Raw genomic sequence first — 72089 nt, forward strand, 5'->3', positions numbered from 1 at the left:
TAATCCCTCCCCACCTCACCCAGAGAATTCCTCGGGAAAAAAAAAAGAGAACTGAAACAGAGGAGAGAGTAGTGGGGCCTCACAGGACAAATACTAGAAGCTCATTAGTCCCAGAGCGGCAGAGTTGGCAGGGGATCAACACCGGGAGCCCAGACGTAACCTTGCTCCCCCAGGGGAAGTGCCAGACATCAGCTCAAACAACAAACAGCTGAGACCATTGCTGAAAAGCAAGTGCTGGAGAGCACCCACAGGGAGTGAGATGCCAGGGAGCCAGACCCCTCCCCCACACCTCAGGAAACTGAAGGTTATAATTCTAGACTCACAACCCCCAGAATAAGAAAGCTGGGACAGAGAGCCCAAAGATAGAAATTCGTTGTAATGCCAGGAAAAGGGGAAAACAACAAACATGAAGAAGAATACAAAAAAACCGAGGACAATAGATTCTTTTTATGGAGACAGGCAGGATCAAATATCGATATGGAGGAGGACGGCAATGACACGGTAGATACATCAGATACCTCAAAAGCTAATATGAACTGGTCTCCAGCCCAAAAAGCACTGCTGGAAGAGGCTAAAGGAGGATTTTAAAAACCAAATTAGGGAGGCTAAAAGAAAATATGGAAAAAATGGAAAAAAGGGAGAAAAATCCACTGATGAAATCAAGTCCCTAAAGAATAAGATTGGCGAAATGGCTACGGAGATTCAGAATCTAGAGAGAGAAAAGGACACCCTGAGAGGCGAAATCAACCAATTGAAAATGGAGGCTCAAAGCAAAATGTAAACACTAACTCATTTAAAATTAGACTTGAGCAAGTGGAAGCTAATGAATCTATGAGGCATCAAGAAGTAATAAAACAAAACGTAAAGAATGAAAAAATAGAAAAAATGTGAAATATCTGATTGGCAAAACAACTGACCTGGAAAATAGATCCAGGAGAGACAATTTGAGAGTTATTGGTCTACCGGAAATCCACGATGAAAAAAGGAGCCTTGACAGTATCTTCGAAGAAATTATCAAAGACAACTGCCCAGAGGTCCTAGAACCAGAGGGCAAAATAGTCATTGAAAGAATTCACCGATCACCCCCTGAAAGAGATCCCAAACTGAAAACACCAAGAAATATTATAGCCAAATTTCAGAGCTATAAACTCAAGGAGAAAATACTGCAAGCAGCCAAAAGAAGCAATTCAAATATCGTGGAACCTACAGTCAGGATCACGCAGGATCTCTCAGCTTCCACATTAAAAGACAGGAGAAATTGGAATATGATATTCCGAAGGGCAAAGGAGCTGGGACTACAACCAAGGATCAACTACCCAGCAAAACTAAGCATAATTTTCAGGCAAGGCGATGGACATTCAATGAAATAGGGAATCCAGACCTTCCTGATGAAAAGGCCAGAACTCAATGGAAATTTGATCTCCAAATACAAAACTCAAGAGAGACATAAAAAGGTAACCAGGGGGAAAAACCCCACAACCTCATTAACCAATACGGTTGGTTGTTTACATCTTTATGTGGGATTATATCATCGTATGTACGTTTTTTATGTATGTATGTATATATATATATATATATATATATATATATATACATATATATATGTATATATATATATATATAACACCATATACATATATAAGTCATTCTTGTGAATGGTACAACTATTATGAAAATGAAAGGGATATACATAGGTTGTGAATGCCTGTATAAATTAACTGATGTAAAGATATAAATATAAATAAGAGATATAAAGGGAGGGCTATGAGGGAAGTGGTAAGGAGTGTAGTAGAAAGGGTAAATTACACCAAAGGAAGTGGCAAAAAAACATATTATAGTAGAGGGAAGAAGGGAGGGAGAAGAGCAGTATTTGAGCTTTACTGTCATCTGATCTAGTTCAAGAAGGGAATAACATACTCTGATAAGTTTAGAAATATAACTTGTCCTACGGAAGTGGGAGGGTAAGGGGGGAAAAAGGGAGGGGGAGGGTAGAAGGAAGAGGAGAAGTAGCAAGTGGGGTAATGGTAAGATAAGGGAGGGGAATAAAGAGGGAGGGTTAACTGAGGAAAGCGGCGGTCAAAAGCAAAACTTTGTTGAGGAGGAGAAGGGAAAGGGAGAAATAAAAGCATAAACAGGGGGAATTAGGATGGAGAAAAAGACACAGATAGAAATCATAACCCTGAACGTGCAGGGGATGAACATTCTCACAAAACAGAAGCAGATAGCAGAATGGATTAAAAACCATAATCCTACAATATGCTGTTTACAAGAAACGCATCTGAAACATGGGGATACACATAGGGTTAAGGTAAAAGGCTGGAGTAAAATATATTGTGCCTCAGCTAAAGTAAAAAAGCAGGTGTAGCAATCCTAATCTCAGACAAAGCAAAGTAAAGTTAGATTCAATTAAAAGAGATAAGGAAGGACATTATATCCTGCTAAAAGGCACCATAAACAATGAAGCAATATCATTGCTTACATATAATGCACCAAGTGGTAAGGCATACAAATTCTTAGAGGAGAGGTTAAGGGAGTTACAGGAAGAAATAGACAGCAAAACTATAATATGGGAGACCTCAACCACCCCCTTTCTGAACTTGATAAATCTAACCTCAAAATAAATAAGAAAAAAGTTAAGGAGGGTAAACAGAATTTTAGAAAAGGCACATATGATAGACCTTTGGAGAAAACTGAATGGGGATAAAAGGAATCTACTTTCTTCTCAAAAGTACATGGCACATACTCAAAAATTGACCATGTACTAGGGCATAAAAACCTCACAATCCAGTGCAGAAAAGCAGAAGTAGTCAATGCATCCTTTTCAGATCATGATGCAATAAGAATCATTTTTAATAAAGTACATGGAAAAATAAGCTAAAAACTAATTGGAAACTAAATAATTTAATTCTAAAGAGTGAGTGGGCCAAAGAACAAATCAGAGAAACAATTAATAATTTCATTCAAGAGAATGACAATAATGAACAACATACCAAAACTTATGGGATGCAGCAAAGCAGTTCTTAGGGGAAGTTTTATATCTCTAAATGCCTACATGAATAAAATAGCGAAAGAGGAGATCAATGATCTGGGCATACAGCTGAAAAAGCTAGAAAAGAGCAAATTGAAAACCCCCAATTAAATACCAAATTAGAAATACTGAAAATCAAAGGAGAGATTAATAAAATTGAAACCAAGAAAACTATTGAATTAATAATAAAACAAAGAGCTCGTTTTATGAAAAAACCAATAAAATTGACAAACTTTGGCCAATTTGATTAAAAAAGAAAGAAGAAAATCAAATTACCAGTATAAAAAATGAAAAGGGTGAGGTCACCTCTAATGAAGAGGAAATCAAAACAATAATTAGGAATTATTTTGCCCAACTGTATGCCCATAAATTGAAACCTTAGAGATATGGATGAATATCTACAAAACATAAACAGCCCAGACTAACAGAGAAGGAAGTGAAATTTCTTAATGACCCCATATCAGAAAAGAAATTGAGCAGGCCCTCAACGAATCCCTAGGAAAAAATCTCCAGGGCCAGATGGTTTTACATGTGAATTCTATCACAACATTTAAGAACAACTAATTCCAATACTTTGTAGACTATTTGGGAAAATAGGTGAAGAAGGAGTCCTACCAATTCTTTGTCTGACACCAATATGGTACTAATACTCCAAACCAGGTAGAGTTAAAACAGAGAAAGAAAATTATAGACCAATTTCTCTAATGAATATTGATGCAAAAATTTAAATAAAATATTAGCAAAAGATTGCAGCAACTCCTTACGAGAATAATACACTATGACAGGTAGGATTTATTCAGGAATGCAAGGGCTGGTTCAATATTAGGAAAACTATTGCATAATTGACCATATCAACAACAAAACTAGCAGAAACCATATGATCATCTCAATAGACGCAGAAAAAGCCTTTGACAAAGTACAACACCCATTCTATTAAGAACACTAGAAAGCATAGGAATAAGTGGAACCTTCCTCAAATTTATAAATAGCATCTACCTCTAAACCATCAACAAGCATTATTGTAAGGGGATAAACTAGATGCATTCCCAATAAGATCAGGGGTGAAACAAGGATGTCCATTATCACCCCTATTATTCAATTTGGTACTAGAAACATTAGCTGTAGCAATAAGAGAAGAAAAAGAAATTGAAGAATTAGAGTAGGAAAGAAGAAACTAAATTATCACTTTTGCAGATGATATGATGATTTATCTAGAGAATCCTAGAGAATCAAGTAAAAAACTACTTGAACTAATAAACAACTTTAGCAAAGTTGCAGGATATAAAATAAACCCACATAAATCCTCAGCATTCCTATACATTACTGACAAAGCCCAACAGCAAGAGATAGAAAGAGAAATTCCATTCAAAGTTACTGAAGGCACTATAAATATTGGGAGTCTATTTGCCAAGACAAACCCAGGGCCTATATGAACATAACTATGAAACACTTTTTCACGCGAATAAAATCAGATCTAAATAAATGGAGAAATATCAGTTGCTCATGGTAGGCCGAGCTAATATAATAAAAATGACACTTCTACCTAAATTAATCTATCTATTCAGTGCCATACCAATCGAACTACCAAAACATTTTTTTACTGAGCTGGACAAAATAATAACAAAATTCATTTGGAAAACAAGAGGTCTAGAGTATCTAGGATATTAATGAAAAGACATGCTAGAGATGGTGGCTTAGCCACACCAGATATTAAACTGTACTACACAGCAGCAGTCATTCAAAACTGCCTGGTACTGGTAAGAAACAGGGGTGTGGATCTGTGGAATAGGATAGGTACACAAGTAGGTGAAATCAACAAGTTAGCAATCTACTCTTTGATAAACCCAAAGAGGCCAGTTTCTGGGCTAATAATTCACTATTTCACAAAAACTGTTGGGAAAATTGGAAAATGGTAGGGCAAAAACTGGGCATAGACCAATATCTTACACCATTATACCAAAATAAAGTCAAAATGGGTTCATGATGTAGGAGTAAAAGTGATACTCTAAGTAATTTGGGAAAGCAAGGAATAGTTTACTTATCAGATTTGTGGAAAGTAAAGAATTCATGACCCAACAAGAGATAGAGAGCATTACAAAATGCAAAATGGATAATTTTGATTATGTCAAATTGAAATGTTTTTGTACAAAAAAAGCCAATGCAACAAGAATTAGGAGGGAAGCAGAAAATTGGGAGAAAATCTTTGCAACTAGTATCTCTGATAAAGGCCTCATCTCTAAATATACAGGGAGCTGAGCCAATATATAGGAATACAAGCCATTCCCCAATTGAGAAATGGTTCAAGGATATGAACAGGCAGTTTTCAGAGGAAGAAATTAAGCTATCTACAGGCATATGGAAAAATGCTCTGGATCGCTGCTGATTAGAGAAATGCAAATCAAAACAACTCTTAGATACCACATCTCTCCTGTCAGATTGGCTAAAATAACAAATCAGGAGAATGATAAATGCTGGAAAGGATGTGGGGAAATTGGAACATTGTTGACATTGCTGGTGGAGTTGTGAGCTGATCAGCCGTTTTGGAGGGCGGTTTGGAACTATGCCCAAAGGGCTATAGAAATGTTCATACCCTTTGACCCAGCAATACCACTTCTAGGGTTGTATCACAAAGAAATCATGCAAGCGGGAAAGGACCCATATGTACAAGAATATTTATAGCAGCTCTCTTTGTGGTAGCCAAGAATTGGAAATCAAGGGATGCCCATCAATTGGGGAATGGCTGAACAAGCTGTGGTATATGAAGGTGATGGAATACTATTGTGCCATAAGAAATGGGGATGATGCAGACTTCATAACAACCTGGAAAAACCTACACGACATAATGCTGAGTGAGCGGAGCAGAGCCAGGAGAACGTTGTGCACAGCCACAGATATATGGATTCCGTGAGGACCAACCCTGACATACTGCGCTTTTCTCAGCAACCTAAGGGACAAGGACAACTCCAGGGGACTCACGATGGAGAATACTATCTTCAATCGAGACAAAGAACTGCGAAGTTTGATACGATTGAGGCATCCACTACATGCTTCGCCTTTTCTGCTGCTCTTTGATGTTTTTGTTTTTTGGTTTTTTTGTTTTTTGGGTCTGTTTCTTCTTTCTCATGATTCATTCCCTTGGTTCAAGGTTCTTCTCCACGACTTGACTAGTGCATAAATTACTTCAATGCGAAGTTATACATGACAGTTCTATGAGACTTCATGCCGTCTTGGGAGGCTGGGAGGGAAGGGAGAACAACTGGAACTCAAGCCTATGTATAACCACTGTTTGTGGTAAACTAAAATAAATAAAGAAATTTATAAAAAAAATTTAAGTTGTGGAAGGGATAAAGGAATATCTAGAAGAAAAACAAGAGATAAAAATGCTTGGCAAATTAAAATATATTGATTTGAAACTACAAAACATCTGTATGTATTAGTAAAAACTACTATTAATTATACATATATACATATACACATGTATATATAAAGAGAGAGAAAATCTAATCATGTTACATTTAAGTATTTAGAGTAAAATGCTTTTATTTATAAAGTACTGATTGCTCCATGTCACATGACAAAAAGGATGAAGTTACACATTTTCTGTGATCACCATGACCACTCAAATCTCTCCAAAAAGAAATTATGAACCAAAGATGAACCAAATTCATCTGTCTCCATGATCTATGGTGTCAGGAATCCAAAGATGGTTTAAAAAGTAAATAAATAAACTAACACCTACCCTGAACTCAATGAGAACTCTCCTTCCCTATGCATTCCGCTACCAGCAATAAGGCTATACTAACTGACCCAAGAGCCTATGCAGTGCATAGTGTGCTGAAACTGTAGTCAGGAAGACCTAATGTAGCAGCTAAAGAACAACAGAGTGATAGAAGAGAGACCAATAAGAGACTTCTTTCTAAATAAAGGCAGAAGTTAGGTAGGGGTAACAGTGAAGAGGTAGTACTTGGGCAATATAGACAGAACCTGGTGGTCTGTGTACAATTGAATCAAAGTTTTAACTAGAACTCCATTACAAATTTGGAAGATACATGAAAGTGGGGGAGGAGCCAGTTGAATAAAGGTGAGTACATGTGATATGCAAGGCTCAAATCTAGGGTTAGCAATGAGGGAAAGTTAATTCCTATAGTTTCAGGAAGAGAAGAGCTGGGAAGGAAATGGGTGAGAAGGAGGGACTGAGAAGAAAAGATGTCAGAGATAGGGAAATTTTGCTGAGTGTGGTCTGAGAGATTTGATGTTTAAAAAGACCATTCATCTTACCCTGGGAAGAGGGCAGTTAGAACTGATTGGGGTAACTGATTGGAGTGGAATAGCATGTAGACAGTAAGGAGATTTTGAGGCAAATGGGGAAAATAAAATAACCACAAGGAAGGTATAGATTACTGGTGGGCTGTATAATCAGTAGCATGTGTGTGTATTTGTGGATGAATGCTACTATGGGCAGAATCCCCTCTGTCATCTGCAGGAGTTAGCAGTGTTCAAAAAGCATATCTCTCTCTCTCACTCTCTCTCTGTCTCTGACTCTGTCTCTGTCTCTGTCTCACTTTCTCTCTGTCTCTCTCCCTCCCCGTGTGTGTGTGGGGGGGGGGTGGTGGGGGGGGTGGGATAGGTGTGAGGAAGAGTTAGGTTTTCTGATTCCTGATCCAGTACTTCTTCCACTAAACCTTACTGCTTCCCCAGTCTCACATTAAAGATGAAGCTAAGGTGAGCAGATCAAGGATCCTATACTTCAGAAAAGATACATGACTGTTTTTTGAAAAAAACACATTGTTTACAAATAGTTTTATTTAAGATCAAAATTCAGTTTCAAACAAATTCTTTTCCTGCTGCATTTAGGTAAGGCCAACTGTGAAATCTAATGCCTAATTAGATAAAGTGGAGACTGTAATTCCCTAGGCACAGGACATTGGCGATATCACAGGCTCAATTTCTTATGTAAAGTTAGTTGTAGGAACTAGATTGGATCCAGTGCTTCACACAATTGACAAATAATGCTACTTGTTATATTTTTTTTTTGTTATTGCAGTAACTCAAATAGAGTTGCAGGTGTTACTTTCCTAAAAACATTAGTTTCATGTTCTTAGAAACCATTAGAAACCATGCTATATAAGACCAGGGCCAAAAATGCAAAAGTAAAACACATTGAGACATTTCATGAGTATATCACCATTATAGATATTCATAAATATGTCACTTTTTTTTCATAAGTTACCGTTTGGGGATAATAACTGAGAGTATAATAATGAATGAAACCATTGTACCTTGAGTCATGTAGGACAACATAGATGTGAAAGGCTAATATATAAATTCATGGTGTAGAGGAAAGAATCTTGTAATTAAAGATGATCTGGGTTCAAATAAATTTCATTCTGCTAGTTACTACCTTTATGACCAGGGAAAAATCATTTAAAGTCTCTGGGTTTGTTTACTCATTTTTGAAATGAAGAGATTTTGTGTCATTGGTACCTACACCACTTACCTTAATCAGGGCTTGTCCAGAATTGTCATCTGGATAGCTTCAAGTCCTCCATGCACCACCACTGGTGAGCACAGGAATAAATTGAGTTTTCCTTAAAACAATAAGTAGTTTCTATCTAAAACCATCAGCAAGCATTACATATAATGGGATAAGCTAGAAACATACCCAATAAGATCAGAGGTGAATCAAGGATGTCCATTAACCCCACTAGTATTCAATATTGTACTAGAAATTATAGCATTAGCAATAAGAGAACAAAAAGAAACTGAATGAATATGAATAAACAATGAGGAATAAACTATCACTCTTTGCAGATAACATGATGGTAACTTAGAGAATCCTAGAAAATCAACTAAAAACTACTTGAAATAATTAACAACTTTAGCAAAGTTGCAGGACATAAAATAAATCCATACAAATCAACAGCATTTCTATATATATATACGTTATCAACAAAGCCCAGCAGCAAGAGATAGAAATAAAAATTCCATTTAAAATAACTGTAGACAATATAAAATATTTGGGAGTCTATTTGCCAAGACAAACCCAGGAGCTACATAAACACAAGTACAGAACACATTTCACACAAATAAAGTCAGTTCTAAATGACTGGAAAATTTCAATTGCTTAAGGTACGCTGAGCTATTACTGTTGTTCTATAAGAAATAATGGATAAGTAGATTTTAGAAAACCTTGGGAAGACTTACATGAAATGATGGTGAATGAAGTGAGCAGGATCAGTACATTGTACACACTAACAACAACATTGTGTGATGATCAATGATGATAGACTTATCTCTTCTCAGCATTACAATGTTCTAAGACTGCTCCAAAAGACTAAAGATGGAAAATGCTATCCATATCCAGGGAAAGAACTATGGAGTCTAAATGCAGATCAGAGTATACTATTTTCACTTTTCTGTTATTTTTTGTTTTTTCTTTCTTTCTTTCTTTCTTTTTTCTTTCTTTCTTTCTTGTTTTTTTCCCTTTTGTTTTGATTTTTTCATAACATGACTAATGTGCAAATATGTTTAACATGATTGTATGTGTAACCTATAATAGATTGTCTGAAGTTTTGGGGAGGAGGAAGGGAAGATAAGGAGGAAAAAAATTGGTACTCAAATATTACAAAAGTGAATGTTGAAAACTATCTTTTTGAAAAAAGTAATTTTAAGTGCAAAAAAAACCCCAATACATGATGAAAAAGTTAGAATAACTAATAAAAAGAGAAGAGAAAGAGATATGCCTTTCAAGGTTGCCAATGCAATTCCATCAGCCTTGACAGCTATGATTTAAGTGGAAAAGAATGCTTGAGTTAAGTGGCAGTAATTGGCTTAGGTTGGAGGCTTCTTCACTACATTATCAGCTAAGACTTCCCTTATCAATGATTCTTCTAACACTGATATCAAATTGCTATCTAGCACATGTTCCTGAGGTTTAACAAGGTGATTCTCTACCTTCATGTTTCAGCTCTCCTATAGTAAAGAGGTGTACTTTTTGAGGTCTATTTTGTACCATGTTTTTCACATTTTGTGCTGTTTCTTGGTAATTTGGCAGTTTAAAATAGCCTACAAACATAGTGCTGAAATGCTATCCGATATTCTTAAGTGTAATAAGGCTGTCATGTGTCTTATGGAGAAAATATTGTGTGTTAGTGGAGCTTCCTTCAAACATGAGTTACAGTGTTGTTGCTATGTTAAATGTTAATGAATCAACAAACATGGTATATCCAGGAAAAGGAAGACAAATTTACCAACCTGTAAGTGAGGCTGCTCTGGAAATTGCTAAAGTAAATCTGACGAGGGGCTCATAAGACACTAACCCCATATTTCCCCCAGGATCAATTGTTCTGTAGCTGCAAATATAGTTTTCATGGTAACTTTATCCAACATGAATACCATAAATTATGAGAACTGACTGTTGATGAACTTATTGTTAAGAAAAACCTGCTGAAGGAGTGACCTCAGCTGTATTCTTCCTCAATCCTATTCCTGCATTCTCCCACTGGTGAGTTTGTCCTGGAATTTCTGTTTTGTTGATGAGCCAAAGTAGATATACTTCCCTCCTAGATTTTGCCACCATGTCTTCAGCTGTCTTCTCCTCTATTGTTGTTGCTCTATTCTTCACCATTGAGTTCCTGCTAGGACCTATAATTTGAGGGAGGGTCCAGATCAAGAATCCTTCATTCTCTGAACTTTGACACAAGGAAACAATTTAAACTTTAATTCCAGTCTGGATTGTTTTCACTGAATCTACTAAAGTTACTATTTTATCATTTTAGTATCTTTAACTTTTAAATATTTTTTTTATTCGTTATGTACTTTTAACTTTTATTTCTAAAATTAGAGCATTATTTTGTAATTGGGTAGACTGCCTTAGATTTAGTAATAGATGCTATTATCCTTATTTAAAGATGGAGAAACTGAAGCTAACAGATTTTGTACCAGATAACACAGTTAACCACTCATCAGAATTTTTATTTATTCAATAATTTTTATTGAGGTACACATACATACATATATACACGTTTTGTCCTTTCATTTTTCCCTTTCTTTTTATAATTTATTTATTTAATTTATTTAATATTTTTAGTTTTCAGCATTGATTTTCACAAGAGTTTGAATTATAAATTTTTTCCCCAATTCTACCCTTCCCCTACTCCAAGATGGAATGTATTCTGGTTGCCCCATTCCACAGTCAGCCCTCCCTTCTGTCACCCCATTCCACCCCAATACCCTTTTACATTACTTTCTTGTAGGGCAAAATAAATTTTGATTCCCCATTGCCTATATATCTTATTTTGTAGTTGCAAGCAAAAACGTTTTTTTGAACATCTGTTTTTAAAACTTAGAGTTCCAAATTCTCTCCCTCTTCCCTCCCACCCACCCGCCCTAAGAAGGCAAACAATTCAACATAGGCCACATCCATACACTATGTAAAACCCTTGCACAATACGCATGTTGTTAAAGCATAACTATATTTGCTCCTTTCTATCTTATTTCCTTTATTCAATTTTCTCCCTTGACCCTGTCCCTTTTAGAAAGTCTTTGTTTTTGATTACCTCCTCCCCCTATCTACCCTCCCTTCTATCATCCCCCTTTTTATCTCCTTCCTCCTTCTTTCCTGTGGGGTAAGATACCCAATTGAGTGTTTATGTTATTCCCTCCTCAGGTCAAATCCAATGAGAGCAAGATCACTCATTCCCCTCACTGCCCCCTCTTCCCTTACAAAATTGCTTTTTCTTGCCCCTTTTATGTGAGATAATTTACCCCATTCCATCTCTCTTTCTCTCCCTCTCAATATATTCCTCTCTTGTCCCTTAATTTGATTTTATTTTTGTAGATATCATCCCTTCACATTCAACTCACCCTGTGCCCTCTGTCTATATATATATATATATATTATATAATATATATATATATGTGTGTGTGTGTGTGTGTGTGTGTGTGTGTGTGTGTATTCCCTTCAGCTACCCTAATACTGAGGTCTCATGAATGATACACATCATCTTTCCATGTATGAATATAAACAAAACAGTTCAACTTTAGTAAGTCATCTTACAAATGATTCTTGTGTTTGAAAGACAAATTTTCTATCCATATCTAGTCTTTTCACTGAGAAAACTTGAAAGTCCTCTATTTTATTGAAAATCCATATTTTGCCTAGGAGCATGATACTCAGTTTTTCTGGGTAGGTGATCTTGGTTTTAATCCTAGTTTCATTGATCTCCAGAATATCATATTCCAAGCCCTTTGATCCCTTAATGTAGAAGATGCTAGATCTTGTGTTATCCTGATTGAGTTTCCACAATACTCAAATTGCTCTTTTTTGGCTGCTTGCAGTTTTTCTCCTTGATCTGGGAGCTCTGGCAACAGTATTCCTAGGAGTTTTCTTTTGGGATCTTTTTCAATTTCTATTTTATCCTCTGTCTCTAGAATATCAGGGCAATTCTTCTTGAGAATTCTTGAAAGATGATATCTAGGCTCTTTTTTTGATCATGGCTTTCAGGTAATCCAATAATTTTAAATTATCTCTCCTGGATCTATTTCCAGGTCAGTGGTTTTTCCAATGAGATATTTCACGTTGTCTTCCATTTTTCATTCCTTTGTTTCTGTTTTATAATATCCTGAATTCTCATTAAGTTACTAGCTTCCCCTTGCTCCAATCTAATTTTTAAGGTAGTATTTTCATCAGTGGTCTTTTGGACCTCCTTTTCCATTTGACTAATTCTGCCTTTCAATACATTCTTCTCCTCATTGACTCTTTGGAGCTCTTTTAACATTTGAGTTAATCTATTTTTTAAGGGTTGTTTTCTTCAGTTTTTTGGGTCTCCTTCAGCAAGTCATTGATTTTGTTTTTCATGGTTTTCTCCCATCAGTCTCATTTCTCTTCCAAATTTTTCCTCTACTTCTCTAATTTGCTTTTGCAAATCCTTTTTGAGCTCTTCCATGGCCTGAGACCAGTTCATGTTTTCCTTGGAGGCTTTTGATATAGGCTCTTTGACTTTGTTGCCTTCTTCTGGCTGTAAATTTTGTTCTTCTTTGTTACCAAAGAAAGATTCCCTAGTCTGAGTCTGCATTTAAGTGCATTTTCCTTGCCTGGCCATGTTCCCAGCCAACTTACTTGACCATTTAATTTTTGTCAGGGTATGACTGCTTGTAGATTATGGAATACTTTGTTCCAAGCATAGGGGGCTGTGTGTGTTTCATAGCTATTTCTACACAGTAAGCTCTGCCACACCAGTGCTCCTCCACCAAGAACAGCTAACCCAGGCCTGACTGAGATCTAAGCTGCCTCTGCACTCCTGCTCAGATATGTCACTTAATTCCTCCCACCAGGTGGGCCTGGGGCCAGAAGCAACCACAGCTGTAGCTCTTTAAGCAGGCTCAGAGCTGCATTACCACTGTTGCCCCCGAACTGGTGGCTGAACCACAAACTTCTTTCGCTCTTTCGCTGCAGCAGCTTTTCCACTAACCTTCTCTGTTGTCTTTGGTGTTTGTGGGTTAAGAAGTCTGGTAACTGCCACAGCTCACTGATTCAGGGTGCTAGGGCGTGTTCTGCCCAGCTCATGGTCTGGCTGGTCTACTCTGCTCCCAGCTCCATGCATAATAGACCTTACCCCATGACCATCCAGGCTGTTCTGGCCTGGAGCCCCACTTCCCTCTGGTATTTCATGGGTACTGCAATTCTAGAATTTGTTCAGAGCCATTTTTATAGGTGTTTGGAGGGACCTAGGGGGGAGCTCACATAAGTTCCTGTCCAGCCTCTGTCTTTGCTCCTCCCTAAATCACATTGTGTCCTTTAAGACCTTAAAATATCCTGCAAATTGTATGATTTTTGTATTGTCGTTACATATTGCATATAAATAATTAAAATATAGAGCTATTTGTTGTTGTTATCAACATCATAATTAAAGACATCTCTAGAAGCAACAAGGAAAAAAAAGATAAGGGATGACCTCATAAAAATCAAGCGTAATAAACCTAGAAAAAAATCTTATAGAGAATTTAGAAATGTGTAACTGAGAAAAATTGAGGACAGTTTTCTCTGTTTTAGGGCATATAATGAGTAATATATAACTAGCATCATCACAAAATTAACATGTGTTGCTCTCTGAGGCTAAAAACAAAGAGCTGATTCTTCTAAATATCAGTTATGCTATGAATAAATAGATAATGAATATCTCTGAACTTAAATTAGATAAACAAGCTGCTAAGTTATATTATTTGTTTCCTTTAAATTGTTTTATACTTTTTTGGCCCCAATGACACTGGAATTTCATAGCCCTCTTAAGTAAAAGAAGGAACTCTAGGTAATATTGCCCTATAAGTCAAGGCAAGCACCAGAGTTTAAGATAAACTGCAATTAAAAACAATTTAAACAATTAAAAATTTATGCCCTAGAAACTGGTTCTCTTATCCAATTTTATCCAAATAGAATTTTATCTTCATAACAACTTTTTAAACATATGTAATTATCATTTCATTATTAATAATACTGTTATTTTAATGAGGAGGTGCACTTCAATATTTTGATATATCTGTGACCTTATTCATTAAATTTCCAGACCAAAATGCAGACAAAATCCTAGTCATGAATCCTTATTCCTGTCCTCATTTGAGTTCACCAGAGAGAACCTTGACAAAGTGGCAGAGATTATTCACAAGATTTTGCTTTTGTTTATATCATTTTAGGAACCCTGAGCATGTTTGTAGGTTTAGAGTGGAGTGTTACTAGAAAGTGAAAAGTTAAGCCTGAAAGAAAGAAAGAGGAGATGATTAATAGGGAAAGATCCTAGAGGAGATAGATTTAAGTGGGATCAATTACTCAATATATAAGCATTCATAAGTCCCTGCTAAGGGCCAGTGGCTGTGCTACATCTATAGAAAGACAAGAATGAAACAATAAGTTATAAATAAAAAAGCAATCATTTTAAAATATTTTATGTTGTTTTTATTTATTTTGTTAACAGTTGTCAATTACATTTTAATCTAGTGCCAGTGCACTGGGGAGTATTGCTTGCAGTGAGTTTGACATTCACAATCTAGACAATAGGCATAATTCCTCTTGGTTTTTCCTTATGTGGAAGGTCAGGACAAATTGTGTGGCATGATGGATGTTAATGAAAATTTTCAATTTTCCAGAACTTCAAGCAGCAAAGTCATCTGTAAATAGAAAGAGCTATAGTTTTTTGTCCTTTTTGAAAAGGACCAATGAATGACATCATAGCATGATGTCTTGACTGTCATGAATTGAATTTAAGTGGGGCAAAATTGCACAAAGTCATCAGCCTTACTTTCTCTTCCAGAATCGTTGAAGCCCAGCGATAGGACACAAGTAAGGAGGATTCATGATGTCCTGGGTTGCAGTGGAAGACCTTGGCATTTCCAACATCTGACCAAGCTCTAAGAGTTCCACAGTACTTGCCTCAGGCAATTTCATCGCAATAGCGACAAATTTCAACAACCATTGTTGAATAGTGATATTGATTGAGGGTAATTCTTTGGGGGAAAAAAAGCCTTGTCTCATTCTAAGACAAGAGACAATATTAAGAGGATTATAGAATAAAACACAAAGTTTGATTTAGGAATAAGGGGTTTGGGGTTGCTCACATCAAATGACCTGGATCCTCTCAGTTAAAAAGGAGGAACTTTAATTCAATAAGCCTTTGTTAAGAGTTATATGCCAAGTTCTGTGTTAGACCCTAGGAAGACAAAGACAAGGAATAATGATAATAATCCCTATCCTCGAATGTTTATAGTGGGCAGTTAGGGTGGAACAGTAGGAGGGAGCTGTGGAGTGAACAGAGTTGAATTTGGACAAGATCTTTAAGTTCTCTGTGGCACATTTTACCCATCGGTTAAATTAGGTAGTTTATATTAGATGACCTCTGCATGTTCCTCAGGCTCTAAATAATATTCCTGTGATCCACAGTTTTAATCTACTGGCACAAAGCAACCTTTACTAAAACAATAATTTGTTTAAAGAAAAAGTAATATTGGCAGGAAGAGAGTACTAACTGAAGGCATTGGGAAAAAATATATCTTAATAGTAGGTGAACTTAAAGGCATTCAAGAAGGAGAAACAAGCTCAATGATTTTAGAAAAATGTGGAAAGGCATGAAATAATGAAGAGCAAGATGAGCAGAACCAAGAGAACATTGTATACAGTAACAACAATATTGTTTGAAGAACAACTTGAGGGACTAAGTCATTTTTAGTATATAAATACTAAAATCAGTTACACAGGACCTATTAAGGATGATCCTGGATGCTTCCAGAGGGAAAAAAAAAAAAACTGATAAATACAGGTATCTACAGGTTGTTTTGACACATACACATTAGTATGCATGCAAGCATGTATGTATACACTATTTATATCTAATGGTAGCCATCTCTAGGGTAGGTGGGGAGTGAGGGGAAAAATATAAAAAGTGCATATCATAGTATTAAAGAAAATTTAGAAGGAAGCATAGAATTAAAGTAACTTTTAAAAGTGTGTAGTACTTATATATGTTTTCGAGAAAGGAAACAATATAAAAAATTCATGATTTTAATGAATGAACTTTTTATGTTGTTCTGTGCACATGGAAACATTCTTTCTGTTTTTATGTGTAAGCTGTAAGGTGTGTCCAGGGAAGACTGGTACCTCAGGTGTGAGGGCTGCTGTAGCACTGATGCAATACTCACAGCACCTACAGCAGTTATGAATATGTTGGAGTAGTTCTGAATCACAAAATATAACAGACTCTCTTCATTGAAAGAAGAACCAAAACATTTATTCAAACACAAGAAAACCAAGTCCCAACACCAGAAAGCCAAATCCATCATAGGAACAAAGAAACCTATACACATTATCAATGCAAACGACACTGCCATCTCCAAGCCTTCCCTCTGTTAGGCCCTTCCCAAGAACAAACACTCTCAAGCAAATCACTCCCTGGCTCTCACTCATGCTAGTTGCTGCTCTGTGTTTCTCTCTCACAGTTCTTACTGCTCTGTCTCACTTCCTCTCAGCTCCTCCACCCTTCCTGCTCCACCCATTTGGCAAGCTCCTCCTACTACAGGCTCATGTGACTCAGGCTGTCATATGACTCAGACAGGTCATATGGTTCTATTAATGGAGGGGAAAATCTTCTAATTCCATTAATAATATTAACAATACAGATGACAAGCTCTTTTCAGGGATACTTTCCACCTAACTCTCATCTGTGACTCTGAAAAGCTGCAGCATGCACAGTGGCCACACTCTGGTAAACCATTTCAGCAGAAGGCATATCCAAGTTGATGGTAACCAAGGGGTTTCAAACCCATTGGGGAGTCAGGAGGATGTCTACTCCAAACATGTGAAAACTTTCCTTGGAGGAATGGACAAATGAGAACAATTAGTTCCAAAAGCTATGACGGCAACTGAAGCAGGGACAGTGAAGTGGTTAGACAACGAAGACATCAAGGTCATCCCCTGAATCTGGAGCCATCACCAGTCATCCTGACTCTATTCTTCCACTGGACTGTGATGACTCAGGAAGGAAGTGAGGCCAATAACTTTGTGTGGCTCTGCCTCACTTAAATCCTATTTAAACACAAATCAAAAGACATCACCCATACCATTTTAAGTTTTACCTATCTCAAAGTCCACAGGCAACAGGCAAGTGATGAAGCAGCAGATGTGGATACACTGGAATCTGTAGTCACAATCCTGCACAAAGGTGGCCCAGACTATAATTTTCTTCTCACTGGAATCAGCAGTGGAATTTATCAGCATTCTCAGTGTCTGAGCAGCCTTTTAAGGATAGCACTGCTCACCTCCTGCTGTGAGGAAAGGGCAAGAAAAGGAATCCTAAACATTATCTGCTCACCAAACCCTGGCCTGATTACCTCAGCGGGGAAGGATCCACCTGTGGTTGGTACAAAAAAATGGATAAAAATGTCTGCAAAGATGATTCCACTCACCGTTGGTACATGGAATGTGTGCACACTTTTAGACAGCACAAAATTAAGTAGACCTGAAAGCGAATAGCTCGTTGTGAGATAACTCAGCAGATATTACATCCAAACAGCAGTTCTGAGTGAAACTGGCAAATAAAAGCCAGCTTACTGAACTCAGAGCTGGACACGCATCTTTCTGGAGTAGCTGTAGTGAAGGGAAATACTGTGCATCTGGTGTAGGATTTGCAATAAAACTAATCTAGTTGACAAGCTTATATGCTTTCCAAAAGGATTGATTGGCAAGCTCGTGACAATGAGATTGCCACTTGCAGGAAAACGCATGTTGCCATCATTGGTGCCTGTGTTCCCACCATGATGAACTCTGATGAAGTCAAAGAAAAATTTTAAGAAGACTTGGAGACCTTTATCATCAATGTGACAAAAGGGGAAAATTTTATCATTCTGGTACACTTAATGCTAGAGTGAGCTCAGCCTACTATATGAACCAGGGAGTCTTTGGGAGGAACGGATTTGTAAAAAGCAAGAGCAAATGTCACTTACTATTGAAGACTTGTAAATCTCATGACCTTCTTATCACCAACACTCTTCAATTTACTTAAACACAATAAGATTTCATGGAGGTACCCTCGCAGCAAACACTGACATTTAGACAATGTCATTATAAGGAGAAGAGACAGACAGGATGTGATAGTAGTGAAGGCAATGTGTGGTGCGAAGTGCTGGACTGATCATAGACATCTGCTCCAAGCTAAATACTTGCATTAAACAAAAGCAGTGACCCCAAGACAAAATGACTATGAGAAAAATTAATATCAATGGATATAGCACTTCTCTGAGAAGGAGCAATTGTTGCTAACTTGGAGGGAAAGTTGAGCCAATACACAGTTGGCAACGGTGAAGCAGAAAAGCAGTGGGCAGCTCTCTGAGATTTGAGGTACAGCACTTCATTTGCTCATCTGGGTCAGAAAACTCACAAACATCAAGATTGGTTTGATGAAAAAGATGGGGAAATTCATAAGCTGCTAAATGAAAAATGAGAACTCCACAGGGTTTAACAGCAGGATAGTTCATCCATGTCTAAAAAGGTAGCATTTAATTCCATCAAAAGTAAAGTACAAGTGATGCTTAGAGAGATACAGGATTCTTGGTTCAGTAGGGAGGTAGATGAAATTCAGTTTTATGATGATGGTAAGAATCCAAAGTTCTTTTATGATGCTCTGAAGGCTGTTATGGGCCAAAGACCTAGGGTGCATGTCAACTACTCAGTGCTGACAGACCACACTGATTAGTGATAAGGACATAATCCTAGAGAGGTGGACTGAACAAGTACATTATTCTCAATAGAACCTCATCAATCAATGTTGAAACCATAAACCTTTTACCTCATGCTGAAGTTAATCTCCCTAGCAGAAATTCCACTGAAGAAGGGGTTTGAATGCCATTAGGTTCCTTTTGTACGGCAAAGCACCTGATGCTGATTACTCCTGATGAGATTTACTAGGGATGTGTGTGTGGGGGGGTGGTCCATTGCTCATACAAAAGCTGACTGAAATTCCCCAAGTTACATGGCGAGAGGAGGGTATCCTCAGTATTTTATGTCAGTTTTGTGATGGCATGCTTGCCTGCTTTTGGATGTTGGATGATGCTCTGTGCCTTCCCAATGGAGTGAAACAAGGTTCTGTGCTTGCTCCCATGCTTCTAGCATGATGTTTTTAGCCATGTTGTCAATTACCTTCAATGATGACAAACATGGCATCAAGGTCAGCTACTGCACTGATGGTAAATTTTCAACTTGGAAAGGCTACAAGCCAAGACCAAAGTGGAGGGAGTGTTTGCGGATAGTTGTGTACTCAAAGCACCCTCTGAACCCAAGATACAGCAAAGTATAAATTGTGTCTCTGCTGTTTGTGCAGATTTAGCCTAACAATTGAATAAAAAAAAAACCACAGATACTGTATCAGTCAGCATCACTGAACAGTTACATGGGATTATTGGTTAGAACAAATGGAGTTTGAATTCTGTGGATAAGTTCGCTCACCTTGGTATGATACATTCCAGGGATGTAACATTGATAATAAGGTTGATGCATGCATTGCCAGAGCTAGCTCAGTTTTGGGAGGTTCCAAAGGAAAGTGTGGGAGAGAAGAAGTGAAGTCTATATAGCCATTGAGTGATGTCATTTTCGCATGCTTGTGAAACCCGGACAGAACACCAGTGCCATGCAGGAAACTTAATCACTTCTATGTGAATTGTCGTTGGAAGATTGAAGATCACCTGGCAGGACAAGATAACAAACATTGATGTCCTTACTCAAACAAAACTGCCAAGCATTCAAACTCTACTACAGAGGGCACAACCACCATGGGCTGGCCACTTCTTTGACTGCCAAACATTTGCCTAAAAGAGTGTTTTGTGGAGAACTCACACAGGGTAAGGGCTCATGTGGTAGTCAGAACAAGCTATACAAGGACACTCTTAAAGTCTCTCTTAAGAACTTTAGAATTATTGTGAGGCATGGGAGATACTGGCAAAGGATACCCAACACAGTATGTCCTCATCAGAGAAAGTGCTGTGCTCTATGAACAAAGGATCATTGAAATTCTCAAAAGAAACATGAGATGCACAAATTTAGATAATCCACCCTAAATGTCCACAAAAAATATTTGTGCCTGACCTATCGTAGAGCATTCTGATCAGTCATAGTCAGACACATTGTAACAGATTTTTCTTTATCCTTAATCTCACTCTAACATGTTTTGTCTTACAGGAAATACATCTCAAGCATTTTACTACTTTTTTAGTAGATCTTTTGTTAACAATATCTGTAGCATTCTGAGTGGAAGCAAGATTTTTCCCTCCACTCTGCATTACAGGAGAACAGAGGCACTGGCATTATTTGTTTCATTATTATTATTCCTTTCTACTATTAAAGAGTCCAAAGTAAATAAGACTTTCCTGGCCTTTAGCTCTTAGCCAACAAAAGGATACTTGGCAATCATTCAAAATTTCAAAAGAAATAAACCAAACATGAGTATAAAAAAGAAATTTTAATCTATTTAGGTAAAGTATTAAATAGACCTTTACCAGATAGTTTTTGGTACAGTCAAGGCTAAAATACAATCAGTATTCACGGGTTATTCACAGCTATTCACATTAAAAAAATGTAACAAGAATACAACAAAGATTGTCAGTACTCAATAGTCTTTATCAGAGCACTACATATAGGCTACACTAATAATTGGTATATATGTTTGTGTTTTGATGTATGTGAGCCTTTTTCAATAATTTACAGTAGAAATGATGAGTATTTATTTACATAGCTAATTCTATGTTAAAAATATTCAAGACATCTTTCTCCTCTTTGTGTCCATTTCCATTCTTGGTTACTAGATTACTGTGTTAAAACATAATCTCTTAGTGAATTTACAACAAACTGTCACTGCTAGCCCAATGGGCAGCACTTCTTCTATTAGACTGATATTTTTGATATTCTTTTACGGATGTGTTATTTATGTCTTATTGAGCTGCTAATATATTATTACAATGTTATTTCAGCATTGGATAGGAGTTCAGATTTGGTTTCTTTGGGTATAGAATTTTACACTGTCATAAAGAATTTATTGGAATTTATTTTCTATTAAGATAATTTAGGGAACTATTGTAACTTTTTTCCTGTAATGTAGTCACTTATATGAAGTATTTTTTTTTGCAAAAATTTCCTTTAATAAAATGTTGCAACCTACTCACTCCCATAAATGCTCTTATTTTCTTACTTCAATTTATTATCCCTATCATTGGCAAAGAGTGATACTTTTGTTTCCTTGTTGCCTATTTTATTCCTTTAATTTCTTTTTCTTGTCTTTTTGATCTAGTTAGCAGTTTTGAATCTTAGTATTGTATTTTCTCCAATTACTTATAAAAACAATTTTAACATTAATTTTTAAAACTCCGAGTTCCAATTTCTCTCTCTCCCTCCCTCTTGACCCCTGTCATCAAGAAGGCAAGCAATTTGAAACAGGCTGTAGATGTAAAACATTTCTATATTAATCATGTGGCGAAAGAAAACATAGACCAAGAAAACACCCAAAAAAAAAAACACAAGAAAAATAAAGTTTTATTTTTTAAAAAAGTATGCTTCAATTTGTATGCAGGCACCACCAGATTTTTGTCTGGGATGGACTGCATTTTTCATCCTAAGTCCTTTAGAGTTGTCTCCGATCATTGTATGGCTGAGAATAGCTAAGTCATTCACAGCTGATCATCTTGCAATATTGCTGTTATTTTGTACAGAGTTCATTTCACTTTGCATAACTCATGTAAGTCTTTCCAGGTCTTTCTGAGCATCCTGTTCTTTTCTTACGGCACTGTAGTATTCCATCATAATCACATAGGACAATTTGTTCAGTCATTCTTCAATTGATGGGCAACCCCACAATTTCTAACTCCCTAACACCAGAAAAGAGCTGCTATAAATATTTCCCTACAGATAGGTCATTTTACCTTTTGTATATATCTCTTTTAAGATACAGACTTACTAGGACTGTTAGGTAAAAGGGTATGCATGGGTCTATAGCCCTTTGAGAATAACACCAAATTGCTCTAAAGAGTGGTTGAATCAATTCAAAACTCTGTCAGCAAATGCATCAATGCCTCATTTTCCACATATCCTCTCCAACATTTGTCATTCCCTTTTCTGTCCTATTAACAAATTTAATAGGTATGAGGTAGTACCTCTGAATTGTTTTAGTTTGCATTCCTCCAATCAGTATTGATTTATAGCTTCTTATATGGGAACAGATAGCTTTGATTACATCATCTAAAAACCTTCATATCTTAATCATGCATCAATTGGGGAATTGCTCCTGGATAAGCATGGAGGGTGCACTTTTCCAAGCTTCAGGGGTTTTGTGAAGATGTTTTCAGAGATACTTCTAAGGACCTATAAGTTATCAATTCTTTTGTGGTAGTGTAATCTAAGGAGAGGGGTTTACTTCTCTCTTGGCCTGTTCTCTGTGTTGTGACTTACCACAAGCACTCTTTTCTGGCCTGTAACTCTGAGAAGAAGGGTCCCACCTCCACTAGAGCTACAAGCTCTGATATTTTAATGCTCCTCCTTACCCTGGGACTGCTATCCAGGACTGCAACATCCAAGTATGGGCAAAATAACAGTTCTTCCTCAGTGGTAGCAAAAAGACCCCTGTAAACTCCTTCTCATCAGATGCTCAACCCCTTACCATCTGTGGGTTGAGACCTTGGTAGCATCCACTGCCACTGCTGATTTAATGGCTCCTGAGGCCTACTCTGCGTTGGCTGAGGCTGTGCTGGTGTGACCTGTGCTGGACTGCACTCCACCCTCACCAAGTTGTGACAGAGCTTTCCTGCTGACCTTTAAGTTGTTTTGGGGCTAATAAGTCTGGAAAGAGCCACTGCTGGCACTTATTCAGTCACTTTCAGTCCTCCTCCAAGTTTACTGGGGTCTGGTCTGTGCTGGTGCAGCCTGTACTGGACTGTGCTCCTTCCTCACCCTGGTGCAGCAGACCTTTTACACTGAGCTTCCAAGTTGCCTTTGTACAGAAGTTTGTTTCGCTTCCATCTTTTAGTGGATTTTGTTGCTCTAGCATTGTTTAGAGTCATTTCAAAAGGTGTTTGGAGGAAACCTCAGGTGAGTTCCTGCCCTCACTCCACCTTCTTGGCGCCACATCTTTTTCTGGCATTATTTAAAGGTGTTTGTAGGTGTATGTGGAAAGCTTAGGTGAATTGCTGCCTTTTCTCTGTCATTTTGTCTCCACCTCTAGCAAATGAAGTGAGGCAAATGTTCATTAACTTTCTTTTATTAAAAAACAACTGAGCCAAATGTGTTGGTAAATGGGGAAGTCCATAATGTAAGAAAATAAGATATTGCTGTGATGGACTAGCAAATGAGAGTTCAATCGTTAGAGCATATTAATATGCTCCCTGCCTAAGTCCAAACATGTGGAAGCTCAGTAAGCCTGCTTCTTTCTTCTTAATTCATAACAAAGAAGGCTAAAATACCAGGGGTTAAAGAGGCTAAGAACTTTGCATACCTTTTATTTCCTTGCCGAGCTGAGAGAAATAAAAGTCAAGACAATACTTTCAGAATGTAAACCTGTTGGTAAAAAACTTTAGAAGAAGAATGGTGGGAGATAATAACAATAGATTTCACGAAAATAGTCTATAGCAAACCACACATACATTTATCATTATACCATTAATTGACCAATAAAGAGAATGTTTGTGGATTCTCAAGAAGAATTTGATTCAGTAGAGCAAAACCCTACATCAAACGCAGTCCTCAGAGAATACATCTCCCATTCACCTGCCAAAAGTATATAATATTCAATTAAAGAGTTTACAGATAATGTTCAATGATTATCTGATCATTAAGCTTAGAACACAGAGACATGATAATTTGCCAGAACTCTTCAAAAGCACCTATTGTAAGAACTCCAGTACTCTAGAAAAAATACCCAGAAGCCCAAGGCAGAAAGGGGTATCCTATGTAAAATGAAATGTCTCAGGTTTTCACATATTCAGATAACATGGTACTGATTACATCAAGCTCAGAAACATTTCAGGGAACTCCTCAAGTGAGATCCAAAATTAAATAAAGCAGTTGGGCCTAGGCTATATAGAGAAAAAATGGTAAATAAAGATTACCTCTTGTCTATATTTTGATATGCAATTTGTAATAGGACTAGCATTTTACTGATTCAACTTTAATTCTGGGTTCCCTGAGGGCTAGTCCTTTGATTCAGCTTCCTTGTTAAGAGGAGTAAAAGTCTAGCACCCACTATCTAATACCACCAGATTTGCAATACACTGATGATACTGGGGCTTATATCCAAGGAACAAAGATGACTACATTCTTGTTGAATATTCTTTTTGTTAGGGTCAGAGTAATCTTTCTTTCTTTAAAGGACTTATGAGTGTTCATTTCATCCCAACATCAAACCTGAACTGGGAGGGTGCCAGCAATATAGCCACACTTACAAGAGCAGTTCACTGGACAACATATGTACATGTAAGTACACACACATATCCCTATGAACATTATACAGATACAAATCAATACCTTTCCATCTAGAGTTATTTTTCTTGTGATGTCACATGGCTAAAATTCTTAGAACATTAAAGTCTAAGAAACAAAGCTAATAATCATTAAAATTGAATAATGTGAGTTGGCTACAACACATCAAATCCAATAATTATACAGGAGGAGCTGTGTCAAGGATGTCTTTAAAAATATATGAACAGGAGGAAAAATCAATCTTGTGCATAGCAGAGATATCACTCTTATTTTAATTCTCTATTCCATGATGAGGAGAATGACCTTTGTTCTAGAAATGAAAAAAAGCAAATTAATAATTTGATCATATCCAATATAATTGATCCAATAATCCGAATGTTCTTGAAATTCAAATTTCCTTTGAAAGGCAATATGACAATGAATCTATGATTAGATTTGGAGTTATGAATAAATGAGTTGAAATCCTCCCTCTCATACTTACTAAATATGAGGAATCAAATCAAATCAATTTAACTGGCATTATTAAGATCCTGCTAAGCGTCAATCACTAGGTTAACTGCTAGTACTATGAAAAATGTAAAAAATATCATTTCCTGTTCTTAAGAAACAGACAGTTTAATAGGGGAGATAACATGCAAACAACTATGTACGAACAAAGTAAATACAAGATAAAACTTGGAGAAAATAAGCCAAAGAACAGCAAGTAGACTGTCATTACATCACAGAGTATGTGTAGGATGGTAAGGTGTAGAAAGACCAGAAAGGCTGAAAGAGGTCAGATTATATGGAATTTTAGAAACCAAGCAGATGGTTTTACATTTGATCCTGGAAATAATAGCCACTGAGTTTAATGAATAGGAGAGGGATATGGTCTCATCTCTACTTTAGGAAGAATTCAACTGCTGAGCAGATAATGGCCTGGAGTTCATAGAAACTAGTCATGAAAACCAATGAGAAAGCTATTATAATAGTCCAGGTATCAGATGAGGCCTTGCACCAAGGTAGTAGAAGTGTCAGAAGAGAGAGGGGGGAGAATATGAGAAGGTAAAATGAAAGGGCTTCTACCATATAGGTAGAAATGACAGGATTTGACAACTAACTGGATATAATTGGCAACTAGGTTCCATAGTAGATAGAGTGCTAATACTGAAATCAGGAAGACCTGAGTTCAAATACAGTATCAGACACTTAACTAACTGTGTGACTCTGGGAAGCCACTTTATGTCTTCATTTTTTCTCAATTTCCAGATCTTTAAAATCATCTTAAAAATTATTATTTTATTATTATTACATCTACCCCTCAGGGTTGTTGTGGGGACCAAATAATAAAATAATTGTAAAGTACATAGCACGTTGCCTGGAAAATAGCATTATACAAATGTTAACTATGTATTTATTATTTTTCCTATTAATTGAATGTGGGAGAAGCAGAAAGTAAAAAGTGAAGAAAGACACCTAGGTTTTGAGTCTGGGAGACTGAGAGTATGATGGTGCTCTTAATAGCAATAGAGAAGTTTGAATCATGGGCAGTTGGGAGAAAAAGATAATGAATTCTGTTTTATACATGATGAAATTAAGATGTCTAAAGGACCTTTAGTTTGAGATCCTTATTAGGCTGATGGAGATATGACACTAGAGACAATAGAAGAGGTTAGGACTGGAGAAGTAGATCTAAGAATTATCTGACAAGAGATGATCATTGACACCATAGGAGATGATGGATTACTAAGTGAAACAGTTCAGAGAAAAATAAAGATGGCCCACAGTACAGAGCCTTCAGAGATATGCACTATTATGGGACATGATCTGGATGAAGATACAGCAAAGGGGATAAAAGAATGGTCAGACAGGTAGGATTAGAATCAGGAGAGATCATTGTCATGAATACCTATATAGATAAGAGAATATCAAGGAGGAGAGGGCCAGTGATGGTGTCAGAGGCTACAAAAGGTCAATTACTTAAGAATGCAATAAATAAGTTTTGTTCAGAAAAATCACTTTTACTTGTTAAACAGCAAAGTAATAAATCTTTAGTGGTAAGTTCCCTCTATTAAGGACTCTGAAAAAGTAGGATCTCCTTGAGGAAAATTTTTGCTTATGCTAAAAGAGCAAAATGCCAGTACCAACTCACTATGTCCTGTGAGCTAATTCTTTTCTTCCACCAGGAAGCACCAGATCTTCGTTGAGCAGTAGTCACTTCCTGGTTCTTCAGGTCATCCCTGTCATTTCAGTCCTCATTTCTGACTTTGAAAACATTCTTCCATTCAGGAAGGCCAATATCTTCCTAGGGGAGTGACTACAGGTTAATAAAAACAAAAAACAAACTAACTAACAAACAACAAAAACAACAAAAACACTTTGTTGGGTATTTTCACCCATAAATTGTATTATAAAATTCTACCTCTCTCCCCAGTAAATACAGAATCTGGTATCGCAGGCAAATTTACACCTTTCATATCAGATTTTTTTAGGAGTGATTTTTTAGAAACCATATATTTGCATATTCTAAATGTTGATGTTATTTACTATACATTACTAATGCTTTTGTTTTCATACTTTAAAATTTTACATTTCCTTGTACAAAGAACTTAAAGGAAAATTGTATATAAATAATATTTATTAAATAACTTTACTTTCAGAGTTATTGCTTATCTGCTTCCTTCAGTCATCTGTACATTAAAAAATGTTCAGTATGTTTCATTGATCCTCTTCTTTCAATTTTATTTTTCGACATTTCTATGTATGCCTTTTCATAACTAAATCTCCATACACACCTCTATCAAAAAAGAAGAAAAAAGCATAATCAAACAAAATAAATTCACAGAGTGGCCATACCCAAAAATTGTAAGTTTCTTTATGGTCTTTAAATCCATCATATCTCTGTCAGAATAAGTATAATGTGCTTCATCATAGATGATCTAGAGTTCTGCTTGGTTGTTAATTTTATCAGAATTCATAATATTTTAAAGTCTTTTTTTGGCATTTTGTTATTATTGTTTAAATTATTCTTCTGGTTCTGTAATTGTAATTTTTAACTAGCTGTCTTACTATTAATTAACCTTTTATTCTTGTCATAAATTCAACCTTGCCATTTCACATAATAATTTAAAAATAATATTCTAGCCATATTGCTAATAATTTGTTTAGTAGTTTTGCATTTATAGTCATTAGGAACATTGAGCTATAATGTTATTTCTTTGGTTTGTTTCCCTTTTTTTGGCATCCAAACTATTTTTTTTTATCACAGAAAGAGATTGTTAGGAAGACTTCTTATTGTTTTCAGTTTACATAGTATTCAAAATAATTATTCTATGAGTGTTTGATAGGATTGCTTGTAAGTTCGTCTTTTGAGAAGCAGCTGTTAGCTGCATATTGGGCTTTAGTGTAAACTGAGCAACTAACTCTGGGTCATGAAGTGATATTAAGGCCTGGAATTCCAATTATGACTTGGGTAATAAGTACCCCAGCTTCTCACAGAATTGGACATGCACAAGAGGCAAGCATAATCAAATGGAAGTGGTATATTCTGAATAGGTCCAGAGCAGGCAAAAGTGGAGTTTCTGCTTTACATGAATCTGTGGCGAACATTGACACTGAGAGGAATGAAAATCCCTTTGAATCTGAGCAAAAGATGGTGTCATCCTTAGTGAAATGGAATAATGGATATAATGGACTAAATGTAGAACAGAAGAAACATGCTTGGTTTACTGACGGGACAGCAAATATTTAGGACAGAAGAGACATTGGAAAGCAGTAGCCTATAACCCCTGTACTAGGCGAACTCTGGAAAGTTCTGGTATAGGTGGAAGTAGCCAGTATGCTGCACTGATGGCAGTGCATCAAGCCACCAGAACAGAGAAAGGAGGACAGTGTCATATATTACTGACTCATGGGCGGTAGTTAGTTGATTAGCTACGTGGATGGTGGATGCCTATATGGAGGAATCAGAATTGGGAGATTCATGGCAAACAAGTTTGGGGTAAAGAGTTATGGGAAAATATATGGGACATGTCTTTGGCTACAGATTTGTCAGCTTTTCATGTTGATGCTCACACAACCCTGACCACACCAGAACGTGAGTACAATGCACCACGGATTGACTAGCAAAGATTGCCACTGAATGTATTGTCCCTACTCCAACTCCAACTGATGACCCAGCCTTAGCAAAATGGGTCCACCAGACCACCGGCCATTTAGGGGTCAGGCCACCCACCTATGGGCACAGGATTGAGGTATCAGTATCTCTCATGCGTTGTTAAAACAAATAACAGAGGGGGTTGTATATGCCAATTAGAAAAAGAACGAACTCTTCCTAGGATAGTAACTGGAGAAATAGTGAGGGGAAAACTTCCAGCCCAAAAAGTGACAATGGGTCACATTTCAAGGGCAAAGAAGTGAAAAGATATTGTGTGTTGAATAATATAGAATGGATATAATATCCCATATTACCCACAAGCATCTGGGCTAATTGAAAGAATGAATGGATTGTTGAAAGAACAGCTGAGAAAATTAAACTCTAATAATTCATATAGACATTGGAAGGATAATTTGTCTATTGCCTTACATAATTTGCATGATAGGCCCTTAGGGGGGACACCTCTAGCCAGAATGATTAGCCCAAATCTGCAGATTAGAGAACAGCGATCACATGAGATCCAAAATAATGAATTTTGGACTGTGAGGGAAGATGTTCCACTACCATGTCCAAGAACGCCTGGTTCGGCAGGATATGATTTACATTGAATAGAGAATTTTAGGTTGAATAGGAAAGAGATAAGAAAAACCCTACTGGAGTATGTATGAGAATCCCCAAGAATCATTTTGGATGGATATTATCTAAACCAGGATTAGCAGCTCAAGAAGTACACGTATTGGCTGGAGTGATAGATTCAAATTGTCAAAAAGAAATTGTTGTGACCATCCAGAAACTGGGTGAAAAACCTGTACAATTTTGTAGGAATGATAGGATAGTTCAAGTGATTATTATCCCCTGTGAAAAAATACCCTTTATGAAAACTGACCCTCCTCCCAAAACAACTACTAGAGGGGCAAAAGGGGCTTGCTCCATTGATAGAATAAAGTTGAGAGCTAAGGTATGGGTAAAACGGAAGCCAGATGATATTCCAAAGGCTGCAGAAGTCATAGCCCATGGGAAGGGCAACACTGTAACAGTCGTCTATTCAGGGGAAGATAATTACCAAATCGTACCCTTGAACCATATTTTACCAAGAATAGGGCTATAATAATAGATTCACGGACCCACGGGCATGGCTGATGCTGGTAATTGCCACAAGCCACTCAGAGGGAAGGTGACCTTGTGTGATTAATGGATGAAAACTTGGATGTTTCTTTTGGGCTTCAGCTTTGGCTTATTCAATTTCATCTTCTGAGATTGAATTATTTAAGTATATCTTGTTTTGAGAATGTGTATATTTTTTTTGTAAAATTTATCCATTTCATGTTATTATTTTGTTGACATAAATACAGTAAAATATTTTCTAATGAGTTCTTATATTTTATTTGTTTTGAATGCTTTTTTTAATTTTTAGGTTGCTGATTTGATGTTTCCCTTTTAAATCAAACTAGCTGAAGGGTTATTCATTCTAATTTTAAAGTGCTCTATCTTATCAATCAGTTCATTGACCTATTGTCTATCTAGTTTCAGTAGTGTTAATCTCCGCTTCCATTTCCAGAATTGTTATTTTTGTATTTAGCTGCAGGAGGTAAGGTTTGAATTTTTGTTGTTAAATTTAATGATTGCAAATTCTCAGTATTTTTTTCAATAAAATAAGTTTTTCCTCTTATTCCTTTTATGTGAAATCTTTAAACTTACTTTTTTCAATTTTTCATTTCTTCAACATATTTTTTAATTTGTCCAATCTGTTTTAATGAAACAGAGCTGTTCTCTCCAAATCAGTATTGATCTTTTTGGAGAACTGCTGAATATCTGCAGCAGTCTTACACATTGCACTTAATTTATATTATCCAACTTTTCCCAGGCAATGCAAAAGCAAGAAATACTCAATTATTCAATGAATTCAAAATAGAGGAAGCTGTCAGCATTAACTATTTGGATTGATTTTAGATTGCATTTTGCTCTTTCTTTCTCAGTTTATGTGAATCAGTTATTGTCTTTTTTTTGAAGGTGGGAGGTTCAACAAAATTTTATCCGTGGATGTGGAGACAAAGTGAGTGGAAAAGAAAGGGGAAAAAAAGCAAGGATAGAAGATGAAAAGGTCATATCAGCAGTAGAATAGAAAATCCCAAACAGTTGGAAGATAATTCTTTGAACTTTTGAATAAAATATTGCTTCTAAGATATAAAAAAAACTACTTATATTAAAAAGAAACTACTGCTGGTCTATACAGTAGTCACCCAAAACTGATATGTTTTACTTACAATACATCCTTATTTAAGGTTAACAAAATCAATAGTAATTCTGACTGATGGCATTTGGGCAAAAGATTCTTGGGACTCCACCTCATGCCTACATTGCTGTACTTTTCAATGGTCTATACTTGCAGGGCTTCTTACACGTTTTCCACTCAGGACCCACAGTTTAAGAAGGGCTGTACTCTATATAACATTGCAATGTCATTTTCCATAAACTAGTTCATGAGGAATTTCAACATTTATATTCAAAATATTACCAACATAGCAGTCAGTTCAAGAAGCTATAAGACAATCTACATATCATGAGTGTCTTTCTTAAGAAAGTAAATTTAATCACTTTAAGATAGCTGTTAACATGACCATCTATTTGACACCCAATAACACTTTAGTTGGTCATTTATCGTCATGCACAGCTTACCTACATTTTATTCAAGCCTATAGAAATATTAATGAACACAATTTAAATTATTTGGGAATGAAGATAGCCAGCCAGTAGAAGCTATTAAAATTTTTGACCTACATGTATCAGTTTCTAGGGTGTTCCAAAAAATGTTAGTGCAGTTTTTAAAATGTTTTTAGATATCATCCCTTCATATTCAACTCACACAGTCTCTCTCTCTCTCTCTCTCTCTCTCTCTCTATATATATATATGTATATATAGTGTATATATATGTGTATATATATGTATATATATATACACGCACACATATATACCTACATATATACCCACATATATACCTACATAAAAACACACGCACATATATATATATATATATATATATATATATATATTATACAGGACAGAAACATATATATTGCATTAGTCGTTCCAGCTACTCTAATACTAAGGTCTCATGAATCATATACATCACCTTTCCATGTAGGAATGTAACAAAACAGTTCAACTTTAGTAAGGTCCCTTGTTGATTTCTCTTTCTTGTTTACCTTTACATGGCTTCTCTTGATTCTTGTGTTTGAAAGTCAAATTCTTTCTATTCAGCTCTGGTCTTTTCACTGAGAAAGCTTGAAAGTCCTCTATTTTTATTGAAAGCCCATATTTGCCTTGGAGCATGATACTCAGTTTCACTGGGTATGTGATTCTTGGTTTTAATCCTAGCTCCACTGACCTCAGAATATCATATTCCAAGCCCTTCGATCCCTTAAAGTATAAGCTGCTAGATCTTATGTTATCTTGATTGGTTTCCATAACACTCAAACTGTTTCTTCTGGCTTCTTGCAGTATTTTCTCCTTGACTGGGAGCTCTGGAATTTGGCAACAATATTCCTAGGAGTTTTCCTTTTGAGATCTTTTGAGGAGGTGATCTGTGGATTCTTTCAATTTCTATTTTACCCGCTGGCTCTAGAATATCAGGGAGGTTCTCCTTGGTAATTCCTTGAAAGTTGATATCTAGGCTCTTTTTTTGATCATGGCTTTCAGATAGTCCAATAATTTTAAAATTCGTCTCTCCTGGAACTATTCTCCAGGTCAGTGGTTTTTCCAATGAGATATTTCACATTGTCTTCTATTTTTTCATTCCTCTGGTTCTGTTTTATAGTATCTTGATTTCTCCTAAAGTCTCCAGATTCCACTTGCTCCAATCTAATTTTTAAGGTAGTATTTTCTTCAGTGGTCTTTTGGACCTCCTTTTCCATTTGGCTAATTCTTGCCTTTCAAGGAATTCTTCTCTTCATTGGGTTTTTGCAGCTCTTTTGCCATTCGAGTTAGTCTGTTTTTTAAGGTGCTGTTTTCTTCAATATTTCTTCAGTATTTTTGGGTCTCCTTTACCAGGTCATTGACTTGTTTTTCATGGTTTTCTCACATCCTTCTCATTTCTCTTCTCGATTTTTGCTCTACTTCTCTAACTTCCTTTTCCAACTCCTTTTTGAGCTCTTCCATGGCCTGAGACCAGTTTATGTTTTTCTTGGAGGCTTTTGTTGTAGGCTCTTTGACTTTGTTGACTTCTTCTGGCTGTATGTTTTGATCTCTTTGTCAGCAAAAAAGATTCCAAAGTCTGAGAGTGAATCTTAGTTTGTTTTTGCTGCCTGGCCATGTTCCCTGCCAACTTACTTGACCCTTGAGTTTTTTGTCAGGTATGACTGCTTGTAGAGTAAAGAGTACTTTGTTTCAAGCTTGAGGGGGTGAGCCATTGTTTTCAGAGCTATTTCTATACAGCCAGCTCTCACACCAGCACTCCTCCTTACCCCAAGAACCACCAACCTGGACATGACTCAGATCTTAAGCCTGCTCTGCACCCTGCTCTGCTCTGCCACTTAATTCCTCCACCAGGTGGGCCTGGGGCCAGAACGACTGCAAGCTGTACTTCTGTAGCTGCACCACCCCCGCTGTCCCTCAGTTGCAGTGCCCAACTGCAAAATCTTTTCACTCTGTCCCTTGCAGCTTTCCCCACTAACCTTCTCTGTTGTCTTTGGTGTTTGTGACTTGAGAAGTCTGGTAACTGCAACAGCTCACTGATTCAGGGTCCTAAGGCCTGTTCGGTCCAGCTCTGGTCTGGTTGGTCCAGCCGCCACCCACGCTGTGCCCCGCTCCCCTCCACTTCTGGCTCTGTGCGATAGATCTCACCCAGAAACCATCCAGGGCTTTCCTGGGCTGGATCCTTGCTTCCTCTGCTATTTATGTGTTCTGCAGTTCTAAAACTTGTTCAGAGCCATTTTTATAGGTTTTGGAGGGGACATGGCAGGGAGGTCATGCAAGTCCTGCTTTCAGCTTTCCATCTTGCCTCTGCCCCTTGTTAGTGCAGTTTTAAGCTACTGAACTCTGTACGCACACACATGCACATACACACCACACATGAATACACACACACACACAATATAAGAGTCTTCTTCTACAAGATAGGTTTCATATGCTGTTGCCACAGGATTGTTATGGGCTGAAATGAGATAATTTTTAAGCATTTTACAATAATTTATAATATATATCATATGTTATGATTATATATATTATATAATTATTTACAGCAATATATAATTGCTAGCTATTATATGTCTGTGTTTGTATATGAAATCATATTGAGATCGACAAAATTTGTTCTGACCTGATTTTCCCATCATTTAGGGAGAGAGAGAATCTCCTTTAGCCATGTGACCTTGAGAAGAAATGTGGTATGATAGAAAGTACATTGTCCTATTTCCTAAAGGAAACCAGGATATTTTTAAAAGCTATACCCTAATTATCCCTGTGATAACAGGGAAATCATTTAATCAACCCATCCATCAACAAACTTCTATTAAGTTCTTGCAGTGGCAAGGTATTGTTAGTATTCAAATACAAGACAAAACAATGCAAAAGGAGTCTCTGACTTCAAGGAGTTTGCAATCTAATGGAGGTAACAAATATATAATAATAGGTACATACAAGTGTACAGTGGATGCAAGAGTTTGGGGATATGACCTCAAGGATCATTTTTAATATAAACAGCACAAGAAGCTCTGTCCCATGGAATATGGCCATCCTCGTCACTTATATAGAAATTTGTTCAATTTCTATATAAGATCTGGCCTACGTTTGGCAAGGATATTGGTCACTGTCTTGCCACCACTCAGGTTGGGCCTCATGAATATGTTCCCCCATAAAATCTATTTACTACCATGCTGGCAAGGACTGCTCCTCTTTTTTCATACCTCAGTATTCTCTTGGAAATGGGACTTTCCATCTGGAAGGTCTGTGTTGGTGTAGCTAGCAGGATGCCAAAGAAATGAGTTTGGGGAGAGAGAGCTTCATGGGGGAAACATAGGCCATTCTTATCCCTTTGTGGGGAAGAAGTGATATGTCTGCCAGGGGAAATCTTGGCTTGGTCACCCATGTACATGGTGTGGCCAGCATGCTACATATCTGGTGGGAGTGTAGGTTATGGAAAACATTGATTGGTTGTGCTACTTAACAAGTTTGGAACACAGAAGTTTAGCTGTTTGTGTAGTTTAAAGGAAAATTTATACCCTAGGTCAATATGAGATTTTCAGAGCTATTAAGACAGACTTTGAAATGACAGTTGCCCTTCTTATCATAGGAAAAAGTACAGAATATCTTCAAGAATAAGAGACAGGGAGAGAGTAGAATATTTTTTGAATGACAGATAATGTTATAGAGGAACAGAAAATAAGGAGTCTGTCTTTGTGTCTCTGTGTGTCTGTGTGTCTGTGTCTGTCTGTCTGTCTCTCTCTCTCTCCCCCGCACTCTTCTCTCTCCCTTCCCCTTCCACCCTTTCTGACTACAACTGTTAGATGGCTAACAGGAGAGATATAGGGAAGCTAAAACATCAGTGAACTGAAGATTATTTTGATAGGATTCATAAAGGAAGTATCAGATCAGAAAATGCAAGAAACTTGATTAGGGCAGTAGGAGGAGCAAGACCTAGCCATGCTGAGAACTCCCAGATAGACAAGCTTTACTCCATGGTAAAAGCTTAGGTAGTATCCTGCTAGTTAGGTCCATAACTGAGTGATCAGACTCAGCAGGGAATGGAAAAAAAAAACTGTGAGGAAAAGAGGAAAAATTGGCAATTATTGTGAGAGAAATCTTATAGAATTTAGAGAGATCTGTAGAATCTCCTTGTTAGTAAACTTAAAAGAACATACTTGAGATCATCTATTTAGTCAAGGTCATAAGTTTTATCTTCCTTGTGAAAAACCATTGCTAAGGATATGAAATTTCTAAACCATGAATTGGATTACTGAGGAAATACATTCCTCGAAACAGAGGGAGTCAAAATTAAATGTTATTATATCGAAGTTCTTTCTAATTATTGATTTTTTAGAGCAGGGTGAGTTGAAACTTTAGAAGAAAATAAGTTGTTAAGTGAAATATTTTGTACGTGTAGGAGTTCAGGAACATTTTTCTTGTTTATCGCAACACCATGAGAGTAATAATAACCATATCTAGCCCTAAGCTGTGATTAGTGAAACTTGCTGTTTGAGGTAAAATCTCTTGAGATTGTAATTGGTGCTGTTCTGAGTTTTGAATTCAGGTATGATTATCTGACTGATCGTTGTTTCAGTAATCTGTCATTTGAGGGAAATGCCATTAGCTGCTCACAAGCTGTGATCCTGATTTGCTATTTGTGGTGCTAATGTGATCAAAGATTTTCCACACCCATTCAATAGGCCTCAGGTGGAGCTAGTTAAGGGAGGCCTGATTATGAGAGGCTTGCTGGTAGACAGGCCCACACTCTTTTGCTATTAGGTGCTAAGCCCAGCCTTATACCCATTTATTACTAGGTGGTAAACCCCAGGCCAAACAAGGTATATATACCCTGTGAGTAGCCATTAAGCTCAGAGTAGAGAGAGCTGCAAAGAAGATAGAATTGTGAGAAAGAGAGAGAACTGTGAGAAAGACCGAGAACTGGAAGAGAAGAATGACAGAGAACGAACTGGAAGGGCTCTGGGAACTGCAAGGGCTTTCAGAACTGCAAGAGGATGCAGGAAAGCAGACAGCTGGATAAGCGAGTGTTTATAGGAAGGCCCTATCAGAGGGGAAGGTTACAGGATGGCTTGGCTCCTTGCTGTGATACTATGTTTTAATCTCCTTGCTGTTACATTGAGATAGACTTACTGGTATTAGAATACAATTGTCGCTATGTTGAGTCAGAATTAGTGGTTTTGGGATTTGATCCTCTGGTGTCTGAATAAATGTTTACTTCCCCTGCCTTCTATATAGAGAGTTTCTTATACTTTGTGATTCCTGAACTATACAGGCATATTCATGGTCACCATCAATATCATGAATTGTGCCTTACTGATAGACTATAGATGGATGTCTATATTTGGGAAGGACTGAGAAGATAAAGTTGGCATTGTTGAAGGTAGGTTCCTCTTGATTAATTTCCTACTTGTGTAACTTTGTTATAAAGAGCAGTGTTTCATACCAGAATAATACTGAGTTTGGATATGAAGTGTAATCTTGCTGCATGATGGGCTGTTCTGAAAAATCTTGACTGTGTTTCTTACCTGGAATCAACAGAACTAAGTCTGCGTTATGCTGGTATACATGTGTTCAGTCATTCTGTGCCCTTAGGATTAGGCATACCTATGCTATTATAACTATGTTATTTTTTCCCTTTTTGCAGAACACTTCTATGATCAGGGCAGGGAGTCAGTATATAAGATCTTACAATATTCACCCTGAATGTGTAGTCATTCCATATCCCAAACTACTAAGTACATTGGAATACTTGTCATCTGCCTGCTAATAATTACATATTCATGTATACTATTAATACTCAAAGTAGCTCATTCTTTCAGAATAATATGGGGATAAATGGACAAAGATATAAGAGCTTATGAAACAAAGATATAATCTATTAATTTATGTGGTTAAAGTAAGAAACCTCTATTTTGTTTTAAAGAACAGAATTTCAATGCAAAGTGTTATCTTAATGGAGAGTAACATTTGTGCAATATCTATTCCATGTCAATGTGTTTAACAACTGACGCTGCTTTACAATAGAGAACTCATTTCATATACTCTATTCTCTGTATAGAATTGGGAGTTAAATACTTAGTTTATTTATACATTCCAACACAGTTCTTTTGTTACAATTGGACTAAAATCAGTGTCTTTTAAGACAATTCATTTGTATAAGGTATAGAAATCATCGACTTGAAGGAGTGTTGTTATAATATTTTCATGTATAAGATTAGATCCTTAGGATCAAATCCTTCTAATAGTGGAAAATTGGAATTAATTGGAGTGGAAAATTTTGAGAAAGCAATAAGTGCAAACATACTACATGTTAAATGCAAATAATTCTAATGGCAGAGGTAAAAACATAAATTCTCAGAAGTTTCAAATAAACTATGGGATTTTAATTTGATGTTCTTAAAGCTCTATTGTTAACAAGATTAGAATCATATCAGTTCAACTGGTTTTCACTACACATATTAACTTTTGGCAAAGTAAAATTTAAGATCCTGTACTAACTTGCACTAAGATCTCTTTTGCAAAAGATTTTAGCAGGAACATCTAAGGATCTCTCCAAGTAATTTTAAATCAAAGGAGCAAATTTACCGTAGAGGATACCACTTCAGAGCTGCCCTGAATGAAACCCATTCCAGAATATATAAATGAATTTGTTACCAGCGACCAAATGACTACATGGAACATCTGGGATCCAAGACAAAATCTGCTGATTAAATAAACAGTAAATTACTAAGATATAAAAGCCTTGATGTTAGTCAAAGTTGATACTCATCATCGTATTACTTTGACGTTTTTGTTTCACTGTATCTATACTGAATTTTTTCAGTTGTATTGGTGTCATGTAGATATCCCTCTAAAATCAGCCCATGGTTTTGGAAAATCTTACTATGGCTTGCACTGTGATTAATCAATCTTTTTACATTAACTGGTTAAGGAAAATTTTGAGAGATGGAAATTAAGATGGAAATTAAGAAAAATTAAGAAACTCAAAAGATTTTGATGCCATTCTGTATCAACTCTTATATGTTGCAAAATTGCCCATGCCATGTTTCTTTGTCTCTGAACTTAGTCCAGAAGTTCAGCTAGCTTGTAATAAACTCATTAATCCACTTTTTCCATTAACTACCAGATGTCATAGATTCTCAATCTCTCTTGTGATAGGATGGAAGAAAATTATAACCATTGTGGTAATTCTCTTATTAGTTATGTTGTTTTCCCATTTGTGCTTATATTGCTGTTTTGAATAGTGTCTCAACTCATTGTTGAGCTCCTCTGCTACTTTTATAATAGAACCACCAATGTACTGCTTGGAGAACCTCATGGAAAATACCATCAGAAAGCATGTATGAACAGGTCACAAGGGCTGGATTGTACAATGGGAACAAGAGTGTGGAAACTTTTATCTCAATTGTCATGGTAAATGCAATCTGCAGAAGCAGCTCTGCCCTATGGGAAAACTTGCATGTGACCCTGGGCAATCTCTGGCACTATGCTTTCTCTGTTCTGATATTGTATAATATGTGTTCTGACCTAAATGTGGCTCAGAGATCTGTCACTGTCCTCATATAACCAAGGAATAAGCTTTCCCAATTAAAATCCATTTATTACCATGCTGACATGGACTGCCCTTTTTGTTCAGTTTCTCAGTATTCTCTCAGAGGTGGGATTATTCTTCTAGACTGTGTGTACTGACACAACAAGATACAAATAGTTTAAAAGATAGTTTAAGAGTAGCCTTTTGGAATGCATTAGCACCTGGGGAAACCAAGAAATATCAAATACATGTGAGCCTCCTCATATATAAAATTAAGAGGTTGAACTAGATGTTCTTTAAAATCCTGTTAAACTCATGGCTTCTACTGGTTTGCAGGTTTTTTTTGGATCTCTCATAATGTTGTTATATTAAATTTTAAATTAAAACTTTACTTTTCTACCATGTAACACATTTGTAATGATTTATTTGTTTCAGTAACCTAAATTGCTAAATAACTTTTTATTCTTCTTTAGCATATTGGTTCCATATATTGATTCTATTTCATATGATTAATGTGAAATTCATTTTAATCTCAGGCTAATGATCTACCAAACTGATTCTTTTTCTCCAGAATTATCAAAAACACACATAATGATAATATAAAACATACAACATAAAAGAAGATATCCGATAAAAAGCCTGTTATGAACTTCCTAGTTGTTATCTTCCCTATATAATGACTTTGAACATAATTGGCATACATTTTATATTTCATTTTCTGTGTACATGTTGTTTTCCTCCAAGAACTATAAGCTCTTCAAGGTCAGGGACTATTTCATTTTTCTTTGCATCCCCAATTATTATCACAATGCTTGGGATGTATTATATGCTTAATCAAAATTGGTCTAATGCTGAATCAATATTTTTAAAAAGTATAGGAAAATGAACATAAACATAAAGGAAAATGACATTTTTTAAATTTTAGTTTCTAAATGCTCAAAAATTTCAAACAGTAATAACTAACATTTGGATGATACTTTAGGTTTTCAAAGAGTCCTTTTACAAATAACATCTCATTATCTTCACAGCAACCCTAGGAAGAGAGAGATATTATTATTCCCATTATACAGGGTGCAAACAGAGTGTAATTGACTTTCCCAGCATCACATAGACAGTAAATGCCTGAGGCTAGATTTGAACTCAGATATTCCTGACTTCAAGACTAATACTACCACCTAGCTGCCACTAGAATGTATAGAATTACTTTTTAATTTTTAGATTTTTAGATTAAGTAAATTATCAAATAATATGTTTGTAAAATCCCTAGCACAATGTCTTATGCATAAATAATAGGCACTTAGTAAATGCTCTTATATTCTGTGTCAGGCAATATGCTATTCATTTCATTTCAGAAAAAAAAATTACTTCATTTTCTAAGATGATCAAAGATCATGTCAACTTGAGAAGTTCAGTATCAGTAAATTTGTATGGCTATTCAAACATATTCATACATATCATATTATATATGTGTGTGTTTGTATGTACATACACATATATACATATATATCTATATATACAGAGCACACATGAGAGACAGAGAAAGAGACAGAGAGAGAGAGAGAGAATATAAAAGGAATGTGAAATACAGTGATAGAAAGAAAAGCTAATAAGTGGAACATCTCTATGTCATAGGTCATAGATGACAACTGACCTACAGTGTAGCTAAAACTACATTGATTAGATAATATGTTACAGCATAGACAGTACATCAGAATCAGTTCTTGAGAGGTTCAAAATTTAAATAATTGGTCATTCTCATACAAGTCCATAAATGAGTGGGTTCCCCTACACTAATTAATTTATTAAAGATGTGATAGCCTAATTCTTCCTGACAAAAGAAGATATAATTTTAATAGTTCTCTATCACTTTATTTTTTAAATTTTATTCATTTCATTCTGAACTTAAAGAAATAAAACAAACATTTCCATAACATAGAATAGAAAAAAATATGACTGCATATGAAATTTCAAATCTATTATGTATAACTTTTTATTGCTTTTAAATATAAAATAAATTTATGAAGTAAACTTTCCCCTTTTTTCTTCATCTTCCCCCTTCCCAGGGATGGCTACCATTAGACACAAATATGTATGGATGTGTATATATACATGTATATGTATATATACATATATATATACAGAAATATAATACATGTGTGCAAGTGTGTGTGTGTGTGTGTGTGTGTGTGTGTGTGTGTGTGTGTAAAATCATTCTATACATACTTCTATTTATCAGTTCTTTCTCCAAATACAGATAGTTTCTTCCTTCCCAGGTCCTTTGTATTTAATTTGGATATTTATAACAAGCAAAATGACCTAGTCCTTGAAAGTTGTTCTTAAAAGAAACTTTCTTTATTTGAGGCATGCAGGTCTCATCTCTCATAATTTCTCCTTTATATGACACTCAATTACTCACCAGATGACCCTAAATCTAAGCCCTTCTGTATGGCCTAGACTCATCCCTCTCTCTGTTCCAAACTCAGTACAGGTAGAGATGCTATCCTTCATCAGTCCTTCAGAAACTCACAGGTCATCATCAATTCTTTTCAGTGCTTTTCCATATTCACTATAGATAAAGCCTTCATAGAAGATCAGCCTAATAAACTGAAAACCTCCCTCTAGAGCAGTGATGTTCAAGTCAAATGGATATGGACACCACTAATCCACACATAAAGATCCCTACAGACTGCATATTGATATAAGATCAAATATGAAAATTTTCTATGTTTTATTGTATTTTTATTTGTTTTGTTAAATATTTTCCAATTACATTTTAATTTGGTTTGGGCTATGTTTGACACCTTCTCTTTAGGCAACTTCATAGGTTTTCTATCTGATTTCCCTTTCTCTTACCACATGACCATGTTCTTCTATTCCCAATCATATGTTTCCTTACTTTCCTATTCTCCCATACCATTTCTTATAGGAAATTTTTACCACCTCTCTCCAGTCCAGATAGCCATTATTTTTGTTTTTCAGAGATTATGGTGTGACATTTTTGTGGTTGTGTGGTTGTGGTTTGTCCTTTGTTCTTGAAGAACACCATGATATCAGGGAGATGATGTATCAACAATGTGGCTAGCAGCTACTGTGGCTGTGTAAGACCAGCAACAACAGCACACAGGAAAGGCTGCCAACACAGTGTCTTTGATCTGCTTTTCTAAGGAAAGCAATTTTAAGGGGTTAACAATCTCAGTTTAAGTAAACATACATATGAACTCATGAACTCCTCACAAATACAAACAGAAATTACAAGCATACATTATAAACAGAGCAAATAACACAAACCAGTCTATCCATATTAGTTACCAGAGAAGCACCAATCATCAGTCTGTGTTATCAAAGAGGGGGAGACTATTTCAATGGCTTGCAGGGAGTCTCATCACTCTTTCAATGAGTGTACCCCCAAAACAAAATGCCAGTCTCAGATCTTATATACCCTGGGTCGCTTGATTACCTCAGTGCTGAAGTACTAGATCAAAGGTACTTGATTACCTCAGTGCTGAGGTACTAAATCAAAGGTACTTGATTACCTCAGCATTCCAAAAGGTAAGACAGTAGTAAAGTCCTTCCCTGATTACCATTACACATGACTAGCTTTTGACTTTGATTTGAGTGAGGGAGGACTAGCAAAGTCACAAGACTCACTTTCTCTTCCTGATGCATATGGGTCCAGTGGTCTGATATTGATCTGGATAACTGGTCTGGATCTCATGGATTGGACAACAATGAGGCCTTGACCAAATACCACTTAATGGTTATTTTTTGTGTCCTCTTGATTCAGTGAATGTAAATAGTAACCGTTTCTTTTTTGGCTGGCAACTCTGAGGGTCTTCCCTTGTCAATTTGATTTTTTTTATTAAAGGAACCATCACTTGTCTCACTCCTTAAAGAGGCCTATTCACTGAATGGGCATTGCCTCTCAAAGTAAGAACTTGAAAAGACCTTGGCTTAAAAGGACCAAGGTCTCCCATTGCATCCGGGGTGTGACATTATTCACAACCTCTTACCACTTCTTAAAGCTATATCACAAACCGTTCCAAGAAATATAGTGCATTTGTGAATCTTGTAATGAAACAAACTCTAAAAAACAAAAGCCCACAAATTCTCAAACACAAAAGTGAGGCAGGGGGTGGCAATGAGTGAGCACAGTTATTCAAATGTTCCTTTTTAGCCACCCCTCATGCTACTATTGTCTTTTTACTTAGATGTTAGCTAATATAACATTCCAGCTCTGACTGAATAAGTATATCAAAAGGCCTTTTAAAAATATTTTAGGCCTCAGCAAGAGATAATGCTCTAGGCAAAGTACCTAAATTTTAGATTTATCCTTCTCTTTTCTGAGGATGCTTCTCCTGAATAATCTCCTCTCATTTACTTTCACAATAAGTATACCAATGCTCAGACCAGCAAATAATTCTGGTTAATTCAATTCAATGCAAGAAGCAGTTATTAAATAGTTACTATGTGCCAGGAACTGTGCTAAGCTCTGAGAATGCAAAAAGAGGTAAGAGAAAGTTCTTGCCCTCATGGCTCTTACAATCTAAAGGGGAAGATAAGTTCAAGCAATATAGATACAAAGCAAAGTATTTAAAGGATAAATAGGAAGACATTTACACAGGGAATGCACTAGCATCAAGAGGGGTTGGAGAAGGCTTTCTCAAAGCGGTGGGATTTTAGTTGGGATTTTAAAAATCCAGGGAGGCTAGTAGTTATAGTGAAAGAAGGTGAACATTGTAGACATGGGGGACAGCCAGAGAAAGTGGCTGCTGTTGAGATATGGAGGGTCATGTATGTGGAAGAGCTGGAAGGCCAACGTAACTGGATGTAAGAGTATGTGTTGGTGACTAAAGTATAAGAAAACTTGAAAGGTAAAAGAAGGGCCTCAAATGAGAGCACCTTTTTTATTTGATCCTGGAGGCCATAGGAAGCAACTGGATTTTATTGAGCATGGGGAAAGATAGATAGATAGACAGATAGATAGATAGATAGAAACATACATACATATATACATATATATATATATAACTATAGATGTCTATGAATTCATTTGATATAGCTTATCTTAATAATTAAGGGACTCTTTAATGAGGTATTTAAATGTTTCATGTTCACCATACTATCATTTGTCAAAAGAAGAACTTGCAGTTCTCTCCATCTACAGAGAAGTTCTCTTATTTGCTCTTATATGGAATATCGTCCGTTATAGCCATGAAAACTTCTACTGAGTCCACAGCTTCCTCATTTAGGGTTGGTTCTTTTTTTTTTCTTTTTTTTGATAACAGAAGACCATTTAAAAGCTTTCCATTGAAAAATATTTTTGTTATGATTTTATTTCGTGAGAAATATCTCATGAATGCAAAGACATTGAAAATTGATTGTTTAACCCTTTGATTGTCAGTCTTCCTTGTTAGAGGAGAGGCTCTATGATTACATTTTTTGTTTTATTGAATTAAATTATTTGTATTTGTAATAAATACTGTACTTTTTAATATGGTGACCCAATGACTCTCAAAATTTGGTGTGCTATAAACAAGAGCTTTTAATGTCTGCATTTTCCCTTCTAAAATTTTCATCAAGCGTACCACTATCATGCATATAGGTCACTCTTATAAAGACTTTCTATAGATGAAAAATAGGTATGTGGATCTGCCATTATTAATATTTTCTCAATCAACACTCAGGGAATATTAATATAATACATTATTTGTTTTCTTTTTCTGGTATATCCCTATTAAATGCCCAAACTTAAAAAAATCTTCAGCAATTTCAAGATAATTTTGGACATGAACTTCTCTAATATGTCTTCTGTCTTATTCAGTTACTCTTTCTGGCATTGTCTACTTTCAATTAATTTAAATTTCCTTGTCTAGTACATTAAGGACTGAGGTTTTATGGGACAAATATGGTTCTTTGTCTATATTATAAAAGTTTAATAAATATTAGTATTTTTCTTAACAGTTATAATATGGGAAAATTGTTGTATTTCATATTCATTATATTCCAAAATAATTAATTAGACCCTTCACGTCCTCTCCTTTTGCCCATTTCCGAACTCCAATGATATCTCTACTGCCAAATCCAAGTCTTTTTCTCAGTCTTCACTTTTCTTGACCTCTTTGCAGCATCTGACTCTATTGAGTTCCCTCTTCTTTCATATATGAGTTCTTTTAACACAGAGCGGTGTGTGTGTGTGTGTGTGTGTGTGTGTGTGTGCACGCGTGTGTGCGTGTCTGTGAGTGCACGCGTGTATGTCTTTGTCTCAGTCAATATCTTTTATCAGTCTTTCTATTTCTTTCCACCACTCCCCCTATCATCTCCTTTCATAATATCTTTTGCTTTTCCTCCTCCCCCTCTTTCTTCCCTTCCCCCTCCTCCTCATCTTTCTTTGTCTCTGTCTTTCTCTCTCATTAAACTTCTAAAAAAATTGACATTCAAAGATACTTGGAACACTTCTGGCATTTCCTTCTGGGTTTCATCACATCAAAGGCTAAATATGCAAATCTTAATGTGAAATCGAAATTAGCTTTCCTAATAAGTGATGCTGAAGTATTGTCCCATGGATTATGAATAACCTTGAAAGAATAAATGTTGGATTTAGAAATTTAATTAGCTTTTTAATTAACTGTTTCAAACCATCCATTTAGCAATGCATAACTGTTATTCACTTTTCAGTGACTGAAGACTTTTTAGAAAGTATCAACAATAAGTAAATGTTTTAGAGACTTGCTGCAAAAAGAAAAAAAAGAATGTCATTTCAGCATTAGCATTCACAAAGTTTAATAGGAAATAAATAATCTATTTCTAATTTAGGATTTTAAACCAACATTAAAATTTAGATACATCAGACTTGTTACCTTGCATATTTCTCCTCACTAAATATTTTGAATAATTTTTACATGATTTATCATTGTTTAAATTTTAATTTCTCTTAAAATTTCTCACACTTATTGACAAATTATATATTCAGGAATGAATCACTCCAACATGTGTCTGAATTTTCTATATATTTGGAATATCATATTTCATTGGAAATAGTTCATACAAGCTGTTTTTTTTTCCAAATTGACAATTTTCTCCTTGTTCTAGTTGCATTGATTTTATTTGTGGAAAAGTTTTTTTTTTTTTCATTTTAGATAATCAAAAATATCTACCTTTTTCCTTTAATATTATCTTCCATCTTGTGTCTTGTTACAAGTTTTTCCATAATTCATAGTGATGAAAGTAATAACCTCCATTATCCTCTATTTTTATGGTGTAGCTTTTATATTTAAATTGTTTATGCATATGGAATTTATTATAGTTTATTGTATAAGGTGATAAAGTTACAAAAAAAACTACTTTTTAAAATTTTACTAGAAGTTTTTGTTTAAAAACATATGTTGTTTGTGTTCTTGGTTTGACCAAGATTGCACTAGAAGCAGTGTGGCATAATGAAAAGAGCTAGCCTCAGATTTCAGAAGCATGACCTGAGAAAGTCACTTAATTTCTCAATGCTCTCAGTCAGGATTTAATACTTTTAAGTTTCAGTGTTGAACTATGTTGGTACAAGAGGTTTCTTCACCAGCTTTAACACTTATAGTCTCAGAGAGTTGTCGGAGACACTGAGTGTGTGTCGGAAGTAACACTTGTACAAAGGTCTTCCTTACCCCAAGAACCATTTTCCGTCCACTAAAATAACAATGACTTTCTTGTTTTCTATTTTTAAATCTTTCTTTCCTTCCTCCCTCCCTCCTTCCCTCTTTGTTTCTTCCTTCCTTCCTTCCTTTCTTCCTTTCTTCCTTCCTTCCTTCCTTCCTTTCTTTCTTTCTTTCTTTCTTTCTTTCTTTCTTTCTTTCTTTCTTTCTTTCTCTTTCTTTCTTTCCTTCTTTTTTCTTTTTCTTTCTTTCTTTCTCTTTTACTCTCTTTCTTTTTCTTCTTACTTTTTTTTGTTTTTGTTTATGCAATCTACCAATCTCCAATGCTATATAATATATCTCATTTTCTGGACTCATCTAAAGAAGCCATCAAATTATCCAAAAATATACTTTTGGTTTCCCTTTACCAATGTTGATATCATATTTTGTTTTCTTGTCAGTGTTATATGTAGCATTACTGATAATGGGTCAAATAACAATAGAAACACCCTTGCATAGCCTCTGGTGTTTTGGAAAATTTTCCAGTGTTTCATCTTTTTAATTTTTAAATTTACAACTACAAATAATGCTAGCTCTTAGTTTTGTGAGAAATCTTAATAATAATAAAATTATTCCTTTTTACTCCATGATTTTTAGTGTTCTAAGATAAATGATTGTTGAATTTTGTTTAAGGTTGTTTATGCTATATATTTTTTCCTCTCTGTTTATTGACATAATTCTCTCCTGAGTCTCATTCTATCTCTCTGATCATTCCTCTTCTGTTTCTTTTATGGTATCTTCCTCCATGTCACATTCATACTACCTTAGGTATTCCCCCAAGTGTCTGTCATCTCCTCCCTTCTATTCTCCCTATGTAGTGTTCCACTTGGTAATCTTATCAGTTCCTATTGATTCAATTATAATTTCTGTAATTATGATTCTCAGATCTCTTTATCAATCCTTAACTTCAACCCTGAGCTACAGTCTTATGTTAGTGGCCTTTTAGACATCTTTTATTCGATGTCTCATAGACACATATACACAATGTGTCAAAAACAGAATTCATTTTCCTTCCCACCAATCCCCACTCTTTCCAAAATTCATTATTACTCTCAAGGGAACCACCTTCCTCCCAATCACTCTTTCTCAGTCTTGGTGTCATCTTCCACTCTTTCACTCAACCCACATATCCAGTCCATTGAAAAGTCTTGCAAAACCATGACAAGTCATTCATATATATATGCCCTTCATTCTGTTTGCTATAGTTTCTTCATTTGTAAAATGAGCTGGAGAAGAAAATGGGAAACCATTCCAGAATTTTTGCCAAGAAACCCCAAATTCGGTCACTAATAGTGAGACACTACTGAAATGACTGAACAACAAGTAAACCAAAATTACTCTTATTTGTGAATTCTCTAATTCTCCCATGAAGAGGATCAGAACCTTGTAGTCATACTTAACTCTTCTTATTTTCTTCTTCCACTCACTTCAAGGCAATCACTGTATTCTACCATTTTAACATTAAAAATGTCTCATATCCAACCTTTTCATACTTCTATCTCTGCTATTCAGTACTTCAACATATCCATTTTCAGTACAAACAAAAGTATGTGTTTCTCTGTGTTCTTTGGCATGTGTTTTTATTTCTAAAGAAACAGACCCCAACGAGTCCTTAGGGAGCTAGCTTTAAAGGAGACAAAGACACAAGCAGAAGTTAAGTTCTAAGAGTAATTCACATAGCTAGTACTGTTAGAGGCAAGATTTGAACTCTGTCTTCTTGAGTGGAAGGCCTGTTTTAATCATCTATACCAAGGAACCTCTCAAGTTCCAAGAAAGATAAATGATTTAGAGGTCACCAAAAGACAGAGGGGATTCATGGATTTTTTGGCTTTCAGTATCCTCAATTTGATGAATTTGTCTTCAGCATGGCTACAATCCTTATTTCTTTAGTGGATGAATAACTCACTTCCCTCCCTTGTCTCCCTACTTAACTCATTGCAGCTGCATTGTGAAACAATTCTGACATCCTCTCTGTAATCCAGCCTTCACATTGCAGCCAAATTAATCTTCCTAAAGCATAGCTCTGATTCTGTTAGTAATGTTTCTCCTTTATTTTTCCCAAAAGAGACTCCAATTCAAAAACCTTAAGTGGCTTCCGAATCCTTGCAGAATAAAATCCACACTACTTAGCGTGACATTTTAAAGCCTTTTATAATTTGACCCAAACCTGTTCTTTCTTCCATTCCTTTCCTTTATTAAAACAACATATTACTGTTTTATGATTGTAAACATTTATCTTCCCCAAAACTCTAGCTCTTGAGGAAGAAAGGAAGGAGAAGGAAGGAAGGAAAGGGGGAACCAAGGAAGGAAGAAAGGAAAGAAAGAAGGAAGGAAAGAGGAGAAGGAAAACAGAGAAAGGGAAGGAAAAGGGAGAAAGAAAACTACCACATAAACACAATCAAGAAAGAACTTATTCTCCATATTGGTCATATCCAAAAATCTATCTCTTATTCTGCATAACAGTCCATCATCTCTCTGTCCTGAAGCAGGCTATATTATTTTCTAGTCTTCTGGAATTATGGGTTATGGCTTAGTTAACCAGAATTCTTAAGTCTTTTATTTTTCATCTTTTATTATTATTATTATAAATTGCTCTTCTGGTTTTGCTTAATTGTTACTAAGTTTAAACAAATCTTTCTATCTCTTTTTGAGACATCTGTCACCTCATTTCTCATGGCAAAATACTCTACAATTTGGACATCTGTTCCTAAGTCATGTGCGTCTATACAGATTGAAGGTTTTTGCCACCACAAAAAAGAATTTATTTTAAATAGTTTTGAAATTATAAGACTTTTTCTTCTTTCTTTGACCTCTTTGAAGCATAGGTATAGACAGGTAAAACTGAGTCAAAGTTAGTTTGGTGATTCTTTTGTGTGTGTATAATTACAAATTACTTTCCAGAATGGTTGGACTTAGATAATGCACTTGTTTTCTTGGAGCCTTTCAAACATTTGTTCTTTTCTTTTTCTGCCATCTTTGCCAAAATTATAGATATCATAATTACTTTAATTTGCATTTCTATAAATATTTTAATCCAAAATGTTTTAAATGGTTATCAACAGCCTGGGTTGTTGAACTGAGTTCAACACCCTTGAGAAGAGAATGTTCATATCCTTTGATGATTTATCAAATGGGAAGTGGCTCTTATTCTTATTGGTTTGAGTCATTGCTGTACTCTTCCTTGGACCATTCATTGGATGTCTTAGCTTATTTTTCCTCTTATAAAAGGTCCTTCCCTCTATATCTTCCTATCTCATCCACAACCTACTTCTCCACTGGTCAAAGCCTAGTGCCAGTGTTATCATATACATACAACTTTGCCACTTTTGAATGTCTTCAATACTCTGCATTGTTTTCATTCTACTTTCTAATTCTAACTGATATTCTAATTACTATTGCACATCTTAGTTCTAGCGCTAGATCATAAGCTCCATGAAAACAAGAACTCTGTCTCTTCTTTCTCTCTTTTTTCTCTGTCTCTATCTGTTTCTCTGTCTCTATCTGTCTGTCTGTCTGTCTCTCTCTCTCATTGTCTCTCTGTCTGGTTCATTTTCTCTCACACATGTACCATAATAGCATTTATCATGGTGCCCTACACACACTAGGCACTCAATAAGTATTTCTTGAATAAATTCATTGAACATTAATGGAAATTAAATTAAAGAACCTATATTTATTTTAATTGAAAATAATAAAGACATACATATTGACACTGTAGATGAAATCCAGAAATCAAGGAGCTGGATGAAATAACTTCTGTTCCTTTCTGTTTATTTAAGGTTTCATGGAAAGTTGTAAAAATGTTTGCGTGTGTGTGTGTGTGTTTTAAACTTGGAGTACACTTTCTATAAACTACTGGGGCTTTTATAATGATATGGGAAATAATAAGTGAGTAAGAAAAGGAAAGAAATAGCACAAGTACACTTGGGCATATACAGTGTGTGCATGTATGTACATACATATATTAGGTTCTGGTAGATATTTTATGAACTCATTACTTTTAAACTATCTAACAAAGTTTCATATAGTCATCTTGGACAATGGATAGGAAATGTTCACATCAAAGCCTATTAAGTATATTAGAATAGTTTCATAAAGTGTGTGAATAGGTCTCTCTGCCTAAAACTCTGCTTGTCAGCCTTCTACATTGCACAATGTTACAATTATTAGTTGGTTCTTTGTATTAAAAGCATTTCTTTGTATGAAAAAAATGTTTCTAGATGGTACCCAATAAAAAGGAAAATAGTTTATGTCACACGAAAACTATTCAGGACAAGACATTCACCGTAATTACTGTATCAACAAGACTAAGTTAACCAAGGGTGCTAGGTAAAAATGGAGCTAAGAGGAAAGGAATGTATGAAAAGAAAACACTGTTGAGGCAGTGCAGATTGGTGATAAAATTCAAGATTGTGTATGGCTGAGTGAAGGGGAAAATGAGAATATTGATCATTCACAGGAGTACCTGTAGGAGAATAGAAGGCCATTCAATCACCATTGAAAATTAAGAATAACACAGAAGGATACTTGAGAGTGCTTGGGGTGAAACTAAAGTTATCATTTTTTTTTTCTTTCAGGCTAGTTGTACTTCTCTGTCCTCAAACTATAGGTCATAGATCTGGGGCAACCATGTCAAATTATTCTCTTAAAAATTATTCTCTTAAAAATTATTCTCTTAAATCTTATTGGAATTCAAAAATTATAGGGCTCCAATTTCCACCATGTGCCTGAAAAAAAAAAGATATTCATGTCATGATCATAAAACCTCTGTACATAATATTTACAGCAATTTAGCAGGAAAAAAGTCAGCCTTTATAAACCATTGAATTTATTCTGCTAATCTAATATTAAGCACAGCTAATTACTGATGCATTTTGCATCAGCATATGTGCAATATACGTAAATATTTGCATTTTTGTTTCAAACAAAGAAACAAACAAACAAATAAACAAACAAACAAACAAATAAATAAATAAATGATCCCTACTTAATCCTTCAATGTAGAGTAAATTCTTCAAAAATATGAATACCAGTATTGGATAGATTACAGGATTTCTACGAAACTAATATGAATGAATTAAAATACTTTAATAAATTTTAAATGATATATCAAAATCATTTTTATCAAGGATATCTTATTCCTTTTCTTTTTTATTAGGCTCCAAATATGAATGGTCTTGGGGCATGTGACTACCATTGAATTATTATTTAATACTTAATTTTCTGGTGGTGATTGTACAAACAGATAAAATGACTGCTTTATTTCCAGCTTGATTCCACTGACTCTGGATTTCTCTATTACACAGCCAGTGCCCATGCCCCCTCTCAAGTACCCTTTTTCATTTATACTGTCTTCTCCCTCTCCCCCACCTTAGAATATTTACTTCTTGACTATAGAGACTGGTTTGTTTACATGGTTTAAACCTTGGAGCTTAACTTATGTAAACTCACTCAAAATATATTTGGAACAGTTTCAGTAGCGCACAAGGTAACATGGTAGAAAACATGTAACTTATCTTATACCCACATGTTTTAATTTTTCTTGCTAGGACTCTCTATGTAGTTTGGAGATTATGAGAAATCGGGAGGGCAACATGTATTTAAAAGGTCATACTTGATTTTTTTAATGTATCAATGTTATGTCTAAGCAGTTGTAAGTATTGATTCTGTTTGTAATCATGCTCTACTGTCAGGAAAAAGAAAACATACTCATAGAATACTTTCCCAGTCCACCTTTGGATCTTATTGGTTTCATTGTCTTCATTTTTACATAAACCACATTTGGTTACATTTGACAAATCAAGTGGAATATACCTATGGTAAGCTTTTATTATTTTTCTAATGACTATTTGTTACAAAAGTAATTTTACAAAATTTAAACCTGTTTTTCAAGTGTTCTGAGAATATTTATCAGTTCTCTGTGTGTGTCTCTCTCTCTGAGAAAATTTTAATATTTCTATTGCAGTCTGGGTATGATAAATCCTGTTTTGTTAACAGTGTATGGGGAACATACAGTCCTGCAACCTCATGACAGCTAATTCGTATTTTTGATGGTTAGGACCGATCAAATAGCACTGATCAGGTTCCTAAGCAAATCACTGGTATCATCAAAGTCCAAGCTACCAGTGTTTCAGTATTCTTTCTAGGCCTTCAAAGATAGCATAATGGTCTTAGGCCAATCTAACTCACTTCTATCTGTCAGTCTGACTCGTATTTTCCTGCTTTGTTTTCCTCCTTCCTCATAGCCTAAATAATGTGAGGGAATTTTAGGTTATTATCATCACTATTATTGTTGGTATTGTTGTTGTGATATATCTAAGAGTCCCTTGTTACATTTTTCTAATACTGAGTGCCAGAATTTTAGATATTTCCTTGCTGTGTAGATGTATCTGTGTTATATCTCTAAGAAGATTAAAAACCTTTTAAGAGCAGGGACTTTGTGTTCATATATTTTTACCTCCCAAAATAACCAATCTAGTGCTTTGAAGAGAATAAGATTTATGAAATAAAAGTTTGTTGCATAAATGGACTGTGATGATACACTGCTTGCAGCTACTATGTTTACCTAAATCATGTACACACTCATACATGTACACATATAATTCCTGTTGGCTATTTCCATTTATTATGCATATATATGCATATATACATATTTATGCATATAGCTGTATCTGTGTGTGTAGTTAGAGTTATAAATTAGTCAGATATAAAGAAACCTTCAGCTTCTCAAAGTTTATTACATAAAGTGTCATTACGCATACAAAAATGTTTTTTGAAAAATATTTTGATGGAGTAAAAGCAGAGTCTTGCCTGAGCTCACCCCTGAACCCCTTGAAATGCTTATGAAATGACTCTAAACAAATATTACAGTGAGGGAACCCACAAAAATACACAGAAACAAATCTCTAGCCCAAGTCAACCTGGAGGTTCAACAGGACATATCTGTTGCACCAGGCTGGGAGAGGAACACAGTCCAGCACAGGACATACCAGCACATGGTGGGCCCAAGTAAACCTGAAGGAAGCCTGGGGAGTGATTGAATCAGCAGTAGTGGTGGTAGTGGCAGTGACTATTTCTGGAGCTCTCAGCCCACAGACAGTAAGGGTATTGAACAACTGGTCAGAAGGAGATTTCTGGCATTTGATGGCACTGAGACAGAATACTGTTGCTTTGCCCATGCTTGGATCTGGGCCACAGTCCTGGGCAGTCCTGGGACAAGGAGGAGCACTGGCATAGCAGAGTTTGTGGCAGCAGTGGAAAAGGAACCCTCCTAATATTTTCAGGGCAGAAAAGAATACTTACAGTCACTCACAGACCAGGGCACAGGACAGGAGAGGAATAAAAAAATCTCCGCTGATCATACCACCTTGGAAGAACCTAAACTTATAGGTCCCTAGAAGTATCCCTGAAAACAGCTGCATGAAACCCCTGAAGCTGGGGACAGTACACCCTCTCTCTTGGAAGCAGAGCCCTGCCTTAGCAAATTTTTTAAAAAGTCAAGAAATAGACTGGGAAAGTGCATAAAAACAGAAAAAATCTCAGACTATAGAGTCTTACTTTGGCAACAAGGAAAACCAAAACAAATTCAGAAGACAACAAAGTCAAAGCTTCTACATCCAAAGCTCCCAAAAATATGAACTGGTCTTAGGCCATGGAAGAACTCAAAAAGGATTCTGAAAATCAAGTAAAAGAATTTGAGGAAAAATTGGGAAGAAAACTGATAGTGATGTAAGAAAATCATGAAACATGAGTCAACAGCTTGCTTCAAAGACTCCAAAAAACTGAAGAAAATAACACCTTAAAATATACTAGACTGAGGTGGTGGAGCCAAGATAGCAGGTGGAATGCAGGGACTTGCATGAGCTCCTCCCAGGTCCCTCCTAAAACCTATAAAAAATGGCTCTGACCAAATTCTAGAGTAGCAGAACCCACGAAATAACAGAAGAAATGAGGGCTTCAGCACAGAAAAGCCTGAATGGTCCCAGGGAAGGGTCTATCACAAGAGCTGGGAGCAGAGCAGAGCCCAGCATGGGCTGTGCCAGGACCAACCAGACCAGGAGCCAGGTAGAACAGGCCCTAACACCCTGAATCCGTGAGCTGTGGCAGTTGCCAGACTTCTCAACCCACAAACACCAAAGACAACAGAGTAGGTTAGTGGGAAAAGCTGCGGGGACAGAGTGAAAGGAGTTTGCGGTTCAGCCACCTCACTGAGGGCAGTGGAGGTGGTGCATCTCTGAGGACAGAACTACAGCTGCAGTTGCTTCTGGCCCCAGGCTCACCGGGTGGGAGGAATTAAGTGGCAGATCAGAGCAGGAGTGCAGAGCCTGCTTAAGATCTGAGTCACGATCTGGGTTGGTGGTTTTTAGGGGAGGAGGAGTGCTGGTGTGGCAGAGCTTATTGAGTAGAAATAACTCTGAAAACAACAGCACAACCCCTTCAGCTTGGGACAAAGTACTCTATACTCAAGAATGAGCCATATCCCTATGAAAAACTCAAGGATCAAGTAGTTGGCTGGGAACATGGGCAGGCTGCGAAAACACACTCAGATTCAAACTCAGATTTTGGAATCTTTCTGTGGTGAAAAAGAAGACCAAAACATACCTCCAGAAGAAGTCAACAAAGTTAAAGATCCTACATCAAAAGCCTCCAAGTAAAACATGAACTGGTCTCAGGCCATGGAAGAGCCCAAAAAGGATTTGGAAAAGCATGTTAGAGAAGAAGAGAAAAAATTGGGAAGAGAAATGAGAGTGATGAGAGAAAATCATGAAAAATAAGTCAATGACTTGATAATGGAGCCCCCAAAAATACTGAAAAAATAACAGCTTAAAAAATATATTAACTCAATTGGCAAAATCTCCAAAAAGCCAATGAGGAGAAGAATGCCTTGAAAGACAGAAAGACCCAAATGGAAAAGGAGGTGCAAAAGACCAATGAAGAAAATACCACCTTAAAAATTAGATTGGAGGAAGTAGAAGCTAGTGACTTTATGAGAAATGAAGACACAATAAAACAGAAGCAAAGGAATGAAAAAAATAAGGAAGACAATGTGAAATATCTCACTGGAAAAACCACTGACCTGAAAAATAGATCCAGGAGAGAGAATTTAAAAATTGTTGGATGACCTGAAAGCCATGATCAATAAAAGAGCTTAGATATCATCTTTCAAGAAATTATCAAGAAGAACTGCCCTCATATTCAAGAGCCAGAGGGTAAAATAGAAATTGAAAAAATACACTGTTCACCTCCTGAAAAATATCCCAAAAAGAAAACTCCTGGTAATATTGAAACCAAATGACAGAGCTCCCAGATCAAGGAGAAAATACTGCAAGCATCCGGAAAGAAGCAATTTGAGTATTGTGGAATCACAATCAGGATAACCAAAAATCTAGCAGCTTCTACATTAAGGGATTGAAGGGCTTGGAATATGATATTCTGGAGCTAGGATTAAAACTGTTAATCACCTACCCAGCAAAACTGAGTATCATGCTCCAAAGGCAAAATATGGATTATCAATAAAATAGAGCACTTTCAAACACAAGAATCAAGAGAAGCATGAAAAGGTAACAAGAAAGAGAAATCATAAGGGACTAAATGAAGCTGAACTGTTTTGTTTACATTACCACATGGAAAGATGGTGTGTATAATTCATGAGACCTCAATATTAGGGTAGCTGAAGGGAATATGCATATATATATATATATATATATATATATATATATATATATATATATATATACGTGTGTGTGTGTGTGTGTGTATGTGGACAGAGGGCATAGGGTGAGTTGAAGATGAAGAGATGATATCTGAAAGAAATAAAATCAAATTAAGGGATGAGAGGGGAATATATTGAGAGAGGGAGAAAGGGATAGATAGAAGGAGGAAAATTATCTCCCATAAAAGTGGCAAGAAAAAGCACTTCTGTTGGAAGGGAAGAGGAGTTAGGTGAGGGTGAATGAGTGAATCTTACTCTCATGGGATTTGACCTGAGGAGGGAATATCATACACACTCAATTGAGTATCTTACCCCACAGGAAAGAAGGAGGAAGGAGATAAAAAAGGAGGGATGATAGAAGGGAAGGAAGATAGGGGGAGGAAGTAATCAAAAGCAAACACTTAAAAAAGGACAGGGTCAAGGGAGAAAATTGAATAAGGTGGGATATGATAGGAAGGATCAAAATATAGTTAGTCTTTCACAACATGAGTATTGTGGAAGGATTTTGCATAATGATACACATGTGACCCATGTTGAATTGCTTGCCTTCTTAGGGAGGGTAGGTGGGGTGGGAAGAGGGGAGAGAATTTGGAACTCGAAGTTTTAAAAACAAACGCTCAAAAAAAAAGTTTTTGCATGTAACTAGGAAATAAGATGGCAATGGGGTATAAAAATGTATTTTGCCCTACAAGAAAGTAAGGGAAAAGGAGATAGGGGAGTGGGGTGACATAAGAGAGGGTTGACTGGGGATGGGGTAATCAGAATATATGCCATCTTGAAATGGGGGGAGGGTAGAATGGAGCAGAAAGTTTGTAATTCAAACTCTTGTGAAAATGCTGCAAACTAAAAATATTAAATAAGTAAATAATGATTAACAAAAACAAAATATACTAGACTGAATTACAAAAGAGGTTCAAAAAGCTAATTAGGAGAAGAACACCTTAAAAAGTGTAATTGACCCAATGGCAAAAATGTCCAGAAGCTCAGTGAAGAAAATAATTTAAAAAAAAATTAGAATGGAACAAATGTAAGCCAATGAATCTATGAGAAATCAAGAAATTGTAAAACAGAACTAAAAGAATGAAAAAAAGACAACGTGAAACATCTCATTTGAAAAACAACTGACTTAGAAAATAGATCCAGGAGACAGAATTTAAAAATTACTGGACTACCTGAATGTCATGATCAAAATAACAATTTAGACATCATTTTTAAAGAAATTATCAAGGAAAACTGCTCTCATATTGTAGAGCTAGAGAGTAAAATAGAAATTGAAGCAATCCACCAATTACTTCCTGAATGAGATCCCAAAAGGAAAACTCACAGCAATATTACAGCCAAATTCCAGAGTTTTCAGATCAAGGAGAAAACATTGCAAACAGTCAGAGAAAAAAAAAAAAAAACAATTCAAGTATTGTGGAACCACATTCAGGACAACATCAGATTTGGTAGCTTTCAGGAATCTGAGGGCTTGGAATATGATGTTCTAGAGGTCCAAGGAGCTAGGATTAAAACCAAGAATCATCTACCCACAAAACTTAGCGTAATCAATGTGGGGAAAAATTGATATTCAATGACATAGAGGAATTTAATTCGTTCTTGAGAAAAAAATATCAGAGTAAAATAGAAAATGTGACTTTCAAATACAAGAATCAAGAGAAGCATGAAAAGGCAAACAGGAATAAGAAATCATAAGTGACATATTATAATGGAACTGGTTACATACCCACATGGAAAGATTATATGTGTAACTCATGAGACCTTTATCATTATTAAAGTAGTTGGAGAGAATATATATGTAGGTAGAAGGCACAGGTGAGTTGAATATGAAGGGATAATAACCTAAAAACAAAATTAGGGGGTGAGAGAAGAATTTCCTAAGAGAAGGAGAAAGGCAGATGTAGGATGGGGTAAATTATCTCACTTAAAAAGAGGCAAGAAAAAGCTTTTACAGTGGAGGGTAAGAGGGAGGAGGTCAGAGGGAATGAATGAACCTTACTGTCATCAGAATTGGCTCAAGGAGGGAACAATACACACAGTCAGTTGACTATAGAAATATATCTTACCCTACAGAAAGTAGTGCAGAAGGAGATAAGGGGGTGTGTATGACAGAAGGGAGAGTAGAATGAAGAGGGAGTAAACAGAAACAAACACTTTTGAAAGGGACAGGGTGAAAGGAAACAACATGATTATTATGGAAGTGTATTGCATTACTCTACGAGTATAACCTATATTGAATTGATTGCCTTCTCAAGAAAGGTGGGTAGGCCCGAGAAAAACTGAGAATTTGGAACTCAAAGTTATAAAAACTAATGTTAAAAATTGTTTTTGCATATAATTTGCATATAAGATACACAGGGAATGGGATATAGAAATCTATCATCTGTTATAGGAAAAGAGAAGGAGAAAGGGATAAGAGAAGGGGGTAGTGAAAGAAAGGGCAAAATGGGGGAAGGGGTAATCAGAAGCAAGGCACTTTTGAGGAGGGACAAGGTGATGCAAGATAGAGAATAGAATAAATGGGGGGATGGAAGGAATAGGATGAAGAGAAATACAGTTAGCAATAATAACTGAAAAAAAAAATTCAAATCAAGTTTCTCTGATAGAGGCCACATTTCTCTAACATATACAGAACTGTGTCATATTTATAAAAATAAGAGCCATTCCCCAATTGATAAATGATCAAAATGTATAATCAGTTTTCAGATGAAGTAATTAAACCTATCTATAGCCATATGAAAAAAAATATTCTAACTCACTAGTGATTGGAGAAATGCAAGTTAAAACAATTCTGAGGTCTTATTTCCTACCTATTAGATTAGATAGCAGGAAAGAAAAGGTAAATGACAAATGTTGGAAGGAATGTGGGAAAAATGAGACACCAAATTAATGTTGTCAGAGTTGCAATTTGATTAAACCATTCTATAAAGCAATACAGCAATACAGAGGGCTATAAAACCATGCATGCCCGAAGACATAGCAATACCACTACTAGGCCTGTATCTCAAAAAAGGTAAAAAGAAAAAGAAAAAGGATGTATATTACAAAGATATTTTACAGCAGCTCTTTTCTGGGGATAAAGAATTGGAAATTGAGGGGATACACATCAATTGAGGAATGGCTGAATAAGTTATGGTATGTAATTGTGATGGAATACTATTATACCGTACGAAATGATGAGCAGGTTGCTCTCAGAAAAACCTAGAAAAACTTACATGGATCGATGCAATGGATACAAAATAACAATGATATTGCAGGATGATCAGCTATGAATGATTTAGTTTTTCTCAGCAATACAACGATCCATGACAACTCTGAAGGACTTAAAATTTAAAATGCTATCCATGCCCAGAGAATAAAAACTGATGTTGTCAATACAGACTGAAGGAATTTTTTCAACTCCATTTTTCTTAACTATGTTTTCTTTCACGACATGACTATTTTGAATACCTTTTGCATGACTACACATGTATAACCTACATGACATTGCTTGCCTTCTCAAACGAGGGGGGTAGGCAGAGAGGAAGGGAGAGATTTTGGAACTCAAAGTTTTAAAAAAATATTAAAAGTTGTTGTTTACATGGAACTGGGAATAATTAAATTCTAAATAAATACAAAATGTCCCTAAAAGAAAAGAAAGAAAAAATCGAGTTTTCAAATTCCAAGGGACCATGTTAATGGAAGTTCAAAGTATTTCAGTATTTTTGTCAATGTCACATGGTCACAAAGCCTGATAAGTAACAAAGTCTGGATTGAAATCAGTACATCTGATTCTGTAGTAGAAGTAGTATTTCCTTAGTAGACTTAGTATTAATTCCACTGTACTACTCCACAAGGTCCAATTAATGTATTATTGACTTTATTTACAAATAAACAGTTATATCTTCATTTGAATATTAATACTTCTTTCTGTATTGAAGAGTCTTCCTTTTTTAATTTATTTAATATATTTAGTTTTCAGCATTGATTTTCACAAGAGTTTGAATTACAAATTTTCTCCCCATTTCTACCCTCCCCCCCACTCCAAGATGGCATATATTCTGCTTGCCCTTTTCCCCAGTCAGCCCTCCCTTCTGTCACCTCATTCCCCTCCCATCCCCTTTTCCCTTCCTTCCTTGTAGGGCAAGATAAATTGCCTGGGTATCTTATTTTCTAGTTACATGCAAAACTATTTTTTTTTGTTTTTGAACATCTGTTTTTAAAACTTTGAATTCCTAATTCTCTCCCATCTTCCTTTCCCACCCACCCTCCTTAAGAAGTCAAGCAATTCAACATAGGCCACATGCATATCATTATGTATAACCTTTCAACAATACTTATGTTGTGAAAGACTAACTATATTTTGCTCCTTCCTAACGTATCCCACTTTATCCAATTTTCTCCCTTGACCCTGTCCCTTTACAAAAGTGTTTGTTTTTGATTACCTCCTCCCCCATCTTCCCTCCCTTCCATCATCCCCCCTTTTTTACCTTCTTCCTCCTTCTTTCCTGTGGGGTAAGATACCCAATTGAGTGTGTATGGTATTCCCTCCTCAGGTCAAATCTGATGAGAGCAAGATTCACTCATTCCCCCTCACCTGCCTTCTCTTCTCTTCCTACGAAACTGCTTTTTCTTGCCACCTTTATGTGAGATAATTTATCCCATTCTGTCTCTCCCTTTCTCCCCCTCTCAATATATTCCTCTCTCATCCCTTAATTTGATTTTATTTCTTTTAGATATCATCTGTTCATCTTCAACTCACCCTGTGCCCTCTCTCTCTCTCTCTCTTTCTGTCTCTCTGTATACACACACACACACACACACACACACATACATACACACACATATATATGTATACACATATATATGTATATATGTGTGTATGCATATATACATATAAATATATACATATGCATATTCCTTTCAGCTACCCTAATACTGAGGTCTCATGAATCATACACATCATTTTTCCATGTAGGAGTGTAAACAAAACAGTTCAACTTTAGTAAGTAACTTGTGATTTCTTTTTCTTGTTCTTCTTCTTGATTACCTTTTCATGCCTCTCTTGATTCTTGTATTTGAAAGTCAAATTTTCTATTCAGCTCTGGTCTTTTCACTGAGAAAGCCTGAAAGTCCTCTATTTTGTTGAAAATCCATATTTTGCCTTGGAGCATGATACTCAGTTTTGCTGGACAGGTGATTCTTGGTTTCAATTCTAGCTCCATTGACCTCCGGAATATCGTATTCCAAGCCCTTCGATCTCTTAATGTTGAAGCTGGTAGATCATGGGTTATTCTGATTGTGTTTCCACAATACTCAAATTGTTTCTTTCTGGCACTTTGCAGTATTTTCTCCTTGATCTCGGAGCTCTGGAATTTGGTGACAATATCCCTAGGAGATTTCTTTTTGGGATCTATTTGAGGAGGAGATTGGTGGATTCTTTCAATTTTTATTTTACCCTCTGGCTCTAGAATATCAGGGCTGTTCTCATTGATAATTTCTTCAAAGCTGATATCTAGACTCTTTTTTAAATCATGGCTTTCAGGTAGTCCAATAATTTTTAAATTATCTATCCTGGATCTATTTTCCAGGTCAGTGTTTTTTTCCAATGAGATATTTCACATTGCTTTCCACTTTTTCATTCTTTTGGTTCTTTTTATAATATCTTGATTTCTCATAAATTACTAGCTTCCACTTACTCCAATCTCATTTTTAAGGTAGTATTTTCTTCAGTGGTCTTTTGGACCTCCTTTTCCGTTTGGCTAATTCTGCCTTTCAAGGAATTCTTCTCCTCATTGGCTTTACTCTATTTTTTAAGGTGTTGTTCTCTTCAGTATAATTTTCAGTATTTTGGGGGGTCTCCTTTAGCAATTCATTGACTTGTTTTTCATGGTTTTCTCTCATCACTCCCATTTCTCTTCCCAATTTTTCCTCTACTTCTCTAACTTGCTTTTCCAAGTCCTTTTTGACCTCTTCCATGGCCTGAGACCAGTTCATGTTTTTCTTGGAGGCTTTTGTTGTAGGTTCTTTGACTTTGTTGACTTCTTCTTGCTGTATGTTTTGGTCTTCTTTGTCACCAAAGAAAGATTCCAAAGTCGGAGACTGAATCTGGGTGTTTTTTTGCTGCCTGGCCATGTTCCCAGCCAACTTACTTTACCCTTGAGTTTTTCATCGGAGTATGACTGGTTGTAGAGTAAAGAGTACTATGTTACAAGCTTGGGGGGTTGCGTTGTTGATTTCAGAGCTATTACAGCCAGCTTTACCACAACAGCACTCCTCCTTCCCCAAGAACCCCCAATCTGGTCTAGACTTAGATCTTCAACAAGCTCTGCACTCCTGCTCTGATCCGCCACTTAATTCCTCCCACCAGCTGGGGCTGGGACTGGAAGCAAGTGCAGCTGTAGTTCTGTAGCTGCTCCACCTCCGCTGTACCCAGGGCAGTGGCTGAACTGCGAACTCTATCACCCTGTCCCCAGCAGCTTTTCCCACTAACCTTCTCTGCTGTCTTTGGTGTTTGTGGGTTGAGAAGTCTGGCAACTGATGCAGCTCACTGATTCAGGGCACTAGGGCACGCTCCACCCGGCTCCTGGTGTGGTTGGTCCACAACTCCCACACTGCGCTCTGCTCCACTCCCAGTTCTGTGCACGAAAGGCCTCACCCCGCAACCATTCAGGGTGTCCTGGACTGGAGCCCTGCTTTCCTCTGCTATTTTGTGGGTTCTGCAGTTCTAGAATTGGTTCAGAGCCATTTTTTATAGGTTTTTGGAGGGACTTGGTAGGGAGCTCACGCTAGTCCCTGCTTTCCGCCGCCATCTTGGCTCCGCCCCAATCAAGAGTCTTTCAATCATACCTTTCCCACAAAAAAAACATTTTGTTCTTCATTTTTTATTGCCCTCTGGTGTACACTATACCAGTTAAGACTAAAAAACCTTTTTATCTAATACATGTAGGTCTCTCATTTAAATAAATAATACATGGCAGAAATAATTTGAACAAATGTGCTCATTTTTATTTTTTTCAATTTCCCAATTAAAGGAGACATTTATAAATGATATGGTTTTACAAAATACATGTATGTAAGGTTCTGAGAACAGAAAGCATTCACTATGGGAATTTGTTGCATTATAGTTAAAGAATTTATTTGCTGTTGAATTGTTTCTGTACTGCAGGGACTAGGAAATCCTATAACTAGGATACTGCATAATCAATTTCATTTCCCCCATGTGTTATAAACATTTTCGAGTGCCGCTTTTTTCATTGTTTGATGTACTTTAGAATAGAATCTTAGAATGTCAGAGCTCAAAAGAACATTAAGGTTCATTACTCATGAGGAAGCTGAGTCTCAGTAAAGGGAAACCATTTGCTAGAAGTCACATGTTGGCAAAGTCAGAACTTGAAACTCTGAAACTGATTCCAGTACTTTTTCCACTATATTACATACCAAATATATTTTAGTGTCTTAAATAGTAATATACTGTATGTATCCATTATTCTTTCATGTAGATATCAATGAATTTAAAAAAAATAGTTTATAATTTTTTACAGCCTTAAAAGTTACCAAACTTGGCTGAACCAAACAGATCATTTCTTTTCTGCCTTTGAAACACAAGCATTAGTTGTAATTGCCTTTCTTCGGGGGTCCTCAATCATTTACTTTCATAAACCTTTTAATATCAGGAAATCAGAAATAAGTTACAATCATCCGACAGTCTGGTGTCTGGTAACTAGCTCTGGGAACAAAGTGTATGAGTTATATTTGGTTATCAGTTCATCAGTGTACATGTCTATATAACACATATAAGCACATTTAAACTCCTCAATTGTTATATTCACAAATATTTGAACTATAGAACCACTGTACCTGATACTATATTACCGAATCTCAAGGTTAGGGGGGCAGAGCCATGACAGCAGCTTGAAAACAGGGACTCACTTAAGGTCTCCCCCAAATTGACCCAACACCCACAGAACCCATGGCATAACAGAGGGAAATAACTCTCCAGCCCAAGACAGCCTGGATGGTTGCTGGGAAGGGTCTATTGCACCATGCTGGGAGTGGAGTACAGCCCAGTGTGGGCTGCTTCAGGGCAGACTAGGCCAGAAGTAGGCCAAGAGTAGACCAGGGAAGAGCAGGCTTCAGGGCCCTTTAGCACTGACCTGTAGCAGTCACCAGACTTCTCAATCCACAAATACTAAAGACAACTGAACAGGTCAGTGGAAAATTGCTGGACCTCAGTGAGAGAAGTGTGTGGTTTGGCCACAGCCCAGGGTAGCAAAGGTGGCTGCAGTGGTGGCAGCAACAGTAGCAGCAACAGCATATATGGAGGCAGACGCCTCCAGGCCCATGGCCCACATAGTGAGGGGAATCAAATGGCTAATCAAAGTGGGAGCACAGAGATTGCCTTACTGGCAATGAGGAAAGGTTTTCTTAGTTTGCCCTGCTTGGATATGGGTTGCAGTCCTGGTTGGCAGTTCCTGGTTCCTGAGGAGCACTGGTGTGGGAGAACTTTGTGCTAGCTGTAGAGAAGGAGTCCTCCTGGTGATTACACAGGAGAAAGGAGAGCCTACACTCTAAGACCAGAGCACAGGTCAAGAGAGGAACATTATACCACCTCAGAATAGAAGTAGCTCTGAAAACAGCAGCACAAAACTCCTGAAGCTCGAGACAAAGCACTCTCCACTCTAAAAGCAGTCATACCCTGACAAAAAAACTCAAAAGCAGCATAAAAGACTCAGACTATAGAATCTTTCTTTGGTGACAAAAAGATCAAAACATACAGAAAGAAGAAGTAAACAAAGTTAAAGATCCTACATCAAAGCCTCAAGAAAAATATCAATTGGTCTCAGCACAAGGAAGAGCTCAAAAAGGATTTGGAAAATAAAGTAAGAGATTTAGAAGAAAAATTAGGAAGAGAAATGAGAGTGATACAAGAAAATCATGAAAAACAAGTCAATGACTTGCTAAAGGAGACCCAAAAATACTGAAGAAAATACCACCTTAAAAATAGACTAACCCAAACGTCAAAAGGGCTCCAAAAAGCCCATGGGGAGAAGAATGCCTTAAAAGGCAGAATTAGACAAATGAAAAAAGGAGGTCCAAAAGACAACTGAAGAAAATAATGCCTTAAAAATTAGAATGGAGCAAGTGGAAGCTAGTGACTTTATAAGAAATCAAGAAATTATAAAATAGAACCAAAATAACAAAAAAAATGGTATACAACATGAAATATCTCATTGGAAATAACACTGACCTGGAAAATAGATCCAGGAGAGATAATTTAAAAAAAAAATTTTGGACTACCTGAAAGCCATAATCAAAAAAGGAGCCTGATATCATCTTTCTTGAAATTATCAAGGAGAACTGTCCTGATATTCTAGAGCCAGAGGGTAGAATCCACCAATTGCCTCCTGAAAAAGATCCCCTCTCCCTTATCTTTCCCCTTTCCCCTCCTACTGCCTGTAGGACAAGTTTGATTTCTGTACTTATCAGGGTATGTTATTCCCCTCTTGAAACAATCCAATGAGTGTAAAGCTCAAGTACTGCTCTTCTCCCTCCCTTCTTTCCTTCAACTATACTATATTTTTGTGTCTCTTCAAGTGATATAATTTGCCTTTTTCTACTACCTCCTTACCTCATCTCCCAGAACCATCCTTTTATATCTCTTACTTATATTTTTATCATTATATCAGTTATTTTATTGTCACACCCATAGTCTATGAATATCCCTTTGAATCATCATAATAACTATACTATTCTCAAAATTGCCATATATGTTATATATATATATATATATACATATATACATATATACATATATATATATATATATATATATATATATATATATATATATTAACAAAATAATCCTACAAAAGGATGTAACTAATTAGCCTTATTGATTGACTGGGGTTTTTTACCCCATTAATCTTTTTATGTCTCTCTTGAGTTTTGTATTTGGAGATCAAATTTTCCATTTCCTTTTCATCAGGAAGGTCAGGAATTCCCTTATTTCATTGAATGTCCATTTCCTTGCCTGAAAAATTATATTCAATTGTCCTGGGTAGTTGATTCTTGGTTGCAGTCCAAACTCCTTTGCCTTTCAGAATATCATATTCCAATTTCTCCTGTCTTTTAATGTAGAAGTTGAAAGATCCTGTGAGATCCTGACTATAGTTCTGTGATATTTGAATTATTTCTTCCTAGACACTTGCAGTATTTTCCCCTTGACCTGGTAGGTCTGGGATTTGGTTACAATATTTCTTGGAGTTTTCAATTTGGGACCTCTTTCAGGGGGTAATCAATGGATACTTTCGATGGTGATTTTACTCTCTGTTTCTAGAACCTCCAGGCAATTTTCCTTCAGGATTTCAGGGAAGATACTTTCTAGGCTCTTTGTTTCATCATGGCTTTCTGGTAGACCAGTAATGCTTAGATTGTCTCTCCTGGATCTATTTTCCGGGTCAATTGTTTTTCCAATCAGATATTTTACATATTCTAATTTTTTATTCTTTAAAATTTGTTTGATTGATTCTTGATGTCTCATAGAGTGATTAGCTTTTAGTGCCCAATTCTAATTTTTAAGGTATTGTTTTCTTCCTTCAGCTTATCTGTCTCCTTTTCCATTTGGTTGCTTTTACTTTTCAATGAGACATTTTCTCCATTTATATTCTGATTCTCTGATTACTCTTTAAAGATTTGTTTTCTTCTGTCGATTTTTTTCCATTTTTTCTTTCACCTACCTAATTTGGTTTTTAAAGTCCTCCTTGAGTTCTTCCAGGAATTCTTTTTGGTCTGGAGATCAGTTCACTTTCCCTTTTGCAGTTTCAGATGTGGTTATAGTGTCCATGTTGTCCTCCTCTGAATTGGTATTTTGATCTTCCCCTGTCTCCATAATAGGAATCAATGGGCTTTGGCTTTTTAGCATGTTTTTTTTTTCATTTTTTTCTTCCTAGTCTCTTTTTCTGAGGCTCAAGGGGCTCTGTCCCAAGTTTTGTGTGTTGGAATTTTTGGACCTATTCACTGGCTCTTATTTCACGAGGTGTGGGAGAGGAGTGGTCAGGCTGCTGGGAGTCTCCTCTTCCCCAGGACTGCTGTACAGCATGGGTATTCTCAGCTGTTGTCTGTGCTGGTGTCTTCTACTTATCCCAGTTTTGCAAAGCCAAGTCCAGGGTCTTGGAATTGATGTTTGTTAGTTCTACCCCCTGGTGCTCAGTTACTCTCATTTTTCTGCTGAGGTGAGGCCTTCTAGGACACTTCTCTTACTTCACTAGTCTCCTTCTTCCCTCTCCCCAACTTCTCTCACTACTGAAGCCCTGGCTCTTCTGTTTTTCCCATGGGAGTATGCTCTAGGTTTCTTCAATGGTTTTACCTCGACATCATAGTTCCTGGAAGTTTAAGAAGGTGAGTTTCAAGTCTTTGGACTGTGGGTTGGAGGCCTCTCAGCTACCTGCTTTGTACTGGTGTCTCCAGTATCTCCAACAGACTCTTGTCCTGGGCTGAGAGGCCTGGGGCTTGGTCATGGCCAGAGCAGGTACTTCCACCATGGGTCTGTTACTGATCCAGTGTTTCGCTCACCCAGTGCTCTCCCAGACCATTGTGCTGGCCGAATTCCTCTGTTTTTCCCAGTTGGTTTGGTCTGGTGCCCTTGTGTGTGCTCCCACTCCTCTCAGTCTGCTAGTGGCTTTTAACTCTCTCACATCTCCTCAGATTCACTTTTTTAAACATGTCTGACAGAATGTGTGAGAGAGATCCAGTAGTTCCTTCCTTTCACAGTGCAATCTTGGCTCTGCCCCTCAAAATAGGGACTTACAATAAAATAGAGCACTTTCAAGCATTTTTGATGAAAAGATCAGAGCTGAATAGAAAACTTGACTTTCAAATACAAGAGTCAAGAGAAGCATGAAAAGGGAAACAGGAAAAAGAAATCACAAGGAACTTACTAAAATTGAACTATTTTGTTTACATTCCTATATGGAAATATATATATTTGTAACTTATGATACCTTTCTCAGTATTAGAGTAGTTTAAAGCAACATACATACATACATACACACATACATGTATATATGTATGTATATATGTATACATATATACAGAGAGTACAAGGTGAGTTGAATATGAAGGGATGATACCTAAAAAAAAATCAAATTAAATTAAGGGGTGAAAGATGATTATATTGGGAGAAGGAGAAAGGCAGAGATAGACTAGGGTAAATTCTCTCAAAAATGTGGCAAGAAAAAGTGGTTATAATGGAAGGGAAGAGGGGGCAGGCGAAAGGGAATGAGTGAATTTGCTTTCAACAGATTTTACTTAAGGGAGGAATAACATACACACTCAAGTTAGTATCTTACCCTACAGGAAAGTAGGGAGTAATGGGACAAGGGGGGAATGTTAAAAGGGAGGGCAGATTGGGGGAGGCGGTAGTCAAAAGCAACAGCATCAAGGGAGAAAAGTAAATAAAGGGTTACAGGATAGGATGGATGGAAATATAGTTAGTTTTTCACAACATGACTATTATGGAAGTCTTTTGCATAATGATACATGTGTGGCCTATGTTGAATTGCTTGCCTTCTCAAGGAGAGTGGGTGGGGAGGGAAGAAGGGAGACAATTTGAAACTCAAACTTCTAAAAACAAATTTTGAAAAAGAAGTTGTTTTTACATGTAACTAGGAAATAGGATATACAGGCAATGGGGTATAGAAATCTATCTTGCCCTAACTGAAAGTAACGGGAAAGGAAAGCAAGGGAGGGGGGGAGGAGTGGAGTGATAGAAGGGAAGGCAGACTGGGGAAAAGGGCAATCAAAATTTATGCCATCTTTGGGTGGTGGAAGGGTAGAAATAGGGAGAAAATTTGTAACCCAAAATCTTGTGGAAATCAAATGAAAACCAAAAATATTAAATAAAACAAAATTTAAATTTTTTTTAAAAGAATAGAATAAAAAAGGGAAATGACTAGGAAACTTTCTTCCTACTTCAGGAGTAGGTTCCCAATTTCTGGCCTATCTTTAAAGATTATCTCTCTGCCAGGGAATTTATTTTATCAGTCATCCATCCTGCATTTATGTTCAAAATAATAAAAACAAGAACAGAAACAAATCTCTAGGTTAGAAAGGATCTCAAAGTCATCTAGTTGTTCCAGATCTTAATATGAATCCTTTTACTAACACCCCAATAAATGTTTATCTTTTTGCTCTAAGACCTCTAATGAATGACATTCACTCCCTTCTAAGGGATTTGATTACACTTTTGGAAAGCTCTAAATTTTAGAAAGTTTCTTTTTGCACTGAGCCAAAATGTACTTCTCTCCTATTCTACACAGTGTTACTTTCTACTTCTATACTCATGGCAAGCAAACATATCAAATCCCACGTATGAGAAGCATTGTTGATTTCCTCAGTAGGGCTATGAAGGATCCAATCATTATAGATACAAACCATCTATGAATAAGTAGATAGGCCCCTAATGAGTTTTCTGAGATACATAGAGGTTAAGTTACTTGGTCTTGTTCACAAAGATAGCCAATGTTGAAGTAGGATTGGAGGGCATGCTTTCCTGTTTCCAAGTCTGAAAATGTTTTTTTCTCCATTAATAGCTTCATTTTATTCAAAGTTCAAAAACATTGGTTTCATGGTACAAATTGCTGTTACACTTTATTTGTGTTTAATTTAAAAATATCAATCATAATGTTAAAAACAACTTCCAAAGTTAATGCAAGCTGTTTTTCTGTTGTCACTGCAATGACTTCTGGTACATTTCTGGAGGATAATCTTGAAAAGACTTGAGACCTACTTTTATTTTCCCACTATTCAAAGAGAAAAAATATTCAATAAAAGGAAAGTAATGAATGAAGTTATGACACATTATTAAGGACTTCCTGAAAGTAACTTTAACCATTACTGGGGAGATGAAGTAGGATTCTTATTCTGTTCCTTGGTACATGAAGTCTAGCAAGGATGCTTCTGAAGATGGAAATACACCTACAAAATTAAAAAAAAAAATCTACCATACTGCCTCTTTCTCTTTCCCTTTTGACAGCCCTTTGCATACCTCATCAGCCACCCTCCTCCTTTTTGTTTTCTTTCCAGTTTTGTTTAAAGGAGAGATACCTGGTTATTTAGACAAAACACACACCATTTATTTCTAAGGAGTAGTAATGATGATGAATTTTCAATTGTGTCCTTCAAGCTAAATATGAGGAGAAAAGTGAACTGCATCTGTTTAATTGCACTTCAGATTGTTTAAATGTCTCCAAATAGTATCAATTAATCCTTTATTAATTTTCCTGTAATTCATGTTGAAAATAAAATATACAACTATTTATTTATTATTCCTCTTTAAATGCTTATAAGGATTTAGAGGCTCTCAGACCTCACAGATTCTTGAATACCCCTTATGGTTGCTGCCCATGTAATAGCATGAAAGTGGTTGCACTCCTCAGGTGTCATTTTATTTATGACATAGCTCTTAGGCTTGTGACAGGGGACCAGGCAATGTTTATAAAACATGTCTAGGAGCAAAACATTTGTTCTTCCAGGGTGAAGTCCCTTCACCTTCAAAGGATTGGTCATATGGGATGAATAACCCTGGAGATAAGATCTATCCTATTAGCAAAGAAAAAAATAGCCTAAGAGAGTTGTAAATTTAAAGATAGTATGTCTATTGGAATGTTATGCCTCTAGGCATCTAAAACATGGCTATTAGTGTATTGCAGATTAGGCTACTAGTTGGCAGTGTTTGGCCCCTGAGGTAGCAGCATTAACCCTTTTAGGATCTGTATGAACAAGTAACATTCTGATTGAGGCTAATATCTTAGGGCTTAAAAGAACCAATTCATCTTCCAATGAAAAGAAGCATGATGTAATGGAAAGACCACTTGATTTGAGATTAAGAAAATATTGATTCAAATTCCATCTCTGAATTTACTAGCTTTGTGATCATGAGCAACTTGCTTAACTTCTCTGAGCCTCAGTTGCATCATTTGTAAAATAAAAATAATAATAGCACTTACCTGAGAAGATTATTATTATTATTATTATTTGATAATAAGGCAATTTTTTGAAAGTGCTTTGCAAATTTCAAAGGGCCTGACATACAGGTCGATGTAGATATATTAGTCACAGAATCATATTTCTCCATAAGATGCAACCTAAAAAACGAGGCTTTGTTCAGGGTGATAAGGATGTCTTAGGGTCTTTCACTCTCTCTAAACACAAAAGACTAACAAAACTCTGCAAAATTAACATTGTTCTGTGTGTCTTAGATGGATAACTGTATATTCTTATTCCCACTTCTTCAGCTATGCATTTGCTAAAATTACATCAAAGTGAGCACTAGCA

This window comes from Trichosurus vulpecula, chromosome 4 (genome assembly GCF_011100635.1).
Source record: "Trichosurus vulpecula isolate mTriVul1 chromosome 4, mTriVul1.pri, whole genome shotgun sequence".
Taxonomy (NCBI): Eukaryota; Metazoa; Chordata; class Mammalia; order Diprotodontia; family Phalangeridae; genus Trichosurus; species Trichosurus vulpecula.